The 72,089-nt window shown below is 40.6% G+C and overlaps 1 pseudogene; it reads left to right on the top strand.

Moving 5' to 3' along the window:
* The first annotated feature begins 40,749 nt into the window (after nucleotides 1–40,749).
* LOC142447257 (glyceraldehyde-3-phosphate dehydrogenase-like) lies at nucleotides 40,750–41,747 on the top strand (annotated as a pseudogene).
* The last annotated feature ends 30,342 nt before the right edge of the window (nucleotides 41,748–72,089 follow it).

Here is a 72,089-nt window from a genome sequence, read left to right as displayed (position 1 = left end):
CTTAAAATGGTTTTTGTGCCTATCACCCTAACGACCCACACAATATGCTCTCTGGATTCTTGCAGGAGAATACATCACTTAATAACTAGATTATGCTCTCGGAATTGCCAATACTGGGTGTACCAGATAGGAATCAAAAAGTGAGGAACTGCAACAAATATCACAGGGTCTACATTTCTATTCTTGAGAGAAAGATGAAGCTTTTGCTTCTGTCAAGATTTACAGTCTCAGAAACTCTACACAGGCTAGCTGTGAGTCAGGAATCCTCGATATCAATAGGTGTACATTTCCATTCAGTAACCGTCCCTTCCTGTTGGCATTTCAGCAGCCCTGGCCAGATGTCAAACTTCCTGTTTCAGAGGCGATGAATCAGAAGATTCTAAATGTCAGTTTGATTTCAGATGCAGACTTGGAAGGGAGACCTTAGACATCAATATTTCTACAATATAAAAGCAAGCCCAGATAGATTTGTCTGGCATGTACAGCCACTAATACCTATGGCGTCTTGGTATAATCAGTTACGATCTCACAGTAGCTAAAAGATGCATGCTTATCTGCCAATTTTCAAAGTCTATGTTTATTGATAGTCTTTTGGCAGTCCACACTGCTAAGGTTTGGGAGTTTTTGAAAATTCCTCTCCTGGAATTCCCATGTATCAGCCATGATGACTAGGTCGCACTGGAGGAATGAGCAATGTTCAAATTTTAGTTGCTTAACACAATAGACATTTATTTCTTGCTCATGTTGCACACCCCTGGCGTATTTACTGTTCATCATCAGGGCATCTCTGTTCATTGTATTTACTGAGGGTTCTAGGTTGATGAATGTCTCCATTGCCAGCATGTCAGGGAGGGTAAGAAAGCAGAGTAAATGGACATAGACTCTTAATCCTAGTAATTGCCACACACATTTTATTGGCCAAAGAAGGTCAAATGACTAACGTCGAAACGACCAGGGAATTGCACCTGTACCATGTGCTTGGAGAAGGAGAAATGGAATATCTGTGGGGAGCCTGACATTACTAACAATAGCCATGACAGAGCACTCATGAAGTGTCAGACATTCTTCTACGTTTTCATTATTTTCCCAGCAATCCCAGGAGGTAGGGCAACAGACTCTTTGCCCATTAAATTCCACTTCTCCTTTCTTTTCTTTCCCATGTTCACCCCTACTGGAAAAAAAACCCACGAAAAGAAAAATGCAAAACACAACAGAGCTATAATTGAACATAATAGAATGAAAACGAAGACAACAGCACCCCTTAGATTAGATGATGCCTTTGATCTGGCATGGATTCCATCTCCAATCTTGTGAGCTGGTTTACAGGTAGTCTGCCCGTGACCCAAACTCAACCAAGTCTATGAGGATAATGGCCTAATGTCAAGAATGACAAGATGGAGGAGAACTGGCCTTGTGAATGAAGGCGTACAGAGCAGTTATTCACTGGGCTATTTCACGAGAGAAATAAATGTTGATACTGTTTCAGCCACTGTATCTGTGTGTAACCAGTGTCTAACCACCTAAATTTTGAAGCTGTACAAGTTACCTATTCACATATCAGAGTCTAAAAAGATGCCCTACAAGTGTATACATTCTGTGGCCCAATAGTGTTTTACCATTGACTAAAATAATGTCATTATCAATAGAATTAGACTTAAGCCCTATGAGTTATGACGCAGCTCAATAAAATGATGTCTCTAAAGGGAACCAGGGACATAAAGAAACCATGGTTATATGGATGGAGTCTGAGCTCCCATTGGATTGTAGCCCTAATATAAGAATAATTGGTTTTTGTGACAGACACTGCCCAGGACTTGCCCTCAGCAGGAGAACATGAACAATCTGGGTGCCAGAAGAAAGTGTGGCGAAGAAATCAGGTTCTGCCTCGCTATCAGGAAATGCAGCATCTGGGGTATAAAAGGCTTGTCTCAGAACATGCAGCCACATAAGTGAGAGGTCAGCTGAGTCCACATGGAAGAAGCACATCAGTCTGTGGGATCCAAGGATTGTAAATCTTAAGAACCAAACACAGAGAAGGGAACAGTTAAAAACAACAACAAGAACCCAAACAAACTCACTGCCATCGAGTCAATGCGGACTCACAGTGACCCCTCTGTGGGTTTCTGAGACTGTCACTGTTTATGTTTCTAGAAAGCCTAGTGTTTTACCTGTGGAGCTGCTGGTGGTTTCAAACTGCCAACCCTGTAGATTACAACCAATTCACAACCACGTCATCACCAGGGCTCCTAGGCATATTACCAGAGCCTAAATACCAAACACTCATTTTCAGAATGCTGTGGATGATAATGGATCGAGTCCCTTGTGACTTTCCACTGAACACAGTGTAGGCATGTGAACAGTCCTAATATGAAACAGTGAGCATTGTAAAGGAGATTTTAGCATCTGTACTCAAACTGCAATTTAACACTGTCGTCTGGATTAGATCTCCCTTTGAGCCTATTTTGAATTTATTCTAATGTTTTAATATTTTCTTTCTTTTGCATCGGGATTTCTTTCAGTTTTATGTGCTCATCATTGCTGTATTCCTCTTGTTCTGTGTGTCTTTCTGTATAGGAAAGCCAGGATGGGTGGACATATGAAGAAAGCAATTGGATCAATAATTCCCTGGAGACATGGAAGTGGAGTGTGAGTGGAAATGGGGAATCAGCACCAAAGGGTTTGAGAAAAAAGAAAAATCTCCAAAGTTGATTGTGGCTATGACTGCATAACCCATCTTAATATAAGCGAATGATTGAATTGTGTGACATATTAATGAGAGCTCAATACAACTATTAAAAATGTTTTCATTATATTGCCCACAACGTTGCTGACTGTGTTTGCAGATATAACAAGACAGAAAAATCTATATTCTTACATCAGTTTTTGACAACCCTGATAGACATAAAAATCTCTCTGATGTCTTTCCTGGGACAAGTTCAATGCAGTGGTCAACCACAGTCTTCAGAAATGTTCTTGAATTGCCAGATTGGTAGGGCAGCTTTGGCAGAGGCATAGCAAGGTGGGGGTAAAGAAGAATTTGTGCAAACCCAAGTGGGTATCAAAATCACCCTTCCACTTCTACCATTCTCCTTTCCCTCCTCTACGCCTGCCTCCCAATGGACATTGCCTCTGGACACTTGCTACGCTCGCTGTACCTCTTACACGCCACTGTGGTAAATGAAACCCAGTCACTCAGCAAATGTCATGATGTTCTTTACATTTTTTACATGTAGATAATTCACAGAATGGAAAAAAATAATAATAGATAATTGAAAATGTAAAATATTCTGCACACTTATTGCTTCCATGACCCATGTTCATTTGAGAAACCATTACAGGTAGTGCAATAATTAAGAATGCAGGCTCTAGAACCAAATTGCAAAAGTACAAAAGGAGGTATCTTATAACTCAATGTAAAAAAATTAAAATCATCAACAGTGCACCAGTAGACATCTTGATAATCAGAGACTATTTTGAAGTTGTCTAGGATTTTCATTTATTTGATCTGCAATGAATATTCGTGGAAGCAGCAGTCAAGAAATCAAATGATGTATTAGGAAAATAGGCTGCAAAACAACCCCAAAATACCTCTGTGAACGTGTGGAAGAGCACAGACGTCACTTTGAGGATTAAGGTGACCCTGATACACGTTTTTCATGATGATTGTGACTTCTGCTGTGACCTCTCTCAGGGTAGGAGCATCTCCCTAGATCACTAAATCCAGGCTAATTGTTTTGGGTTAGATGAAGCCCTGCTGACATAGTGGGCTACCTTTGGGGCTGAGATCCACAATGTCAGCAGTTCGAACCCACCAGTTGTTTGCTGGTTAGAAAATCTGTTTGCTCCTATACAGATTGATCACTTGGAAAACCTAAGGATTACTAAGAGTTGAACTGAATGGATGGCAGTGGATTTTACTTTGTTTTATCTGGCCATGGATAGAGAACAGATGACTAATTTTCTTTGAGTTTGATGGGAAGTAGGATTTTTTTGGTTTTGTTTTTAAATTAGATACCAGCTCATGTAGAGCTGGTCATAATCTTACACTCTACTTGTGCAAAAACAAAAAATCTCTCAGGTCATCTCACCAATGCATATAACCAGCTGATCTTGTTTATTTACTATTTTTTTAATCTATACTGTGGTAGTTCGAGAACTTTATGTCAATTTGAAGATGTATAAAAGTGTAGATGTAATTTACCCTGTCAATCAGGTCACAGCCTGATGGTGCTTCTTTGGGGGTGTGGTTTTCTCTAAAAGAGGACCATGGGAACCTCTTTCTCTCTCTCTGCTTTCATCTTCCTGCTGTTGGATCCCCTAGGAGCTGTTGGCGCCCTGCCATGCTTCCACCCACCTTGAATCCACATGACTCTACATTCCCATGACTGTGATCTCACTGAATTCTGCCTCATGGCCTGTAGCTGCGTGAGTCTGAAGAGGGACTTATGGACTGGTACTGGACTTATGGACTTTAGTTGGACTGGGCTGGGACACTTTCTTGGTATACAACAACTTACTATCAAGCTCTTTCTTATACATCTACAAGTGTCACTGGATTTGTTTCTCTAGAGAACTTGACCTAACACACATACCTTCAAACTTCAAATATCCATTGTGAGCCATGTACATAATGGATAATTGTCAAAGAGCATATCAATGATAGACAGAGTTGGAAAGATAAATTCCTAGCCATCAGTGCTCAACTGCTTTGGTTTATGGAGGAGTGCCTCTTGAACGATTGTATGACTATGGGCCTTGGGTAGCCTTTATGTTTCCGTATTTAGGTTGATGGAAGCAGTTCTTGGGCACAAGAACGTCTCACAACAGTAGTCCAACTCCTAACAAAGTGGCCACCTGTTCTATTGAAGTCATTATACCAACTTCATTGTCATTTCTTCTCCACCCACTGAAGTTTGAGCTGTTCCACAGAACTTCCTTTTCTAAAGATCTAGTTGGAGAAAATATAAAGACAGGCCGAGGCATTTATAGAAAGGTCTTATTTTGCCTCCATCTTCACACAACACCCTGACAAACCATGGATTCTACTTTTTTTCCATTTTTGTATAAAACTATATACACCGCACTGTACATGTAAAACAAATTTGGAAAGGAGCCTCAAGCTGGCCTCTGAAATTGTGTAAGCAATTATCACATTTTTGTGCGCAAATGCAGTAATTATATGTGTAATTTGGCAGCTGGGTTTGAAAATTTGGCCTTAAATGGAACATAGACAGGAAAAATAAATGTTGGAAAATGCCAATATTTTATAAAGATTTTGAATCAAATAATGGTGAAATTATTGCAAGCCATCTTAATTTTTAATTATAATGATCATTATACAATATACAATAATTTTTCGAGGAAGAAAAGAACTATAGATCAATTGCCCATCAACTTTGTTGGAAAAAAGGGCCTCATTTCTTGGAGAAGATAATTGTATTTTTCAGAGGTTATGGTACACATTTGAAAAGCTTTTTTTTTGCTTATAAAGAAAGATAGTGATTGCCTACTAGTTCAAGTTTCGTGACATTTTAGTATGGGAAGAAAAGAACTCTTTGTACTGGTTACTTTAGAGGAAACGTAGCATTAATTAACTCTATGCTTACATTTGAGCCTGTGATCTTAAGTTATATAAAACTTCTTCTTAAGCATTTAAGCTTTGGAATATAGGATTGCAGCTCAAATGAAGAATAATTTCAATTTCTTTGATTTAGATTTGAATTGGACTTGCATAGAAAAGTTGCACTTTTTATATTGTCATCAAGATTGAGTCTAATGCATGTGTCTTTGTCATGCAGTCGTGAGGGCTCGTGACGTGGATACGCTAGAGAGATGACCCTGGAGTAGTGTTACATTACCTCATTAATAGGGTAATAGGAGATTAGGTCTAAAGGCTCTAGAACCAACCAGCTATTCTAATGTTGCCTCTCCTATTGTGACCTTGAATCAGTTACTTTAACTTCCACACCTCAGTTTTCTTATCTGGTAAATGGAAAATAATTATATGCCTACCTCATGGAGTTACTATAATTACTGATGGAAATAATTATGTAAAGCACTGGTACTGTGCCTGGTAGTTGGTTAGTCTTCACGCATGGTAATCACTTAAGAAAAGTCATTTATTTTTTTCCTGTTGTTGAACTCCTAGTTATGATTAGGTGAGGAGGAAAAATTATTCAAATTAGAAATGTAAAATGATGGGAAACGAAAGTCAGCAGATAACCCAAGTATTCCAAAAATCCATGAGAAACCCAGGTTCTCTAAACCTGTAATAGATTGGTGAAGGAAGCAGATTTTGTGGGCTGAGCTCAGGTGTAGTTTTTGACTAAGTAGTTAAACAAGGGCATCAATGAAGAATAAGAAAGTTTCTCCCTCTAGAAACCTGCAACCTGCAACTTATAAAGGGACTAAGATAAGCACTTAAGTACGTATAATTCATGATGCAATGTAGTCAGTGCTACCTGCCATGAGCAATAAACAAAAAAGATGCTCTTGCATCTTTAAAAAATGGAGAATCTATCACTAGGTTTAATGAATGAATTTAGTTTCAAGCAGATCTCCCACGTGTTCTTAGAAGACTTCAAAGGGCTTGAGGCCGTTACAACCGAAGAGGAGGATCCTGGTGGAGAGCTGAACAAAGCAGAGAGGAGAAATGTGCGCTCACAAGTCCCTGAAGGACCCAACTTGGCCAAGAGTCATAGAAACCAAGCTTTAGGGAAGAGCAGCAGTAATCGGCGAGGCTTGAATACAGTGGTGAGAAGCTTGGAATACACTTAGCCATCCAACCAAAGGAGCTGCTTTGGAGTCAGTTTTGACTCCAGGTGACCCCAGGTGTATCAGAGGGGAACAGTGCTCCAGCAGACAGTTTCTAGGAGACTGTCCTGATTGGATCTGGGAGAAAACATTAATCTTCTATCAGAACCAAATCAACCGTCTGTCATCCAATCGATTTCAACTCACGGTGACTCTTTAACAAGATCTTGAATAACTTCAAGTTTTCCCCTTCATGTGTGTGAAAACACCTGTTCCTAACCTTCTATTTATAGAGACTTAAAAATCATTTTTAGCTAGCTCTTACAGGTTTTATAACAATCCATAATTCAATTATATCAAGCATAATTGTATAATTGTTGCCACCTTCTGTTTCAAAACATTTCTTCTTTTTGAACACTTTGATATCAGCTCCCCTTTGTCTCCTACCTCCCCTATGCTATCCCCCAGGATCCCTTATTATTATATATTGTTATTGCCATATCTTACACCATCCAATGTATTCGTCCATCTACAATTCTGTTATTTATCCCCTTCGAGTGGAATTATACAGACATCATTGCTATCAGCTCCCCTTCCCACCCACACCCCCAACTCCCTTCTCATACCCACAGGGAATCATTACTCCCGTTACTAGGTCTGAATGGTTATCTATCTTGGATTTCATGTGTCGAACAAGCTTAATTATACAAATGAACACGTGCAGTTCTAACAAGATTAATGACAAAAAACTAAGACCATAAATAGTAAGAGGAAGAAATTTTTTAAAGAGAGGAAATTTTAAAGAATTAGAGGATAGTTATGTGTTTCATCAGTGCTATACTGCACCCTGGATATAGCATCCCTTTCCTGTGGCCTTTCTGTGAAGGACTGTTCAATTTTCTTACAGATGGGTTTGGGGGTCTCCATTTTGTCTACACTCCTTCATGTCAATTTGATATGCTTGTTTTTGAACTTCTGATGTCTATTCCTGTTGATACCTCATGATCACACAGGCTGGTTTGCTTCTTTCATGTGGGCTTTGTTGCCTCCCTGCTAGATGGCCACTTGTTTAACTTCAATCCTTTAAGCCCAGAGGCTATATCTTTTAATAGCCGAGCACCATCAGTTTTCTTCATCACATTTGCTTATGCACTCATTTAGTCTTCAGCAATACTGTCAAGAAGGTGAGTGCCACATTATTGGAATAAACTGTTCTGGTACTGAGGTAAGATTTAAGTAGAGACCCAAAGTTCATCTGCTTCCTTATTTTATTTACATATATATATATATATAATTATACCTATCGTTATATGTTTACATATATACATATCTATATTTTACCTATACATATAATTTTTACTTTCTTGTTCCTTCCTCCTACCCCACTATCATATTTACCCATCATTCACCTCTCAGTAATTCCTCTTAAATACATTTCAATACATCAAATGCGACCAGGAACGCTGCACCTTCCTCATTGTCAATTTTAGATCCCTTGCTATTCCCCTGTCCTTGTTGTTATTGGATCATTGCTCCCCATCCCCCACCTTCTCCTTTCCCATGCCCCCCAAGAACCACTGGTCCCATTGCTGTTTCCTTGGAATTGTTTATCCTGCTTACCTTATATAGATAGACACCAAAAGAAAAATAAAAAATAAAGAGAGAGAGAGAGAGAGAGAGAGAGAGAGAGAGAGAGAGAGAGAGAGAGAGAGAGAGAGAGAGACAGACCATGGAAATATTTCCAAGTCTAACTGTTGTCCTGACAGAGAGTAGATGAATATCTCTCTGTTAAATAACAAGGATCCCATTGCTTATCTGTTGCATCTCCCTCTTGGTTTGCCCCCATATGGGCAGGCAGGTCAGACCAGCTGCACTCCCTGAACTGTACTTTCAGTGCTGTCTTCTGCAGTGCTGTCATCTAGGGAAGGGATGTCACACTTCCAGCAGAGGCTCACCCTGCAGTACTCTCTGTGAATGAGCAGGTGGAATGATGTCTACCGTCTACACTCTATCTCCCTTTCCTGTGGAGGCATAAACAATTCCATCCTTTTGGATGGATTAGTGCCCTGTTTCCCATTGCTGTCTCTGGTGGGTGTGGGGAGTGCGGTGGGGAGGAACATGTCTTTCAGCACAAGTGCTATCTGCATCTTCCTTCCTTCCTTCCTTCCTTCCTTCCTTCCTTCCTTCCTTCCTTCCTTCCTTCCTTCCTTCCTTCCTTCCTTCCGCCCTTCCTTCCTTCTTTCTTGTTTGATGACATATGCATCATTGGGTTTGGTCTGTCTCTTGCCAGAATATCTGGTCCTCAGCTTGGGAACTGTGTGATATGTACAGTTTCCCTTATGCCCAAGCTGTTGTTTGAACTCACTTCAGTGGACTCAGGTTGTACTTGTTCTTTTGTGCTTGGATAACTTCACTCAGCATAATATCCTCTAACTCTTTCTATAAGAGGAGGTGTTTCATTGTTCCACTACTTTTTTTACGAATGCATAGTACTCCACTGTGTGTATATACTAGAGTTCTTAATCCATTTGTCTCTTGATGGAAATTTAGACTGTTTCCAATTCTTTGTAATTGTGAACTGTGCATAGATAAACAGTGTCGTGCAGATGTCTGGTTATGGCCTGTTTCTTATTTCTTCTGGGTAGATGCCCACTAGTGGAAATGCTGGATTTAAGGTAACTCTATTTCCATCTGTTTTAGATACCGCCAAATTGCTTTCCACAGTGGCTACATGTCTGGACAATAGCACCAGCAGTGAATGAGAGTTCCTATCTCACCACACCCCCTCCAACATTTGTTGCTTTCTGCTTTTTTAAATTGGGCTATCTTTGTGGGTGTTAGGTGGTATCTCATGGTTGTTTTGATTTGCATTTCCCGGAAGGCTAGTGATCGGGAACATTTTCTCATGTGTTTATTGGCCATTTGGGTTTCCTCCTTTGTGAATCTTTTGTAAAAGTCTTTTGCCGAACTTCTCAGTGGGCAATTTGTTTTTTTCCCCCTGTTATTAGGTTGCAGGGTTCCGTAGATATTAGTAGAAAGACCTCTGTCTGTTATGTCATTATTAAATATGCCCCCAGTCTGTGGGCTCTCTCATTGTTCTCTTGATGAAGTCTTTTGATGCACATAGTGTTTTATCTTTAGTATGTCCCACACATCTTTTTCTCTTCCTCTGGGTGTGTATCTTCATTATTAATGATAGCCCGTGTATTCCTTGTGCTAATGTTCTTAGCTTTGTCCCAATGTTTTCATTAATGATCCCAATAGTTTTGGGTTTTACCTTGAGGTATGTGATCCACCTTGACTTTGTCCTTGTGTATGGGGTGAGGTAAGGGTCTTGCTTCAAATTTTTGAAGGTTGATATACAGTTTTTCCAGCACCACTTGTTAAAAAGGGCATCTGCTTCCCATTTGATATATTTTGGGCCCTTACCAAAAATTGCTTGTCTGTATTCTGCTGTTTTTATTTCTGGATTTTCTGTTCTTACCCACCGGTTTGAGTATCATTACCAGTACCATGCTGTTTTGACAACTGTGGCTGTATAATAAGTTTTAAAGTCAGGTAATGCAAGCTCACCCACTTTGTTCTTCTTAAGGAGTTCTTTGCTTGTTCTGGCCTTCTTCCCCTTCCATATGAAGTTGGTAGTCAAATTTTCTATTTTGTAGAAAAATGATCCTGGAGTTTGTGTTGGAATTGCATTGAACATTTTTAGTTCCTAAGGTAGGATTAACATCTTCATAATATTGAGTCTACCAATCTATGAGCATGGGATATTTTTTCATTTGTGAAGGTCCCTTTTGGTTTCTTGTAATAATGCTCTGAACTTTTCCTCATGCACATATATATATATATATATATATATATATATATATATATATATATATATATATATATATATATATATATATATGGGGATAGGTATATCTCTTGATATTTCAATTTATGTTTGGCTATTGTGAAGGGTACCACCTTCTTGAGCTCTTTTTCTGTAATCCCATCTATTGTATATAGTAATCTAATTGACTTCTGCTTTTTGATTTTGTATCCTGCCACTCTACCACATTCCTCTATTGCAGTGGTTCTCAACCTTCCTAATGTCATGATCCTTTAATACAGTTCCTCATGTTGTGGTGACCCCAACCATAAAATTATTTACATTGCTACTTCATAACTGTAATTTTGCTACCATTATGAATCAGGCAACCCCTGTGAAAGGGTCGTTTGACCCCCAAAGGGGTCATAACCCACAGGTTGAGAATCACTGCTTTATTGCTTCTAGCCCCTCTATTGTGGAGCTTTTGGGGTTCTCAATACATAAAATCATATCATTTGCAAACAATGATGATTTCACTTCTTCTTTCCCTAGAAAAATACCTGGGCTATCCTTTCGTTTTCTTATATTAATAGCTAGGACCTTCAGGACGATGTTTAATAAAACTGGGGGCAAGTGGCATCCTTTTCTGGTTCTCTTTTGCAGTGGAAATGTTTTCATATGTTCTCCATTGATTGTAATGTTGGTTGTTGGATTTTCATATACAGCTTTAATTATATGGAGGGAATTTCCTTCCAGTGCTATCTTCTTGAGTGTCTTAGTTAGGAATGCGTGTTGAATGTTGTCAAACATTCTCTTACTTTGCTTCTCTTGATATTATCATGTGGTTCTTGTCTCTTTTTCTTCTCGATGGTGGATAATGTTGATGGATTTTTGGATGTTGAACCATCCCTGCATCCCTGGTATGAATCCTACTTGGTCATGATGAATTACTTTTTTAATATACTTTTGTATCTCTTGATCAAGGTTTTGTTAAGAATTTTTACATCAATGTTCATTAGAGATATTGGCCTGTAGTTCTCTGTTCTTGTCAGATCATTGCGATTTTGGTATCAGTGTTATACGAGCTTCATAGTATGCGTTTGGGAATTTATCAGCGTTTGGGAATTTATTCTCCTTTTCTATGTCCTGGAAGGACTTGTGTAGTATTGGTGTCAGCTCTTGCCCGAATGCTTCATAAACTCCTCCTTGTGATGCCATCTGGCCAGAGGGTTTTTTTTTTTTTTTAGGTAGGTAGTTCCTTGATAACCTTATCTATTTTTTCTTTTGTTATATGAAATAATCTGGGGAAGGGTTGTTTTTCCATGTATTTGTCTATGTCTTCTAAATTGCTGCATTCCTTACAGTCCTTGGTAGTACTGTGAATTAATTTTAATTTCTTCGGTGCCTGTTGTCATTTCCCCTGATCATTCCTATCTGTTAGGTTTGCCAGTGGTTTGTCTATTCTGCTAATCCTTTCAAAGAACTACCTTTTTACTGAGTTTATTTTCTCCATAATATTTTGTTTTCCCACTCATTTATCTCCATCCTGATTTTTATAATTTCATTTCTTTTGCTATTAGGAAGATTATTCTGTTCACTCTGTTCCAGTTGCTGAAGGTTTTGTGATAATCTCTCTTCCTTCTTCATGTGCACATTCATTACTATCAAACACCCTCTGATTAGTGCCTTTGCTTTATTCCATAAATTTAGGTATGTTGTATTCTCATTGGTTTCTAGAAACGTCCTAATTTTGCCTCAAATTTGGGTCAATATCCACTCCTTTTGAAGAAATAAGTTATTCAGTCTTCAAGTATTTGCCTCCTCCACATTTTTTTGTGGAATTTTTTTTTTTGTTTGTTGATTTACAGCTTTATGATGTAGTGGTCAGAGAAGGAAGTCTGAGTGACTTCTATATGTTTGAATTTGCTCAAACTTGACTTGTGTCCCAGCATGGTCTATTTTTGAATACGTGCCATGTGAACTTGGAAAAAATGTGAATTTTTTTTTGCTTTGTGTGGAAAGCTCTGAATATGTCTATCAGGTAAAGTTGTCTAAATATAGAGTTTAATTTGGTAGCTTTCTTGTTGAGTTCTTTCCCGCTGATCTATCCTTGGAGAGTGATTTATTGAAGTCTCCTACTATGATTGTTGATCTGTCATTTCTTTTTTCATCTTTTGAAGAACTTGATTGACATATTTTATGGGTCTCTCATTGGGTGAGCATATGTTTATTATGCTCACTGGCTCTAGGTCAACTGATCCCTTAAGCATTATATAATTCCCATAGTTATATCTTATTATGTCCTGCACCTTAAAATCAATTTTGTCAGAGATTAAAATTTCAACTCCTGCTTTTTTTTTAGATTGCCATTAGCTTGATATACCTTCTGTGTCAACTTTTGATCCTCAAACTTTTTGTCTGTGAGCTTGAGATGTGTCTCCTGTAGAGAAGAGATTGCTGGGTTTTGTTTACTTACCCAGTATTCTAGCTTTTATCTTTTGATGGGGGGAATTCAGACCATTTATGTTGTTATTCCACATCCATCTGTGGATTCTTTGTTGTCATCTCATATCTTTTGTGATAGATACTTTTCTCCCATCTTCCTTAGCAGTGTGTTATGTAGGTATGTGGGGATTAATTCTTGTTTTATTTTCACTGTTGGGTCAAAGACATCTTGGGCATTGCTTTCAGTGCTCTGACTTCTGGGCAGTATTACATTATGTGGTGGTCTCATGTTTGTGCTCTATGGATATTGGTCTTCTGACCAAAGTGTGTTGGAAAGTCATTTTTGCAGTGTGTTTGCGTTTTTTTAAAATGTATTATCTAATTCGTTTCTGATCTTGAAAACACTTACCTTTTTGTCTATTTTGATGCAAAGTTTGGTGGGATAGAGGATTCTTGGGCTAAAGCTATTCTCCTTCAATGTTTGGAAGATGCTAATCTTGCCCAGCTCCATAGGTTGTGCTCTGGGGATCTCTGGTCTACTGTGTGCAAAAACCCCAGGGCTCTTTGATGGAAGTAAATTAGTGTCTTATTATCTATCAGTACCCATGCTAGCTGGCCACTTGTGGAACTGTGGAGAAGGGGTAAGGGCGGGTGGCTGATGTGGTCATTTTGTTCCTTGGCAGGGAAGAGAGGGGAAAAGCTCATGAGTGCATGAGAGGAGTGGGAAACAGAGAGGTGACTTGCGGAGTGAGCTCTTGTGTCTAGTTTTTAGAGGCTCTTCACATACCTGGGATTATAACCACCTTTCGACAGCAGTCTGGGGAAATGAATGTAGCTGGAGGTTCTCAGATCTCCAGTGCAGAAACAGGTCATAGATTCCTTCGCACTGGACCTGGTGAGTGATGTGGACAGCCCTCGGTCAGATGCGGTGAACATAGCCCTCAAATTTCTCTGTGCATGAAAATCATAAGGGGAACTCTGAACTACAAACCCTAGTACACTGGGATTCTATTTCTAGCACCTGGCCTCCCAGTAATGGCCTCCTTACCTCATACTTTTCTGATCTAACAACAGGAGCACTGGGCAGGTGATTTACAGTGAGATTCCCATTTCCAGAGATTTTAATTCTGTATTTCTGGGGTGGATCATCAGAATGTGTATTTCCAGAAATTTCAGCAAGTGCTGCTGATACTGTAGGGCACAAGCATTTTGTGAAAAGCATTATCGTAAGGCACACAGATCTCCCAATATTTTTACTTTTACATACCTATTAACAAGCAATTTTTGAGTGTGTACTCTTATTATATGTATGTGTACTTATTTACAAATTATGGAAATTAGTTATCTTGTTACTATATGTCATGTATATCATAAAATGGATAACAGTTAAAACCCTCAAGACTGAGCAAAACAACCATCATTTAATTTTAATTATGAATGGCTCCAAACTCTTTCTGATCTTGCTAAAATTATTATTACGCTTCATCATTTTTGAAAATTTTATTCAAAATTTGTGACACAGTTCTTCAAATAACAGATTTTTAAAGCAATTTTAAAAACTGTGAATTAGGTTGAATTTACATTTCAGATCTTCAATTTTGTGATCAACAGATTAAATTACTTCTCAATCCCCTACTTAGCCTACCCTCCCCTTGGTCCCCGTTTGGTTTGTCTGTTCTTTCTTGTGGATTACTATCTTCCCCCTCACCTGTGTTCATACCTGTCAACCCTCTAGTTTATTGTTTCATCTTGTCTGCTGTGTTCCTCGCCTCCTTGTTTCATCTTGTCTGCTGTGATGACCTCCAAAGTTCCCTTTGATATAAGTGTCTTCATTTTTTGCTTTTCTAACAGTGGTCTCTTACAATATTTGTCCCTTTGTGATCGGCTAATTTCACTGAGCACAGTGTTCTCCAGGCATTGTGATTTTCTTTTCTTTTTTGTCAGCTCTGCTTAGTATTTCATTGTGGTTGTGTACCAAAATTTCTTTATCCATTCTTTTGCTAATGGCCATTTATGTTTTTTTGCATCTTCTTCTTGCTATTTGTCAACAGTGTTGAGATGACTGCAGATATTGCCCTCATAGAGCCATTTTCAGTACAATACACACTCTTCAGATGTTTTGTAATTATTTTTCTAATAAAACTATCTCAAGGAAGTACATTGATCCAAATGGAATAATTTTTCACTAGTTGTTATAGCTAAAAACCAGTCACCACTGTGCAGAAAGGCATTTATTGAAATTTGTGCCACTGTTTTTTATTTTCTCTGATGACAATCAATTCTTGTAAACCAATAGGCAGGTATTGCCATTTTCTGATGATCAAAATGGGTTTAAATTCTGTGAAAAGTCTTTCTTTGAAAGAGTTCTAAACTAGTTAAAAAATAGTTGGTTTCCAAAGTTTTAGAGTAAACTTATACGCTATTTTAAAAAGATGATAAATACACTGACTTGCTATATGTTTATTAGGTTTTAAAACTTGTTATTGTGTATTGAGTGAAGGTTTATAGAGAAAATCAGTTTGCCATTCAACAGTTAATATTCATTTTTTTGCACGTCATTGATTCACTGGAATTGTTTTGATCAATCACTCATCTAACAATGACAATCTTTCTGCATCTCTTTAAAAAAAGTTCTCTGCCCATAACACAAATTTCCTTAGTAAGACAGCTTTTTACTATTGAAACATTACTTTCACCTTGAAGAGACAGGTAATTTTCATTTTTATTATTGTTAAATTTTTATTGTTATTGTTAATTTTTAATATTATTTAAAATACTTGATATGTATCTTGTGTATTGTCTACCACTTGTCATCACAGGAAAGTTTAGCAAAAGTTGGAACTTTTTTAAGCAAAAGTTTTTAACTCTTAAGTACTTTGCCATTAAATAAGTAACAATTTTTGTTGTATTAAATTAAAAAATGCAAGACCCACTCCCCATATCAATTTGTTCTCAAGATTCAATTATATTTTCAAGATAATTTTAAAGAACACAAGTGAACCTCATTGAGGATATCCTATAGGATTTTCAACACTTCTAGCTCCAACTCTGTAGGTATTAGATAAATGCTGGCCAATGTACAGCAGGACAATCAGAGGTTTGATGAGTTACGTCTCTGTAACCCACGATTCTTTGGGCCCAAAGAATTCCTTACTAGTTATAGAACTTTCCCATAACATAAGCGATTTACTGTTTATATATTTGATGGTTTGAAAACCTCCCCACAATTCCCCAAGTATTTTGTAATTGAAATACAACCTAGCATAAAGTATATATTGAGACTTAGTAGGAAACAAGTATTGGTCTTGTCTTTCAAATAGTATACCAAATTTTAAAACTGTTTGACTTCTTTAATTTTCCAAATTTTCATTTCAAAATTTCAACAATGTTCTCTATCCATCGTCTAGTAGTATTCTCTGCCAAAGGAGTTTGCTTTGAGTCATGCTGTTTTTATGAATTATTTTAGAATTCACCAAAACAGGAATAAGAATATCTGTAATGATAGTATGTAGTTTTCTTTTTACTATTAAAAATAAACCTTACATGTTTATTACTGTCTTGTAAAGTAATGAATCGAGTATTGCTTAATTTTAAACATCTTTGAAAAAATTGCTAAGGCTAGTCTATGCTTCCAAAGCTTACTTTATAATGTCTTGCTAATTGTAATTGTTTCATGTTATTGTTAGCTATTACTTCAAAACATACATCTATATGTGAATATCATAACCATTAACTAATATGTCAGGGAACAATATATACTTAGGGTACACTTCACTATAATGAAAATATATACAAATCTGTATTTTATATGTGTTGGATATTCGGAAAATTTCAGCTAACTTCTTGTCACTGCTTTTATCTGATATGTGGTGGATGAAGAGCTGGTAATTGAGGTAGCAATGTCAGCTTTGCCATTTGTCATCTGCTTAAGCTTGCAAAATTCATATCATCTTCTGTTCAGTGTCTTTGCAGGAATCCTTAAGTCAGGGGTCCATTTTGCCAGGAGTTTTAAATAGAAACTCAGCCTTTAAGGAATTTGTACAGTAATAAAACGTATAGCACAATGGTTGCCATTTTAACCACATTAAGCACACAATCCAGTGGCATTAATTCACCATGTTATGCAACCATTACTGCTATTCATTTCCATAAAATTTCATTACTTACAACTGAAATTCAGTACCCCTTAAGTAATCATTCTAATGACTTCACCCCTTATCCCCTTACTTCCTAAAAAACATACCTGCATGCATTTATCTAATAATGTAAGTGGGATAGTATAGTATTTGTCCTTTTCTGAATGAAATCTTACTCAGCATCATATTTTCAAGGCTCAGCCACGTCATAGCATGTACCAGAAATTCAGTTCGGTTCATGGCTGAATACTATTTCACTGTCTGTGTATACCACATGTGTGTTTGTTCACTTAAATCCATCAGTTGATGGACACTTGGGTTGTTTAAACCTCTTGGTTATGTGAATAATGCTACACTGAACACTGGAGTATAAGTTTCACTGCTTTCCAGTCTTGGGTTGAATTACTGCACCACATGGTAATTCTGTTTTTATTTTTTCACTAAAGCTATGTTAATTTCTTTTGCTCACAACTTATCTATTTTTCTAGTAAGAAGCTTTCACTAAGCTGGCTAATCGATTGTACAATATTTCAAATTGAGTTTTCATGTACATACACACAACCTATTGGGTAGGTGTTGGACTGCTGATGGTAAGGTAGATGGTTCAAACCCACCAGCCTGTCAGCAAGAGAAAGATGAAACTGTCTGCTCCTTTAAAGATTTACAAAACCTCTGAAATCCTACATCAGGTGGCTATACATTGTAATCCACTGGATTCCAGTGTGTGTATTGCACATACATAATCTGAGGAGCCCTGTTGGTACTCTTTGGTAAGCATTGGGTGACGAACCTTAAGGTCAGCAGTTAAAATTCATTAGCCAGATGAGACTCTCTGCTCTGGCAAGAATGTATAACCTGGGAAACGTTATATATGGTCACTAGGAGATGGACTCAACTTCATGACAGGGGTTTTGGTTTTATATACATCTATTATGACCAACTAATTGATATGTTTTAGATTCATTGAGTATAACTAAATCAAAATGAAAAAATTCGGCTATTTATTAAGTATTGATGATCTGTATTTAAAAGAAGACAGAAACCAGTCCAAAAAGCATCCAGTTGTCTGCATGCTGTGTACATGTGCACGGGCACACACGCAAGTGTATGTGGCGGGGGGGGGGGATAAAATGCACTTATTTTTAGTAGCCCTCCAATGAAAGGCAGGCTGGGACTCCCCATGCAATATTTTAGATTGCTTATGATGTTGCCATGCCAGTTTTCATTGTTATTGATGCTAAACACTCTAAGAATATCTCTGGCTCATGGAAAAGGTCCTGAAATAGTTCAATGATTTATGAAACAGAGGCTTCCCCGAGTCTGTGAAACAACGCTGATGGCTTCAAGGAGTGCAGTGATAAGCATTTATTACAGCACCTGGAACACAGTTACCTGGCTGCTTTCTGTTCCATTAACAAGTTGTGAAAAAAGTCTTGATGGAGCTTTCAGCTGTAAAACATCTTAGAGTGTAATCTGTTTGGGGAAGATTAATTCCATCTGAAATAGTGAAGCAAATGATAAACAGCTTAAAGGGGACCAGAGAAATAGATCATGTTACAGTTGAGGACAACAATATTGTTCTTTCCTAAGGCAACTCAGCAGGGGAATAAAATCTGATAAGAAAAACAGGTTGATCCAGGTTCATTGGATGAAAGCAGCCAACTATTCCTGCCAAGGTGTAGTAAAAGGGAAGAAACGAGTAGACCCATTCCCAATGAAAAAAAAAATGTAGACAATTTTATTTTAAAGGTCTGTGTTCATGCATTGAGCAGTTAACTGGAAAGTTAGCAGTTCATGATTACAAGGATCCACATGTGACCTCCTCCCTGGGAGATGGAGAAGGGGGGGAAAGGGAGACTCCAGATAGGGCAAGATATGACAAAATAACCATCTGTGGATTATCAAAGGGCTCATGAGGGAGGGGGGAGCAGGGAGGAAGGGGCAAAAAAAAGAGGACCTGATGCAGAGGGCTTAAGTGGAGAACAAATGCTTTGAGAGTGATTAGGGCAAAGAATGTAGGGATGTGCTTTATACAATTGATGTATGTATATGTGTGGATTGTGCTAAGAGTTGTATGAGCCCCTAATAAAATGTAAAAGAAAAAAGAAAATGATTAGGGCAAAGAACGTACATATGTGATTTATACAATTGATGTATGTATATGCATGGATTGTGCTAAGAGTTGTATGAACCCCTAATAAAATGTTTTTTAAAAAAGTTAGCAGTTCAAAACCACCCGTCGTTCTGCAGGAGAAAGATAAGGCTTTTTACTCTCCTACAGAGTAATAGTTTCAAAACCCTGAAGAGGTTGCTCTAGCCTGTCCTGTAGGTTAGCATCAACTCGATGGCAGTGGGTTTGTTTTTGTTTTGGATGGTCCATACAATTATTTGAAAAACAAATGAGAACAAAATTTCCTAGACGTTTGATTTACTTACTGATCTATTCTTTTTCGACACGAGCTTTCCGAGTGGGGTCAAACCGAAAGGAATTCTGGATCTGAGAAGGATACAGATGAAATCTCGTTGGCAGAGGCTCTGCTTTGGGCAAACTACAAAGGAGGGAATAATTTGAAATGTTCTCTGATTCTGGAGGTACGATGGCTGCAGCATAAGATTTTGCTTGCTGTGTCTTAAGTCCTTAATAATTGAGATCAGATCTCATTATTACCAGCACCATCAGTCTAAAGGAACTAATGCAGTAGAGCAGGAGCAACTGGTTCAAGTTTTAGGGCAGATCAAGGCTCACTCTGAATGATTAGCAAAGGCTGAATACCCAGTTTATGGCCTGTGGAAAGGCACACGGATGACAAATAACACTCCTTAGAGTTTCAGACAGATAGGCACAGAGAGGATATGCGATTTACCCAGCGGATACTAGCATATGACATTTACCACCCAAGGAAATGTTGCAGATGGAAAATATTACCCATTCCACAGGAGTCTGAGATCCATTTTCAGATAATACCCGTCTAGAAGTTTGAGTGCTTGTCACTACAATATTTCTATTCTAAACCACCTATCCAAGTGCCCTGGCAGTGCCGTCCGTAAGTGTTGGGCTGCTAACTGCAAGGTCAGCATTTCAAATCCACCAGGTGAGGTTATCTGCTCTTGGAAAGATTTACAGCCCTAGAAACCCTAATAGTGTGAGTACGAGTCAGAATTGACTCGATGTTAGTGGGGTGTTTTAGGATTCTAAATATCCCCAATTCTTAGGATTTTGGTATTATTTACTAGTTATCTTTTGATGATGACTCTCATGAGCTATTAGTTAGGCCTTATCATTAATATGGCTAATGTTCCCATTTCAGGGAAATCTGAGATAATGAGGTAGCCATGCATTTATTTATTCATCATATATTCAGTACCTATTTGCTGGACAATGATAAATATGTAGTGAAGTTGTTCTCTTATAAAAATCATTATTATCTGATACTCTTATTGGATAATAATTATCATGCCTCCCCAGGCTACATATGTCCTGGTTAAAAGGTATAGCATTACCAGCAAGAACGCATCTTTCTTTGACTCTCTTCTACGGCAGAATTGTAGGACCTCAACTTCTGGAAGTGCCCCCTAATCTTGCTGGAGTCCCACATGGTTTCTGTTGGGTATCATGTGTGCCCCATTGTCTTACTCTGGTGCTCTGGCTTCCTTCTGCTTAGGTTTCCACTCCTCTGACCTTTCATTGCCTGGGGGGCCCTTGCATCAGCTGCCCACCTCTTTGGCTGGGACCCACCTCCTTGGCTGAGAATCATTGCTGATGATGGGCAGGTTTCCGTAAGTGGCAATGGGCATCTCGATTTCCGGGGCTCTCAAAGTGCTGGAGTCATATGACATTCTGGAAGAAGTATTTAGAATCTCTCTCTCTTTCTCTCAATTTTGGGGTGATATGATTAACTATGAGCAGCAAAGCACTTCTGGTTTTCATTCCTAGCCTTTCTCCCCCCCCCCCCTTCTTCCTCTAGTACCTCCTATCCTCCCTATCTCCCATCACCACAAGCTCAAACGAAGCTCGCTGGAGGCCAGTGAGAGCAGAGAGCAGTGTAAGTCACAGCTCTCAACTCAAAATTATTCCCTCCACTCGTACCCACAGTTCTTATTAGTCTGATTTGAATAGCGGGGTTCCCTTTCCGTATGGGTTGGACTCTTTGTTTTCATTGAAAAGAAATTCTTAGTCGGCCCACACTATCAGTTATCCAGGCGTGCTCAAACACTGCAGGCTGATGACGTCTATTTATAACTAACATTTGAACTATATTATTAAGTGTTTTCAAAGACAATACTATCTCTTAATTCTCGTAAGAGCTCAGTTATTTTTGTCCCATGTACAGACGAGGGCATCGAAGTTTAGAGAGGTTAACTGACAAGAGTCATGCAGCTCCGCCTTTCATCCATGCCCTGCAGTGTTCAGGTACCGTCACTCTCAGGTCTTTGCGCATCTTTCAGCAGTAAGTGCCTTCAGGGGAAGTATCTCTGACTTCCCTATTGCTAAGGGCTCAGACATACCTCCGCGCTCCATCCTTCTTGACCTACTCTGACTCCAACTTTTCCTCCCAGGGTGCTCTACTGCTATGCTGGGTTCAATAATTTGTTGCAATGGCTACACAGAACTCAGCGATAATATTCATCATTATGGGGGTTTATTAGGGAAGTTACCACGAAGGATTTTTGGTAGCTATTATAGCCCTGAGCAAGCCCTCCTCTAATCAGCAAACAGTAAGGATCTAGTCACTGAACCACAGATAACACATCAGCTCAGTCAGCAGCCATGTTTCTCTGGTCCTCAGCCTCTCAGCCATGTGGTTTTTGGCCTCTGCCTTTCTGGACCAGGAAATCCTCCTGTTACTCTGCCTCAGCCCCACAGTTTCAGTGCTGGTTCTCTTGCTCTTTTTTATAGTCTCCATGCCTCTGTCTGGTGCCTTTAGTCTCCATATTAAGAAATTCTATTTCACTACACCTTAGAAGCTTATTCTTTCTTCATCTGTCCATATAAATCCTATACTTCAGTCACAGAGAAATAACTGCATGTAATTTTTTGATTCCTCCATGTTCTCTTTCACTTTTTACTTTACACGTGTCTTAGCTTGTATTCCCCCATAAAACCCCTCTGAAATAGAGAATCACACAGGCAGGACTCTTAGGAGATTCCCTTAATCCATGAGGGGAGTCTACAAATGGAATTTGGGGTTCCCCTGTCAAACCAGATCTTCATATTAAGCTCAGAGACTACTCCCCTTTGAATTGGAATTTCATTATTTACAATTTTTGCATCCCACAGGCTGGTGTGCTTCTTCCATGTGGACTTAGCTGATACCTGACTGCTTTTTTAAAGACAAGCCTTTAAGACCCCAGACCCTATTCCTTCTGATTGCTGGATGCCAACTTGTGTCTTCACCATACTTTTCTAGAGCACCCTTATCTTCAGTAATCTCTTCATGAGGGTGAGCATTGAGCAGGGCCAAGTCATAAGAACTAATTATTCTTATATTGGGACTAGAATTAAGTGCAAGCCCACATTTATTCATAAGCCTATAGTTATTTATATATATACTTATATTTGTTCACAATTAAGCATTTAACCTATGTACATATAAAGGGGTGATAGATGGGTACTAGGCAATCACTCTACCTCGTTGCTTGATAGTGGGGATTCGAAGATTACATGCCTGAAGCCTGCCTTTATCTTGGTGTTTGTCTTTTAGTTGTGGACTCGTTCAATATATGTCCTTTTATGATTGACTAACTTCACTCAGTATAATGGTTTCCAGATCCATCCATATCATGAGGTGTTTCATGGTTTTATCACTGTTGTTTAGGGATGCATAGTATTCCAAATCTTGTGTATGTTCCCAAATTTCTTTATCCATTCTATTGATGGGTATTTGGGCTGTTTCTAGCTTCTTGCTATTGTGCAATGTGTTGCAATGAACATAGGAGAGCATATTTCTGTTGGTGTTGTGTCTTTTACTTCTTTGGGGTATACAAGGAGTACCCCTCAAAAAACCAGGATTTTTTTCAAAGCTATGTATTTAATGTTTTTTACAAAACAACCTTATCATCTTTAAAATACTCTCCATTGCACTGAATACATTTGTCAAATCTGCGATTCCATCTTTGGAAACATTTTTTCAAACTCATCTATTTGGATAGCTTACAGTACTGCCCTCATTTTTTTCTTCCCCTATTCTAGGTCTTCAAATCGTTGTCCTTTCATGTCTTTCTTCATTCGAGAAAACAAAAAGAAGTCACACGGAGAAAGGTCAGCTGAGACAGGTGCCTGGGGCAAGAGATGCATGCTGCTTTTTGCCCCAAACTGGCACACTGAGATGGCTGTGTGAGCAGGTGCGTTATTGTGGTGGCAAAACCAGTCCCTTGTCTGTCACAAATCAGGGTTTTTTTTTGTCTCTCACTGTTATACAATCTTTTCAGAATCTCTAAATAGAAAGCTTGATTAACATTCTGACCCGGTGGAATGAACTCCAAATGCACTGCCAATCAATATTTTCATCCATTAGGGAAGTTGACGGTCGTCCAGAACAAGATTTGTCATCAATTGACATTTCACCTTTTCGGAAATGACAAAACTACTTATCCACTTGAGTTTTTCCATAGCAGTGTCCTTGTAAGCGTGTTCAACATCAAAACAGTTTCTGTGACTTTTTTCCTGAGCAAGAAACACAATTTCATAGCAGCACATTGTTCTCTTACGTTGTTCATCACCAAATGAAGCTCGAGAGAAACTGCTTCTAGGAACAAGTTTTACTGTGACCACAGAGAACTTTCCCAGGTGACGCCCCTGGGTGCACTAACTCAGAGTGAGCTGCTGGATGCTCGCCTTGCAGGAAAAATCTGCACTGCTCAAGCTCCACCCAGTGGAGGATTTTGCTGTTTGGGGTGGGGGCGGGGACCCCATATGTCCAGCAAAGGTATTGCTGTCATATGGTATTTCTTTCTTTCTTTTTAAATAAATCATTTTACTTGGGGCTCTAACAACAATCCATATACATCAATTGTATCAAGTACATATGTACATATGTTGCCATCATAATTTAAAAAACATTTTCTTTCTACTTGCATCCTTGGTATCAGCTCCTCTTTTTTCTCCCTCCCCTACCCCTCCACCCTTTTGATCTCTTGATAAATTATAAATTATTATTTTCATATCTTATACCATCTGGTATTTCTCTTCCCAGTTGTTTTATGTAATGCCATATCACTTCTCACAATAGTTGTACATATTGACAAGCCCACCAGCAATGTATAAGAGTTCCAGTCTCGTCACATCCTCTCGAGCATTTGTTGTTCTCTGAAAGACTGCAAATCTTTATGGGAACAGATAATCTCATTTTACTACTGAGAGGTTGCTAAGTTTAAACTGCCTTCTTTGAGGTTACCTGCTCAACACCTAGCACACATTACCTCGGCTTCTTTCAAATAATGAGAAATGCTAAATATTATTTATGATATAATAAAATTATTATATAAAATTATACTGTATACATTTGTATGAGTGTGCATGTATGCATGTATATATATTAAACAATTCACTGCCATATGTCAATTTTAATTCATATTGATCTTATAGGGCAGAGTAAATCTGCCCTTGTGAGTTTCTAAGATGGTAACTCTTCTTGGGAGTAAAAAGCCTAATTTTTCTCAGGACTATGACAACACAGGACTAATAAATACACACTGCTAGTGGGATTGTAAATATGTACAACCATTGTGGAAAGCAATATGGAGCTACCTAAAACAACTGGGAATAGAAATACCATCTTTGTCCTGCAGAGTAGCCGGTGGATTTGAACTGCTGATCTTGCAGCTAGCAGCCCCATGCATACCCACTACATGACCAGGGTCTCTGTGTGTATATTAACATGCTTGTTTATGCATATGTACACATACAATCATGCAGTTAATATGCTTGCCTGCTCACTGTATGACTGGACATTTGAGTGTCCCCAGAGTTGCTCGGTGGAAACACCTATAGATCTGGTGAGTAGGTCTAGTGGGGGTGGTTCTGGTGAGTTTCTCCCCACAAATCTCCCAAGCCCCTGTTGCCATCAGATCAACTCACTCAAACCTTACAGGACATGGTAGGATTGCCCCATAGGGCTTCTTAGTCATATCTCTTTATGGGAGCTGAATTCTTCTGTAGAGCTGCTGGAGGCTTGAACCACTGACCATTCAGTTAGAAGCCCACCAGAATAAGACCCCATTACCAGGATTCTTTTACAAACTCTGCAGAGCACTGTTCTGCTTGGATGCCCTGGAGTCATCATGAGGGGAAATGGACTTGACAAGAACTGGTTTATATTCATTTATATTATAAAGGTTTACGATCCAGACCATGTATAAGTCACAGATTCTTCTGGAAGCCAAAGTACAATAAAAACACCATTAATAATGTTAGATGACATATTCAGGCATTGAAATGTCTGGGTTTGCAATTCTGGTTACTGGTGTATACATGTATTCTGTTATTGTTTTTGTTTTCTCTGTTGCTTCGTTTCACAAAGGATTCAAGATAGTAAGCATCACGAACATGGACATTGTAGCTTTACTGTTGCTTATGTCAGAGGCACCTGCCCTGTAGAATCTGCAGAAGGGCTTCTTGGAGAGTTCCTGAGGGAGCCCTAGTGGTGTTGTGGTTTCAGGTTGAGCTGCAATTCTCAAGGTTCCCAGTTTGAAACCACCAGTTACTCCAAGGGAGAAAGACAGGGCTTTCTGCTCCTATCAGCAATCACAGTCTCGGAACCTCACAGGGGCAGTTGTTCCCTGTCCTATAGGGTCCATACGAGTCAGTATTGACTGGAGGGCAGTGAGCTTGGAGGGCTTTGGGTAGTCCTGCATTAGGGAAGTTTGATACAAATGTGCTGTGAAAAACTGAGACTCAGCCATCCAAGAGACAACACTGCATTCTTTTTACTCTTTCCCTGGTTTGATCCAATCTTCTGAGATGCAAATGTTTCCAGAGAGAAAGTTGTTTTGGGGTTTTACGGGATAGGCATCTTAACGTGAGGTTCCCAAGAAGCAGGCCCTGAGATGAGGTTTCACGTGCATGTGAGTCCAGGAATAGCTGTCCGGAGAACCAGTAATGTCCCGAGGGAAAGGGGAGATGCCAAACAAAGGTATGCTCTCAGGCAGCATCCTGTGGAGGATAGCTTCTGCCAGGTGTCACAGGGAGTTCTGGAGTATGTCACAACCTCTGAGTTGTCCCCACCTTTAGAAAAAAATTATCTGGGGCTTGTATAACTCTGATCACAATCTATACCTTCATCCATTGTGTCAAGCACATTTGGACATTTGTTGACATCAGCATTCTCAAAATATTTTTTTCTACTTGAGCCCTTGGTACCAGCTCCTCATTTTTCCTCTCACCCCCCCACCTTCCCTTCCTCATGAACTCTTGATAATTTATAAATTATTATTAGTTGTTCATGTCTTACACTGACAAATGTCTTCCTTCACCCACTTTTCTGTTGTTCTTCCCCCTGGGAGGGAGTTATAGATAGATCACTGTGATTGGTTCCTCCTTTCTCTCCCCTCCTTGCCCTTCCCCTCCTGGGATGACTACTGCCAATATTGGTCGTGAGGGGTTTATCTGTCCTGGGTTCCCTGTGTTTTCAGCTCTTATCTGTACCCATGTACCCATGTTCTGGTCTAGCAAGATTTGTAAGATAGAATTAGGGTCCTGATAGTGGGGAAGGGGAGGAAGCATTAAAGGACTAGAGGAAAGTTGTATGTTTCATTGGTGGTACCTTGCACCCTGACTGGCTCGTCTCCTCCCTGTGACCCTTCTGTAAGGGTATGTCCAGTTGCCCGCAGGTGGGCTTTGGGTCTCCACTCGACCTCGCTGTTTTCAGGGGCCTTGCTTTCATAGTTCTGAGACTGCTCGTCATTAAAACACCCAATAGTGTGTTCCTTCCTGTAGCAGTCCTTCAAAAGGGATATTGAGGTCTCTGTGGGAATCTGAGTAGAACACTACAGCTCTATAGATACCCTGCAGCTACAGTTTTGACTTTGGTCCCTTGGTGGCACAATGGTTAAGTGCTCAGCTGCTGTTAACCACAAGTTGATGGTTAGAATCTACCTGCAGCTCCATGGGAGGGAAACCTATAAACCAAACCCACTGTCATCAAGTAGGTAGAGGACAGAATAGAATTGCTCCTTTACAAAAGCAGACAGCCTCACATTTCTCCCTTAAAGATTCCAGTGGGTTTGAACTACTGACCTTGGGGTTAGCAGCCCAATGCTTAATCTATTGTGCTATGGGGTTCCTTTCTTGGGAGGAAAGGCCCAAGAATCTGCTCTTGTGACGGTTCCAGCCTAGGGAACTCTATCCAGCAGTTCTACTTGATCATAGAATTGACTTGGCACAAAAACAACGCTGTCAGGGGACTACAGAAAGATCATGGGGAAATGGAGCAGAAAGAGAACGAAAACTTTTTCATGAACTTGTTTGCGAAGCATCGAAGCATCGTGCACGTAACATTCATTTATTTGGTTCCATGGTACAAATGAATCAATCAATGCTGGATGAGTTTCGAAGGAATGGCAATTTGAACTCACCCAGGGGCACCTCAGAAGACAGGCCTGGCGGTCTGCTTTGAAAAGGTCACAGCCTGGGAAACCGTATGAGCAGATCTACTCCGCACACACAATCTTGGCACAAGCTGAAGTTCCCACAATCACAACATCTGCGTTTAAAATGGTTAAGACGGGCTTTTCTTGGGAGGCATTACGACTTGTACAAACACTCTCCATGCCTCCTCTATTCGTACTGTGGAGCTAAACCAGAGGGACGTCAATAGAGGTGAGAGCTGATTGAACTTGTTCCGAGTGGGAAAGTCATCAGGCACTGTCATAGCACAGAGACATGGGGGGGGGGCATAGAGCAAACCAGAGCTGTGGTGAGGGGTTCTTAGCACGTGGTCAGTGGTCAGGCGCTTTGGGCAAAGATACTGAGCAACTCCCGCATAAAGTATGTATCCTTCCTTCTTCACGACCTTCATTGCTGACGTGATTGCAAAAAAATACATTCTGGAAGTAAAGAAGAGACTCCAACATCCATTCCAATGCCATGAGACAACAAGGCCGATGAATCACTTATCTTGTAGCAACTTTAGATTCCAGGAGAGCCGAGTCTCGTGTAATACGTTACTGTCCTTTTAAAAGGGTACAATCCGATATCTGGGTCTTGCCTGGTGGCGTGGTGGTTATGCACTGGGACGTTCAAAACCACCGGCAGCAACTCGAGAGAAAGACTGGGCTCTCTACGTGAGTGAGCAGTTGTGATCTCAAAAAGCCACAGAAGGGTTTTGATGAGTCAGCACTGACTGGATGGCAGTGAAGTGGGCTTTTGGTTGTGCTTGTTTTTGTGGCTGTGGACGAGGTGAGGACCGAGGTTACACTCTTTATAAAGGCTTTTGAGGCATAATTTTTAGTTGTAATTGTTTTTTAGGATGGGACAGGAACAGTTACGGCTACCCCCTGAAAAAACTTCCAAAGTTCTCCTTACCAATTTCAGTGAATAACTCTATTACATAGATACATAGATTTCATGTATCAGATTGAGAATTTGATGTCTTTGAGCAAAAGTTGCAAAAGGGCCTTCCTTCCTTAAAAGAACCAGTCTTTACCTGTGAGGGCTACAAAATAGTATTCTTACTGTTAGGAGAGGGCACGGCTTGGGACTATAATATTTACCAAAGATCCCTGGCAGTAAAGGGCTTGATTGCTAACTAAAAGAACCGCCGGCTGCCCTTGGTGAGAGGAGGTGGCAATATGCATCTGGAAAGATTGCAGCCTTGGGAATTCTATAGGGGTCGTTCTGCTTTGTTTTATAGGGTGGCTATGAGTCAGAACTGTCTTGAAGGCACAAACCCAAACATATTATCTGCTTCTCAAATAGCTCATACCTTCTTACTCGGACTAGTGGACGCTCCATAATGAAGTACCAATCCCACTTACTCTGTGGAAACCTCACTCTTACTCATTCGATTTCCCTCCAGATGAGGGAAGGCACAGCTCTGGGCGCAGTACGGATACACTATAAGTTATTGATGGATTTATTTCCTTTGCGAATTTGCTGACAAAATTTCAGTATTTGGGGGAACTAATGAGTATGAGTACAGAATCTCACTTTAATGGATCAATATACTCCAGAAGGGTACTCAACTTTGAAATTTGGAGAAAGGGAAGTGATACACACATGGAGTCATTTTGTGTGGTTACTGCCACTACTTTGGCCCAGATCATGATGACCCCATGCATAATGAGATGGATGCATTGGGATCCAAAGGGTTTCCGTTGGTTCAGTTTTGGAAATAAACCATCAGGCCTCTCTTCCTAATCAGTGTTAGTCTGCTGAAACCAGTTCAGCATCATAACTGCATTCACGCCTATATTGACCACGTGCTTGAGGCACTTGAACCTGTGCTTGAACTTGGGCCACCCTAGTAGAAGGCAATACTTCTACCTTGGAACCACCACTGCCTTTGTGGGTTGGAATCTGACGGAAGTAAAACCAACTGATTAGATGAAAAGATTAAGTGTAAAGTAAAATGAGCATTACTCCCTCACCTTAAGGACTGTCAAATAAAATACATGCAGTCCAGCAGATTGAGGTAGGCACATTTTCTCCACTCTTCATTCCCCAGACTCATCCCATGAATATACGTCCCATGCAGATACATACAGGAATAAGACCAACCTCATCGCCATGCATTCTTGCCCACTTTGCGGCTATCCTCTCTCTAGCATTAACTCCTTTCTTGGATGTTGACATGCAGAAACATTAAACAACATTTACATACACTAAGACATTGAAGAGTGGGCGTGGACTATGTTCTCATAGCCAAGGATCTCCTAATAGCTAGCACTCAACTGTTTCTAAGGCGTTCAGGTGAAAGCTGATGAATGAAACTCCATAGGCCTGCCCCATCCATCTTTTGAATTCAGATGAACAATTTAGCTACAGGCAGTAGAATCTATAAGCAAACCTTTCAAAGGAGCTTAGTAGGAGCAAACACAATTCTCTAATTAATCACACTATGTATTAGAAACCTATTTAGATGTAACTACCCATATATAAAAATGTTTGGTTTCTGTTAATGGGTTAGTAAAAGGGTAAGTGCACAGATTGATTCCTCACCAAGAATGAGTTCAATAGAGCAGATTTTTGTTTAAATTCATAAATAACTGTGAAGAGGACTGGGGATTGAAGGATTAGATAATGAATAAGAGAAACAGATGCAGATGAAATATCACTTCCTTCATGTGGCGGATCCCAGGTAATATTTAGCTCACCTGAATATGGCCATGCGCCATGCTTTGAGTTTTGTATTAGAAGTCCTAGTAGAAAGGGATTTAGATATTCCCATGAAGTTAAATATGTTTAGACAGGAAAATATTGATTGCTTACCACGAGCGATGCAGCGGGGTATCTGACGCTTGTTTTCCTCGTGGAACATAATAAAGTAATTAATTTATCTCTGGCCGAGTAGTATTTGTGAACTGTGTGTGTGCGTGGAACAGACCTCAATGTGTTTGTGTGTCCCACCCCGCTCTCTATTTGCGCGCTAATCACCATGCGCTGCTTGCGGCAGCGTTTCCAGCATCATCACCTTGGAAATGGGGATCGTTTTCTTCCTTTAAATTGCGAAACACAAGGCTCAGTGGTGAAACAGCACTCCGGCTAGAGACGCTAATGACTAATAGGAGGGTCTGACCCTCTGAATGGCGTTTACTGTTCACCAATGATTATGTCATTAGGAATGAATTAGATAGTCAATGAGGTGAATCTTCAAATCAAAGCTGCCACTTTGAAATTTTCAATAATCTGTTCACTCGTAGGACCAGGGCAGTATTTAGCAGCCATTACCGTTCTATTTGCTGGGGCTATGAGGCTGTGAGAAACAGTTTTCTTATAGCATCATTTTCTTCTTCTTTTTTTCGTTTGGAGCAATTGTATCCTTCAAAGCATGACCGCTCAGATTATTTACTCGGAATGTGACCTGCAAGTGGGAACCGGAGCAATCTAAGATTTCCTATCTGGGCATTGCAGACGTGGTGGGGCTGAGAAGAGTTGCAGAACTGTCCTGAGTTGTGCACCTCCCAGCATTCCTGGTGAGACACGATCCGTGCCCCGACTTCTATTTTCTCTCCGTACTGCTTTCACCGTGTACATCACTTAGAGAAACACAGTGACTTGCTTTTTGTCGGCTGGGAGAATTTGTGTATACTTTTTATATCTCCTGTTGTTCCTCTGTTACTGTGAAACGATTACTCCGGTTCTCTGTGGATGTCCACTATTTGTATACATTGGGAAAATGGCGAAAATGACAAGTCATCGAGGAGAGCCCAACGCTTTGTGACACCCCCCCCCCCCCCCCGTGTGTCAACGTAGGACTGTGCTCCGTCGACTTTGACTGTTTGGAAGTAGGTTGCCAGGCCGTTCCTCCATGGTACTTCTAGGTGGACCGGAACCACAAACTGCCAACCTTTGGTTAGTAGCTAAGCGCTGGCTGACAATTTATGCTGCCCCAGGACCCTGCTACGACAAAACCCAACTCCAAACTCACAGCCATCAAGCGTAGTCTGACTTCGAGTGTCCCCATGGGACCTGGTGGAACTTTTCCTGTGGGTTTCTGAGGTTGTAAACGCCAATGGGAGCAGTAAGCCTCATTGTTCTCTTGTGGAGCAGCTAGTGGATTCAAACCGCTGAGCATGCAGTTAGCATCCCAACATGTACTGCGTTATGCCACCAGGGTGCCTTTGATACAGCGGAACTGCCATTTATTTTGTTTGCTACATTTTATTTTATTTTTGACATATTTACACCTGAATTTATTTATTTAAAAATCGTTTTAAAATCAGTTCGTCTAGCTCTTATCACCATCGATATATCCATCCATTGTGTCAAGCACATTTGTACATTATTTGCTACATTTTAGATGCTCTGCTTGAGCTATTATCTATTATCATCACATACCATTCTTACACCCACCTATGAGGAAGGGGTTATCACCTTGTCTTTATAGATGATAAAAATAAAAGTTGACATAGCTATTAAATTGAATATACTAAACTAGAATATTAGCTAAACAAGGTCAGGGACGTTTGGGTGTATGATTAAGCGATGTGTCTCTAGCACACAAAAGACACCTGGCACCTGCTAGGGACGTGGTGAGCATTTGCTAAATGAAGACAGGAAGCTCTTTCCAATGCAGGCCTTCTTACTACTCTGTAGCTTTATTTTTTTCACACTTTGTCTCTACTGGAACCTTAACATAAAAGACAATTTTATGTTCAGATGAAGTTTCAGAATCTTTAAAGCACCCAGCAGGACCTAGCTTTTTTGATTATTCAAAAACGCACCCTGGACTTCTTCCCTTTGGTACATGACATGATAGAAGGGTACAAGCTCATATAAGGATGTGAACGTTTGTGTACACATATATAGGTACATATGTATGCACGCATACACATATATGTCAGAAAATATTGTTATAAAATCACAGAAACCTTTATTAAGTAAAAATGCCAAAAGGTGAAGCTATTGTTCCTCAACATGTGTTCTGCACACCTTCGATAGCCTATGTGTTGCCTTACTTTTTCCTTATAAGCCCCCATGATTGTTCAGTGTCCTGGGAAAAAAAACCCATTAAGTTTATTCTATTGGATACCGCTCCCCCCACCCCCAACAAAACCCATTCTCTATAACCTTCCTAGCTGGCCCCACTGCCTTGTCTTTAGCTGACCCAGCAGATCCCCTCAGAAGCTACTCTTTTGATTGTTACTAAGCAGTGCCCCAGTGGTGCTGCGGGGTAAGCATTGCTCTGCTACCTGCAGTGTTGGCAGTTCAAACCCACCAGCTAGAAGATGAAGAGTACACCACTGAGAGAATTTGTCTGCAGCCATCCACTGATTTCAGAGACACATTAAACACGTTTTGCTTGAGATAAAACCAACTGCGCAGGTTTATTCCAAGCAAAACGTGCTTATGGTGTTTCTGAGATCACTGGATGGCTGCAGACAAATTTTATGAGTAATGTTTTCCTCTTGGTCTTGCAGCTGGTGGTTTTAAACCTGTGCATGTCTGAACTAGGAGCCCTGGTGGCCTAGTGGGTTACTTGATGGGCTGCTAACCACAAAGCCTGCAGGTTAAAAATATCGGCTGATTTGGGGGGGGGAAGATGAGGCTTTCTGCTCTAGTAATAAGTTACAGCCTCGGAAACACAAGGGGGAAGCCCCATTAGGCCTCACAGGTTTGCTGTAAGTTATCATTGACTCTGTAGTAGTGAGCTATTTGAGTGAGATGTATGAACTAGACCTCAGTTACAATGGTTTTTGACTTACGCTATTCTATTAGACAGCATGCTTGGGAGAGCAGAGGGTCAGAGAGAAAGAGGAAGACTGTCAAGGAGATGACAATAGGCCCAAACATAACAATAATTGTGAAGATGGTACAGGACAAGGAAGTGTTTCCTTCTATTGTCTAGAGGGTTGATATGAGTCAGAACTGTCATTATGACATCCAACAACAACAACAACACAGTGTCTTCCAGCTGGCTACTCTTTTTTATTGACATGGGGATCATTCAACTTTGCAGGGTAATGTCTGAAGGTCATGTATAGGGCATGGTGGCATGGCTAAAGATGATACATGTCTTGGTAAATGTATCTTATCCAGGAAGAAAGGAGCCCGGGTAACCAGAGGTTGAAGTGCTCAGCTGCTAACCAAAAGGTCATTCTCAGGGAAAATGATGGTGACAATCCACTTCCATAAAGAGTCTTAGACCCTCTATGGGACAGTCCTATTGGTTTACGATGCGTTCAGATAAACTCAATGACACACAACAAGAACAACATCCTAGAAGGAGAGGTCAGGCTATCTTCAACATGTTCTATAGCTCTCAGGAAATGTGTGTTTGTTTTCTGATGGTATTCTGCAAGCAATCTTGAACTCAGGACAACACGGTGAAGCAGAAGGGACTTACAAGTATATACTGATGAGCTACAAATACGTTGGCTTTTGTGTGTGTGTGTGTGTGTGTCCATGTGTAAGCATTGTGCATAACCATATGCATCTACTCCGCTCCTTGTCTGATCAAATAGTGCATTCGACTCCTGTGACCACAGTCTTGACTCAATAGGTGTTGGAATGCCATGCGATCTGCACAAACTCATAGTGGCCCAATGTACAACAGAGCACACTCTGCCTGGTCCTGCTCCTTCCCCACAAATGTTGTTTTTCAGCCCATTGTTGCAGCTCCTGCGCCATCTATTTTGTTGAGGGGCTTCCTCTCTTTCACTGACTCTCTGCTTTACCAAGCACGATGTTCTTCTCCAGGGGTGGCTCCTACTAATAACATGTTCAAGGCCCCCGAGACCACGTCTTCTCATCCTCTCTGCTCAGGAACATTTTGGCTCTGCTTCTTCCAAAACACATCAGTTTGTTCTGGTAGCTCCTAGTACTTTCAATATTCTTCACCAACACCATAATTCAAAAGCATCGATTTTTCCTTCTGTCTTCTGTATTCATTGTCCAGCTTTCCCATCCATAAGAGGCAGTTGAACACACCATGGCTTGGCTCAAAGTAGCATCTTGGCCTTCTGTGTAGCAGACTTGCCCAGTGCCACTCTTCATTCGACTTCTTCACTTCTGCTAACATGAGAATTGATTGTGGGTCTAAGTCAAAGGAAATGTTGACTACTTTAATCTTTTCTCTGTTTATCATCGTGCTCTATAATCGGACAGTTGTGAGGAGTTTGGCTTTATTTACATAGAAGTGTAATCAATACTGAAAGCTGTAGTCTGTGACCTTCCTAAGTAAGTGCTTCAAGTCCTTTTGGCTATTAGCAATTAACATTGTGCCGTCTGCATATTGAAGATTGTTAAGAAGGCTTCCACCAGTGCTGCTGTCTGGTTCTTCGTCATGTAGTCCTGCTTCTCAGATGATTTCCTCAGCGCCGAGATTGAATAACAAATGCTTAATCATTCAACCTCTTACCTCTTATTCTCCCTCTACCTTCTTGGTGAATCTCATAGCTTCTGACTCTGGAGAATGTTTGGGAATATCATGAGCTGCTGAAGAATATTTTAAGGGTATTTTCCAGGAAGAGTCATGGCATTCAAGCTTCAAGGGAATGGGTTGTTGATGGCTTTTTTTCTTTTCTAAGTTGGAAGCAAATTTATACCAGAGACATCTTAAAAAAATAAAAGAAGAAACATTTCCGCAAGTCTGGTGATCCTGCTGATTTTATCAGCCAGTGAAAACGAAGTGATAGGTTCACGTTAGAAAGAGAGAATTATAGAATGACAGCTGAATGTGTGTTAGATCTAGCTGGTTCACTGCATACGGAAATGACTGACTATAAATTATTCCAAACACATCCTTCCATGGGCATGATAAAATCTTCATTTCAAGTATCTCCTTATGTGTTGCTTTGTTATATAAAAACTCGGACAATATTGGGTGACTCGTTCTTCAATTCCCTAATCTTGCCCCGTCCTCTCTTTCTGACCTGAGGGTCACCACGTGTTTGAATGGCAGATAACTCAGCAGCCTTCCTAGACATGGCTCAGTGAGAATGGCGACTGTAAGCTCTCTTCTGCGTAAATTTGCTCCTTGTTGGGAGAAAAGGAGCCATGATGGCACAGTGGTTAAGCGTTCAGCTGTGAACTGAGAGGTTTACAGTTCAAAACCATCAGATGCTCCTCCGGAGGAAGGAGGGACAGGCTGCTTCTGCAAAGATTTACAGGCGTGGCAATCCGACGGGGGTGTTTCTGCTCTGTCATCCAGGGTTGCGATGAGTCAAAATCAACTCAGACACAATGGGTTTGGTATTTTGGGATTTAGTTTTTCAATGATCTCGTGTTTTTATTAAATTGCTGGCTTCCCCAGGCTTACTTCTGTATAATTGTGCTACATATTACAGGTGGAAGTTTCAGACGAGGAAACTGAAGATTGGAAGGTTAAGACATTTGTTAAGGTTCAATGCAGCAATTGGTGGGGCAACATTTGCACGTTTCCCAAATGCCCAGACTAGTTCTCCTTGGCTTTATTTCTAAAACTAGGCAGTAGTTACTGTACAACAAGATATGACATATTTCCAAATGGTTTTTGTTTTTATAATATGGAATATAAGTTTCATGAATGTAATGCTACTATTGTAGTAGTCTTTTCTAAAGTAAAATATATTGTATAAGTATTTCCTGCCATCATAGGAATGCCATTCTCTGCCTAAATTGAAAATTTTGATTCAACGCATAATATCTATAAGTGAAAAAAATGAATTATCTTTAACTGGATGTGTAAGATTAGATCTATATTGTTTTCAAAATATATTTTCAAATAATTTACTTCCTGAATAGACCTTTGGAGAAAATGACCTGTCAAAACTAAAGTCTAACTTTTAACATTATCTCCCTTTGAAACATAAATTTCACCACAATAAGATACATCCAATTAATGTTCTTTAGAGAAATAGACATTCAATTAAGTTTATATTTCAAAGTTAGCTTCCCTGGAAGACAAAGAATTCATCTTGAAAAATATTCTTGATTCTAGTCTACGGAGTTCATTCACTTCTAATTAAATTCAAATTGTGCAGGGAAAAACAACAACACTCCCCACCCCACACACACACGCACCAAACTAGTGTAAAATGAAATTGCGTGAGAACTTACTGAATTCAAATTCTACTTGACTGACATAGTTGATCCTACTTCTGGTGTTCAATGGGATTCAAAGTAGGCCCAAGTGGACATCGTCAAACTCACAAAGACAATGCGATGATTTGTTTCCTCTTGGAATTCACTGACTTTCAAAGTAATTGGAGCACTGGATAGCTTTCTTAAGGATGCCTGCCATCTGACAATCCTTTGCTGGGCGTTCACAAACATGCTTACTTGTTCTTTGTTTTCTTTTAGTAGATGGATTTCCCCCCTTAGCTTGGTTTATCTGCATTGGCAGTAATTAGTTCAGTGGTGAATTAAATAAGTTACACCTGAGTTGGTTGAGAGCTTTACTCTGCCCGCATGAGTAGGAAAATTCTAAGCTTCCACTGAACTGAAACTCAACTCACTGGCAGGAGAGAGGGTGACAATGGTCGCTGCTAATGAGCTTCTGTTGGAAGGAATTGAATACTTATTTACAAAGCCACTCATTGGCTGCTCTGGCTGTCAGAATGGGACATCAGCTCACTCACGGCCTGACTGCCCAGGCTTCTCTATGCCATGGTGAGGATAGCCCTTTCAGGATGGTCCCCTCTTCAAAGCATCAATAACCACATTTCAGCAATAGGACCTGTGTTGCTTATCTAAACCGAAATTTGACACGTGGCTAACTATCTCTGCTACAGGCAGTCCTCAGGCTAGGAAGGAGGTCCCTTCTTAATTGTGTGTTTAGGAATATATAGTTAATTTAGAACAGGTACATATGGTTCTTATTTAGCCTTATTTTAGGGCAAGAAAAGACTCAAGAGCCTTTTCAATGATTTAAAAGGGAAAGTGATTGTGATGAAGGATTTGTTGCCAGTAGGGATTCGTCAGTCATTTCAAAGTGAGGGCAAATTTAGGTCATATTAAACAGCAAGGGCAAGTTGTGCATAAATGGAAAGTTTGTAACCTGGGGGCTACCTGTAATGGGAAAAGAAATGGATATGCTTTCCTTTGTTTGTTTCTAAGAGCCAACAACAATCTCTTGGCGTCAATATTCACAGTGGGGTTTCAAACACTTGGCAGAAAACATTAATAGCATCAGGTCACACCTCATCACCCCATCCTGCATCCATTTTGTGGATAGCTCGAACTATCTGGATGGTTAAACTCTGTACCCTCTGATTTTTAAACACCGCACAGTGAACTAACTCCAGCATAGTTAGAAAAATTGTTGCAAAAAGAGTTGCATTTTTCTTTAATAGTTCAGCCTTCTTCGTGAGATTCGGATCACTCGCTGCCACTAAGTCAATCTCAACTGCCAGAAACTCTTCAGGACAGAGTAGAACTGCCCTCGGGGCTTTTGAGACTAAATCTTCGCAGGAGAAGAATGCCTTGTCTTTCTCGCATTGAGTGGCTGGTGGTTTAGAACTGCGGACCTGCAGTTAGCAGCCTAATGTGTAACCTATTATGCCACCAGTGGTCCACTTGACCAAATGACATAGCTGAAGGCTGACAAGTTCAGTCTTAGTCTATCTCTGATTTAAGGATGCACTATGACCCTCCCTGAATCATAAACCCGAAACTGAAGCATGATTCAATAATGATCTCTGGTAAGTCCCTGACTCTTCATCTAATATTCTTCATCTAAAACTATGAGACCACCAGTCACCTGCCAGTTTGGCATTCTGTAGTGGCTTGTGTGTTGCTGTGATTGTAAGTGGAAGTCAGGACACTGGTGTTTCAAACAGCAGCAGTGTCATCCATTGCAGAGAGTCTTCAGGGGAGCTTCTATGTAGGACAGAGTAGGAAAGAAGGACTGGATGGTCTACGACTGGGAGAGAGAGAAAACAAGGCCACTCTAATCCTTGTGAATGGAAAGAGGACATTATCTGATGGAATGCCAGAAGATGAGTCACTAAGGGTGGATGGCACTCAAAACACAACTGGGAAGAGCTACCTTCTCTAAGCACCGCCAACCTCAGAGAGACGGATGAAGTAAAGCTTTGGGGACTTTCATCTACTGATGTGGCATGGCTGAAAATGAGAAGAAAAAGCCACAGAAAACCATTAGTAATAAAAATGCACAAAGTTTGGATCCAGGAAAGTTGGAAGTTGTCAAAATGAAGTGGAAACATAAAGATCAATATCCAAGGCATTCGTGAACTCAAATGAACTGAGAATAGGCATGTTGAATTAGATGATCGTATGTTTTACTATGCTGGGAGTGACAAATTGAATAGAAAAGATGTCCCTCATTCATTGTAAAAGAATATTTCATGATCTATTGTGATGTACAATGTTGTGAGTTATATTATATAGGATAATATAGTCAGAAAACATGGACTATATGAAGAACATAGAAGCAGGAGTGGGAGAAGGCTTATTACTAATGTATGCAATGTATATAGATGACACAACCTTGCCTACTGAAAGTAAGGAGTACTTGAAGCTCTTGCTAATGAAGATCAAGGATTATAGCCTTCAATGTGGATTATAACTTAATGTAAATAAAAAATATAAAAAAACAATGTAAATGAAAAAAGAAAAGAACTGACCAATAGGTAACATCATGATAAATGGAGAGACGATGGGAGATGTCAAGGATTTCATCTTGACCGACCCCCAATCAACGCTCATGGAAGCCCCCGTCAAGAGATCAAATGACACATTGCATTGGGTAAACTGCTGCACAGACCTCTTGAAAATTGTTGAAAAGCAAGGATGTTGCTTTGAGGGCTTAGGTGTGCCAGACCCAAACCATGGTCTTTTCAATGTAAAAACTGGACTTGAATAAGGAAGAGAGAAGAAGAATGGATGCACTTGAATTATAGTGCTGGTGACAAATAGAGAACGTACCACAGACTGCCAAAAGAACAAACGAATCTGTCTCGGAGGAAGTACAGTCAGAATGCTCCTTAGAGGCAAGCATGGCAAGACTTCATTCATCTCACGAACTTTGGACATGTTGTCAGGAGATGCCTGCCCCTGGAAGAGGACATCGTGCTTGGTAGAGAGGCAGCAAAAAAAGAGGAAGCCCTTCAGCAAAATGACTGGAGCTGCATTGATAGGTTAGACCCTAACCAGAGTGCACACGGGGCAATGTTTCCTTCTGTCATACATAGAGTTGCTATGAGTCGAATGAACTCAATGACACCTGAAAACAACAAGGAAGACCAGTTTAGTCTCATTGATGCACCAACCGCTAATGCCAGATATTAAAATGTTGAAGATTTTTACCAACATTGGCAGTTTGAAATTGATCAAATTTGCAATCAAGATGCATGGATAATTATTGATTATTGGAGTATTCACCTGAATTTAGAGACCAACTTATGAATAGATGTGAACATTAATGATCTAAGACCCTTGGATTTTGGGATAACATCAGTGATGTGGTGCATAAAGATACTGTGTAGTTACATAATCTGGTGTCAACTTGTGAAGGGGTGGAGTCTAGCCTGTCAATCAGGTCGCGGCTTGATGACCTCATTTGGAGGCACCGTAGAGATAATTAGCTCACTGGAGGCCAGATACACAAATTGTTGAAAAGCAAATTGAAAAACAGACTCTCTGCTTGTTTCCCTAGGAGACATTCCTGTTGAGAAGTCACACGGAGTCATGCTGATGCCAGCGAAAGCCCTGGATCTCGAGGAGCCATGTGGCGACCCACGCCAGTGCTGAGAGGCTTCCACCACCACTGCATCCCCAAGACTTCCCACCCACTGACTTGTGATCTTCCTGCACTCGGTGTCATTGCATGTGTTGCATGAGTCTGAAGAGGACTTTATAGATTGGTATTGGACATATGAGCTACTATTGGATTTATGGACTTGACCTGGACTGGGATGTTTTCTTAATATATAGCTACTCTGGCTCTCTGCTCCTCCTTGTGCGACAGACAGCCCGTGTAGTCCTAGCTATATCCCTGAGACACGATGGTGAAGGTCGGAGTGAATGGATTCAGCCGCATTGGCCACCTGGTCACCAGGGGTATTTTCAATTCTGGCAGAGTGGATATTGTTGCCATCAATGACCCCTTCATTGATCTGAATGACATGGTCTCCATGTTCCAGTAGGATTCCACTCGCGGCAAGTTCAATGGCACTCTCAAGGCTGAGAATGGGAAGCTTATCATCAATGGGAAGACCATCGCCATCTTCCAGAGCAAGATCCCGCCAACATCAAGTGGGCTGAGGCCGGTGCCAAGTATGTCGTGGAGTCCACTGGTGTCTTCACCACCATGGAGAAGGCTGGGGCTCACTTAAAGGGCGGTGCCCAAGGGTGGTCATCTCTGCCCCTTCTGCCGATGCCCCGATGCTTGTGATGGGCATGAACCACGAGAAGTACAACAACTCCCTCAAGATTGTCAGCAATGCCCCCTGTACCATCAACTGCTTAGCCCCCCGGACCGAGGTCATCCATGACAATTTTGGCATCGTGGAAGGACTCATGACCACAGTCCATGCCATCACTGCCACCCAGAAGACCGTGGACGGCCCCTCTGGGAATCTCTGGCGTGATGGCCGTGGGGCTGCCCAGAACATCATCCCTGCATCTACTGGCACTGCTACGGCTGTGGGCAAGGTTATCCCAGAGTTGAATGGGAAACTGACTGGCGTGGCCTTACGTGTCCCCACCCCCAATGTGTCCATCGTGGATCTCTCCTGCCATCTGGAGAAAGCTGCCAAGGACCATGACATCAAGAAGGTGGTGAAGCAGGTGGCCGAAGGTCCCCTAAAGGGCATCCTGGGATACTGAGGACCAGGTTGTCTCCTGTGACTTCAACAGTGATACCCAATCTTCCACCTTTGATGCTGGGCCTGGCATTGCCCTCAACAACCACTTTGTCAAGCTCATTTCCTGGTATGCTAATGAATTTGGCTATAGCAACAGGGGGGTGGACCTCATGGTCCACATGGCCTCCAAGGAGTAAGAGCCCCCCCTGGACCAGCAGCCCCATCAACAGCACTAGAGGAAGAGAGGCTCTCAGTTTCTGGGGAGTCTTTGCCCCCAATTCAGTCCCCCAACACACTGAGAATATAACATCCAGACCCCCTGAAGGAAGGGGAGGGGCTTAGAGAGCCCGACTTTGTCATGGACCATCAATAAAGTACACTGTACAGCTACTCTTTGATACGTAAGTCTCCTGAATTTGTTTCTCTAGTCCACTCAGACTAACACAGATACCAGAAGTCTTTTAAAAGACAGCACAGAAAGAAAAGGCCAAAGCAGATGCTATAAAAGACTTTGAGGTTTCCTCTTGAATGTACAGTAGCTAAAGCAAAAGGAAGAAATGATCAAGTGAAATAACCGAACCCATTTCCAAGGGTGTCCTGAGTAGACTGTGTACAGAGATACCTTGTTGAATGGCTCCAAACTTGAACTTTACATTACTCAAATAGCAAACTTGGGAGGGGGGGAATCTGCTTCGCATTCATAATCAAACCAAAGTCTGACTGGAGAAAACTTACATGGGCTGAGAACGAGTCAAGCTCACGTCTCAGTTCAGGCTCAAAGGGGCTCAGACAATGTAGAGTGCTTGTGTTGGTGTGATAAAATTTTCGTCATTGTGCTTGTTTTGCACCTTATTTATGTAAACTGTCATAACCATGGCTCCTAAGTAAATGAGTGACACCAGCAGTAAAGCTAAGGGAAATACTGTGAGAACCAAGAGAGAGTGAACGAAAGAAATCATGGCAAAATTTAAATCAGTTGTTGCTTTGTCCGCTGAATACAAGCTAAGTCAACATTATCAACAGTTTGGGAAGAAGAAGGAAAAATAGTAATTAAAGCAGCAAATGTAGCAAAAGGTGTGAAATTGTTAACCACAAAGCAAAGACCTCAGATGATCAAAGAGGATGAAAAATTATTGTTAGTTTGGATACATCAGAAACCAACTTGATGGCGATAGTGTACCAGTGACAGGGATATGCAAGAAGCCTGGAAATCTCATGGTGAGTTTATATAAGTATAATTTGGGGGTCTCAAGGTTGTGGTTTTTCATTATTTCTTATGGGACAAAGATGTTCAGTTCTCAAAATTTTTGGTGTTCAAAACTGAATTTGGAATGAATTGACCTTGACAATAAGGTGTCACTGTATTTGAATGAAATATGCCAAGACTTGGAGTTAGAAAACCAAAAGGGAAGGACAAACTCAATATCAGGTGAAAGAACTGAAGAAAAAACTCAGGCCTCGAGTAGCACTATTTAAAGATTCTACTGACAACACACTGAATGACACAGAAAGCATCAAAGATGGAAAGAATGCACATCGTCACTGTACCCAACATGACTCATTGGATGCCAACCATTTCAGGAAGTAACAGAATCACGAGCCAATGGTGTGGAACGAAGTACTGCTGCTCTGAAGGCATTGGCCAAAAGTCAAGGCTGCAGGAATTGAAAAAAAATACCAGTTGAGATATTTTAACAAACAGAACAAATGCTGCAAATGCTCACTCATATTTACCAAGAAAATTTGGAACTGTCAAAAAGTCAAGCTGAATTCAGAAGAGGACTTGAAAGGAGAAAATATCTTTATGAATATAAGCTAGATCTTGACTGAAAGCAGGTAATACCAGAAAGAGACTTCCTTGTGTTTCACTGATTATGCAAAAACATATACCTCTGTGGGTCATCACAAATTATGGATAGCATTGAGAAAAATGGGAATTCCAGAATACTTCATTGTGCTCATGACGAATCTTTACATGGATGAAGAGTCTATTGTTTGAACAGGACAAGGGGATATTGTGTGTTTTTACATTATGAAGGTTATGTATCAAGGTTGTGTCATTTTGCCACACGTGTTCAATCTGCATACTGAGCAAACAATTCAAGAAGCCCGTCCTCTGAAGAATGACGAGCCCTTCGGATGGAAAGAAGACTCAACAACAACCTGTGATGTGCAGGTGACTCACCTTGCTTGCTGAAAGGGAAGAGGACTTGAAGCACTTACTGATGCAAATCAAACTCTACGCCTCCAGGTAGGATTACATTTCCACCTAAAGAAAGCAATGTTTTTCACAAGTGGACCAATAGCAACATCATGAAACAGGGGAGTTGATTGACATTGTCAAGGATTTCATTTTATTTGCACCCATAATCATTGCCCATGGAAACAGCAGTCCAGAAATATAATGAATTATTGCACTGTGCAAAGCTTCTGCAAAAGGCTTCTTTAAAATGCTAAAAGCAAAGCTGTCACTTGAAGACTCCAGTGGTCCTGACTCAAGGTCTGATACGTTCAGTCACCTCACATGCGTTTGAAAGCTGGATGGAAGATTGAAGAATTACTGCCTTTGAATAAGGGTGCTAGCAAAGGATATTAAATATACCAGGTATCGCCAGAAGAAGGAACCATATTAAGAAGCTCAGCCACAATGCTCCAGAGGGGTAAGTATGGTGAGACGTTGTCTCATGTGCTGTGGACATCTTATCAAGAGGGACCGTCTCTGGAGAAGGACATCAAGCTTAGTAAAGTAGAGGGTCACCAAAAATGCATAAGACCCTCAGTGAGTTGGCTTGACATGGTGACTGCAAAATTGGATCAATAATAAGCAAAGATTGTGATGATGCTACAGGACCGGGAAATACTTTGTTCTGTTGTATATAGGATCACTAATAGAATAAGCATGATAGCACATAACAACAACAACAACAACATAAAAATGAAGCTCATTTTTTCTGATTACCCCATAGGGTAACTAGTTCTGTTTGAGAGAAACTATAATTGTTATCTTAATGCTAAATTTAAATTAATGTAGACTTTCTGTGCCTATGGGAGCAGCAGTCAGGGAATGGAATGATGTACTTCCTTGGGCAAACCTACTGAAAAAGAGTTCTTTAAAGTTTCAGAAGTAAAGATGTCACTTTGATGACTAAGGTACATCTGACCCATGGATGCAGGTGAACTTTGGATAGTGGAAATGGAAACTAGGAGAATTGATGCCTTCAAATTGTGGGTTGGTAAAGAATATTGACTATATCATATGTTACAAAAAGAATGAACAAATCAGCCTTATAAGAACTGTAATCAGAATGTTCCTTAGAAACAAGGATCAGGAGGCTTCATCAGGCAGACTGTTGATGAAAATGGGAGACACCCTCAAGGAGGTAAATTGACACCATAGCCATAACAATGGACTCAAGCATCCAACTATTATGAAGGTGGTATAGGACCAGTTACCATTTTCTTCTATTATATAAGATATCATCTCTGATATGTGATATCATCATGGGTTGGAGCTGCCTTGGTAGCAAGTAACAACATACTCTCCATGTGTTAGTCCAGGTTGACTAGAGAAATAAATTCAGAGACACTCCTGAGTGTGTAAATCAGAGTAATTGTATATTAAGAAAACATCCCAGCCCGGTCCAGATCAAGTCCATGGGTCTGATATTAGCCTGTATGTCCGATACCAGTCCATAAATTCCTCTTTAGACTCACAGCCATGCAATGATTCCAACTACAGGAAGATCACAGAGCAGTGGGTGGAAAGTCTTATGGATCCAGTGGTGATAGAAGCATCCCAGGGCTGGCATGGATTTCCACATGGCTCCGTCACCTCCAGGGCTCTGGTTCCCATCAGCTTGGCTCCATGTGGGTCAATAAGAATGGCTAACAGAGAGAGGGTGTGTCCCGCCTCCAGGGAGGGAGATGGGAGTTCCCAGAATCCTTAGGAGAAGTCCAAGCCCACACAGAGGCACCATTAGCTTTGATCTGATTGATAGGTCAGACTCCAGCCCTTCACTCTAGTTGACAGAAGATTATGTAACTGCCACACTCCTCTTTTCCAGCATAGGTCTATCTTCAGGATATTGTCTACCCTCTAACATGTTGTAGATCTTTGTATATTCATAGAATCTTGTTAAGCAGCTGTTAAGCCAATATATTTCCATTGCACTGAACCCTATCTGTGACTGTGGCTTGTTTTCCAAACCCTTGTTGATTTGTTTTTCCAATGTACTGATTCAGATGTGGTACCTAAAACTGAACACAGGATTCAAGTTGGGGTTTGATATGTATCTGACACCTACATCTTTACTCTATATGGCCCAAGACTGCCTTAGTTATTCTGGCTTTCGGACTTCCTATTGAGGTTTTAATCAATAAAAACCAGAGTTCTCTTTTCACATCAACATCACATACATTCACATCTGGCTTTCTGTGGTCAATAAATGTTGTCAAAACATTTAACATGCACAAGACACTAGGCTAAGTGCTTGACCCTCACAACAAACTGATAGAACGAATCATTTCATATCGTCTGTTTCACAAATAAAGAAAACGAGGCCTGGGAAGCTTAGAAACCATAGCTAAGGACACCTAGTTTTTAAGCAGCGAAGCTAGCATTTCAGACAGTGAAGTCTGAATGTAGAGAATGTACTTCTAAGTGCAACTCCACATTGTTTAAGACCACTTACAAGAGGAAGAGATTTTAAATTAAGCGTATGTCTTCGTGGAATGCCGCTGCTTTCTCCAGCCATTGTTTATCACGTGGAGCTCTCTTTGAACTTGTATCTTTCATACTGTACTAGGTACAAAAGATTAATCTCCTGATAATGAAGGAAAAACTAAAAAATGTAAAAGAAGTGCCGAGAAGGCACACTGGTCTAAATATTAAGTACTAAATCCTGTAAGGGTAGAAGGAGGGCTACTGCTAAGTTTTAAGTAGTTTGAGGGAGTTTGGAGTGAACTCATCCAAAGACTTTGAGATAGCAGAATTAAAAATTAATGAGAGAAGAGCGGGGAAAGCCTATTTAAAATATTACTTTAAACTTTTATAATTTATTGGTTAGGTCTGTTTTTCTACTAACATTCTATCTGCTAAGATGTCATCTAGTTGTTTACTGGCAAAAATCATCCTCATGCTCTTCAGAGTTACACCTTTTCCATATGGCTAACCATGACAATTTCTTATCTACAGGATTCTGATTCGAGAATGTCATCCAAGTGGGGTCATATAGTTTGAAACGTGTTGAGAGATGTTTCTTTTATTCAGTAGTATGCCTTGGAGATCTATCCAAGTTAGTAGATATCAATACTTGGCTCCTTTTAGGTTGACTAGTATTCCATTGCATGGATGACAGTGTATGGTGACAACACAAAGATGATCCTCACTCCCCGTCATTTACTGACAGTTTACATGGTCATTCACCTGCTGAAGCACATTTGGTTGAATCTTAGCTAGCTTTGCTACATCGGAAACCCCACAGGTGGGTAGCTTTAATAAACAGACATGTAGGTTCACACAGTTGAGAAGACTGAAGCCCTAAATCAGGGAACCAGCTCTATGGGATACTTTTTCTCTCTGCCAGCCCTGTTGCACGGTCCTTGTTCATTGGTGATCTTCATATGTCTTGACAGCTATCTCTACCATCTCTGTGGCTTTTCTGTCTTAATTTTCTTTTTTTATATCTGAAAGGTGATTGGTTTAAAAATATTACACTGAAATGGCCTCCTATAACAAAGAAAACTAGTTCCCAAGTATGACTGTAACTATAGACAGAGGGGCTAGGATTTACAACACACACATATATTTTATATGATATAGTTTATATATTAACAATATATCATATTAATAATATACAGTGTTAATATAATATATTTTATATAGTAATAATACAACATTAACAATATAATATATTTTACATATTAATTATATATTAATTTCCCTTCATTATCAGGAGATTTATATATATTTTTCCCCTTGCCTAGATCAAAATTTTTAAGATTTTTATTAGGGTTTGAAAAAAAATTGCTTCTCTAATTCTGTCTTTCTTTTTTAATATAAATCATTTTATTGGAGGCTTGTACAACTCTTATCACAATCCATACATACATCCATTGTGTCAAGCACATTTGTGCATTTGTTGCCATCATCATTCTCAAAACATTTGCTTTCTAATTGAGCCTTTGGTATCATCTCCTCATGTTTTCTTCTCCCTCCCTGCCTCCCCTCCCTCCTTCATTTTGTCATGTCTTACACTGTCTGACGTCTCCCTTCACCCACTTTTCTGTTGTATGACCCCCAGGGAGGGAGTTATATGTGGATCCTTGTAATTGGTTCCCCCACTTTCTACCCCACCTTCCCTCCACCCTCCTAGTATCACCACTTTCTCCACTGGTCCCGAGGGGTTCATCTGTCCTGGATTCCTTGTTTCCAGTTCCTATCTGTACCAGTGTACATCCTCTGGTCTAGCTGGATTTGTAAGATAGAATTGGGATCATGATAGTAGGGGTGGGGGGTGGGGGGAGGAAACATTAAAGAACTAGAGGAAAGTTGTATGTTTCATTGTTGCTACACTGCACCCTGACTGGCTTATCTCTTCCCTGTGACCATTATGTAAGGGATGTCCAGTTGCCTACAGATGGGCTTTGCGTCCCCACTCCGCACTCCTCCTCATTCACAATGTTATGATTTTTTTACAACATATTTTTGTCAGTTATAAAAGCTGCTTTTATAAGCCCTTATGCACAGTTAAACATAGTAGTTTTTCCCCCTTTGTCATATATACTCAGGAGTGAAGTTGCTTGGTGGTATGCTTGTAAGGGTCTGTAAGAATTCATGCTAACTAACTGCTGTGAATTGCCCTTTCTTAAATTAACCAGGGGGATTAGAGAGAAGGGAATTAACCACATAGTAGTTTCTGTTGACACATAAAAAGCCTTGAAGTCATTCTCTTAGATGCAGAGTGACGCCAATCAATCATCTGGAACCTGAACATAACAACTGAGTGCCCGAGACACTCAGACATCAAGACTTCAGAGGGCAATCTTATCCCTACACAAACGATGACCTTAACCCCCTGCCTTACTCCCTTTCTCAGGTTGCTGGCATCTGAATAAGGTGCTTGGGAAGAGGACCACACCCTATCTCTGCACTTTGGGTCAGTAGTGACAGGCAGAATCCACATGTTTTTGATCCATGCTAAATGAATATTGAGCTGTAAGAGAAATTGTCTCATAGTTTCTCAAAGTTTCTGTACCATTTGTCATTCTTTGCCCACAGTGTATGAGAATTTCATCTGATCCACGGACTGGCCACCCTGGTTTATTTTACTTTAGCTATTTTATTTCGATGTGCTATTGGTATGATTAGGTGCTGTCAAGTGGGTTCTGACTCACAGTGACCCTGTGTACAACAGAATGAGACCTCACCGGGTCCTGGACCAGCCTCATAATCTTTGTTCTGTTGGGGGCCATTCTTGCAGCCACTGGGTCAACCCATCTCCTCGAGGATCTGCCTCTTTTTCCCCTACTCCACTTTACCAAGCCGGGTGTCCTTTTCTAGTGATTGGTCTCTCCTGATAACCTGTCCAACGGTGATGATAAAGTCTTAGCCTCCTTGCTTCTAAGCATCTTCTGGTTGTACTTCTTCCAAAAGAGATTTGTTTGTTCTTTTGGCAGTCCATGCTATTTTCAATATTCTTTGCCAGCACCATGATTCCAATGCATAGACTCTTCTTTGGTGTTCCTTCTTCCATGTCCAACTTCCACATACGTTCCTGGTGACTGAAATATACCATGGCTTGTGTCGGGTGCACCTTAATCCTCAAAGGAACACCTTGCTTTTTAATTCTTTCAAGAGGTCTTTTTTTTTTTTTTTTACATTTTATTAGGGGCTCGTACAACTCTTATCACAATCCACACATATACATACATCAATTGTATTAAGCACATCCATACATTCTTTGCCATAATCACTCTCAAAGCATTTGCTCTCCACTTAAGCCCTTTGCATCAGGTCCTCTTTTTTTTCAAGAGGTCTTGTGCAGCAAATTTACCCGATTCAGTCTGTGATTTGTTCTCCACACTGCTGCTTCCATAAGCATTGATTGTGGATGCAAGATGAAATTCTTGACAAATTGAATCTCTTTCTCTGTTTATCCCGAAGCTACCTACTGGTCCAATTGTAAAGATTTTAGTTTATTCAAACCGAGTTGTAATCTAGACTGAAGGCTACAATCCGTGATCTTCATCAGCAAGTGCTTCAAGTCCTCCTAACTTTCAGCAAGCAAGGTTGTGTCATCTGCATTTTGCAATTTGTTAATAACTTTTCCTTCAATAATGATAACACATTCTTCTTCATATAACCCAACTTCTCTGATGACTTGCTCAGAATAAAGGTTGAATAAATATAGTGAGGATATAACCCTGATGCATACTTTTCCTGATTTTAAACTATATTCCCTTGTTCTATTTGCACAACTCTCTCTTGATCCATGCATAGGTTCCACATGAGTACAATAAAGTTCTGGAGTTCTAATTCTTTCAAGGCTATCCATACTTTGTATTGGTGCACACAATCGAATACCTTTGTATAGTCAACAAAACACAAGTCAACATCTTTCTGAAATTCTTTGCTTTCATCTGAGTTCCATCTGATATCAGCAATGATACCCCTTATTCCACGTCCTCTTCTGAATCCTGACTGAACTTCTGGCAGCTCCCTGTCAAGGTACTGCTACAACCATTGTGGAAGGATCTTCAGAAAACATTTTATTTGCATGGATAAAGACACCATGCTTGGTAAAAGAGAGAAGCAGAGAAGGGAAGGCCCTCAGGGAGATGAATTGACACTGTGGCTGCAACAACAAGCTTAAGTATAGGAACAATTGTGAGACTGGCACAGGACCAGGCAGTGCTTCATTCTGTTGGGTATGAGGTTGCTATGAGTCAGAACTGACTCAGCAACAACAGCATCATGATGGTCAACTCTACTTTGAGAAGGCAGCTCTTCCTCAGTCATATTTTGAGTGCCTTCCAACCTGAGGGGTTTATATTCTGGCACCCCATCTGACAGTGTTTTACTGCATTCACAAGGTTTTCAATAACTAATTTCTCAGAAGTGGACAGCTTAGTGCTCTTTCATAGTCTGTTCTCAATTTGGAAGTTCTGTTGAAATCTATTCACTGTGGATGACCCCTGCTGGTATTTGAAATATCATTGGCAAAGTTTCCAGCAGTATAGCAGCACTGTACCGCAGACTAACAGACAAGTAGTGGATTTAGGTGTGCAGAAGTATTTTATTATGGTCTTAATTTGCATTTTTCAGTGGCTGGTGATATTGAATATATTTTCATGTTCTCATTATAGTCTCTTTGGTGTGGTGTTTGCTCATGATTTGCCCATATTAAACATGGAATTGCTTTCTTATTGTTGCATTCTTGACTTCTTGGTGCTTCTTTTCCATATTTTCTTTAAATGTTTTATTGTTTTAGGTTTTATTTTGGATTATGATTATCTTGAGTTAATTACCTGTAAGTAAGATATGAGGTTTAGGTTGATTTTTATCTTGATAAAAATTGCATATGATGGCCGCTTGTTTATCTTCAAGGCTTTAAGACCCCAGTCACTATCTCTTTTGATAGCCAGGCACCATCAGCTTTCCTCACCACATTTACTTGTTCACCCGCTTTGGCTTCAGTAGTTGTGTCGGGAGAGTGAGCATCATAGAGTGCAAATTTAATAAAAGAAAGTATTCATGCATTGAGAGAGTGCTTGAGTAGAGGCCCAAGGTCATTCTGCCACCTCAATACTAAACCTATAAATATAGACACATAGATCTATTTCCCCATCCCCACATATACATTTCCATGTACATGTCTTTGTCTAGACCTCCACAAATGCCCCTTGACTCCCAGCTCCTTCCTCCATCTCCCTTGACTTTCCTCCTGCCCCGCTACCATGCTCCGTCCCCACCTGGGCTACAGCTATACCTTTTCTCTACGCAACCTTATCCTTGATCATTCCCCACCAGGCCTGCCACTCCCCCCTCACTACCATTTTGGGTTCATGTTGTTCCCTTGTCCCTATGTTTGTTAATACCACTTCCTTACCGCCCTACCCCTCAAAGCCCACATGGAAGAACACACCAACCTGTGTGATCGCATGGTCCCAAAGGGATTAATTATCAGGCATCAAAGAACAAAAAATCATATCATTGGCTGCACACCTCCATGATACGATCGCCGAAGACAAATGGGTGCATAAGCAAATGTGGCGAAGAAAGCTGATGGTGCCCAGCTATCGAAAGAGACAGTGTCTGGTGTCTTAAAGGCCTGAAGATGAACAAGCGGCCATCTAGCTCAGAAGCAATAAGCCCACATGGAAGAAGCACACCAGACTGTGCGATCACGAGGTGCCAAAGGGACCAGGTATAAGGCATCATCAAAAGAATATATATATATACACAATAGTGAATGAAGAGGGAAGTACAGAGTAGAGACCCGAGGCCCAAGTGTCAACCACTGGAGATCACCTCACAGAGGGGTTTAGGAGAGGAGACGGGTCAGTCAGGGTGCGATGTAGTACCAATGAAGAACACAGCTTTCCCCCAGATCCTGGATGCTTCCTCCCCTCAACTACCATGATCCGAATTCCACCTTGCAGGACTGGATAGGGCAGAGATTGTACACTGGTGCATATGGGAGCTGGAGGCACAGGGAATCCAGGGTGGACGATACCTTCAGGACCAAGGGTGTGAGGGGCAATGCTGGGAGAGTGGAGGGTGAGTAGGTTGGAAAGGGGGAACTGATTACAAGGATCCACATGTGACCTCCTCCCTGGGAGATGGACGGCAGAGAAGAGGGCGAAGGGAGACTCCGGATAGGGAAAGATATGACAAAATAACAATCTGTGGATTATCAAGGACTCATGAGGGAGGGGGGAACAGGGAGGGAGGGGGAAAAAAAAGAGGACGTGATGCAGAGGGCTTAAGTGGAGAGCAAATGCTTTGGGAGTGATTAGGGCAAAGAATGTAGGGATGTGCTTTATACAATTGATGTATGTATATGTGTGGATTGTGATAAGAGTTGGATGAGTCCCTAATAAAATGTTTTACAAAATTGCATATGAATGACCAATTGTTCCAACACAATTTTTATCAAAGGACTATCCTTACCCTCACCCTCCTCCTCTTCTTCCTCTTCCTTCTCTTTCTCCTCCTCCTCCTCCTCCTCCTTCTCCTCCTCCTTCTTCTTATCTTTGCTAAAACTAACAAGGGCACATTTGCATGGGCTTTTGACTTTATAATCTGCTCCATTGATCCATAAAATCAAACTCACTGCAATGGAGTCAACTCTGACTTGCGTTGTATCTCAAGCTCTTTCTCTTACAGAGCAACTGGTGGGTTGGAACTGCCTGCTTTGAAGTTAACAGCTGTACAAATAACCCATTCACCACCATGGCTTCTTAATCCATTGAGACACATGTGTATCTCTTCACCATCTTCAGTTTTGGAGTTTGATATTACATCTTAAATTTGGGTAGTGCAATTCATTTAAATTTATTTTTCTTTCTCAAGAGAATTTTAACTACCTAGTTTTTAGCACTTCCATTAAATTTGGATTCAGCTTGAATATACCTGGCTGGGTAGTCGGCTGCTAATCACAAGGTTGATGCTTCACTAGCCACTTTTCAGGAGAAAGATGAGGATTTCTGTTCTGGTAATGATTTATAGCCTCAGAAACCCACAGTTCTATTCTGTCCTACAGAGTCATTTTGAGTTGATGGCAGTGAGTTGGTGTTTATATCTACACATATCTTATGTTAGGGTTTTAAATGTTATTGTATAAAATCTGCAGATCACTCTGGGGAGAATCCTTATTATTATTCAACACCTGTGTCTCTTTTATGGTATTTTTTCAATTTATTTGGGTCTTTTTTGAATATATTTTACCAGCTTTTCTATTTTCAGTATACTTTTTTTGTTCTATACTCAAACTTTTCATTTTTTTATTTGACGTATTTTAAAAGTCTAGCTACCACTGATACATGGCTAATATAAAGAAAATGCAGGTTTCTTTAAGTCTTGTATAGTACAACATTATTAAGTTGATTCATTAGTTTTAGAAGCTTTTAAAAATAGAGTCCTTGGCTACAAAAATAGATTTTGTACTTAAACAACCACACTGTATGCAACTAGACATCTTCATCTCTCTTTTTTCTTTCTTTTCAGTATGTATACTTTTTTATTTCTTTTCCTTATTGCGCTATCTATAACTTCCTAAATATTTTAAATAGGAATGGTGGAAGTTGACTGATTTATTTATTTTTGCTTTTGTTTGCTGTGCCATTTATTTATTTATTTTCCACACTTTTATTGGCAGATAGTAATTCATACTATTCAATAGTTCAATTACATCCAGACAGTTGTACAATCATCACTACAATCAGTTTTAGAACATTTTATTTATTCTCATATTCACTGTTACTAACTTCTGGAGGCTGACATTTTTGTTTGTTACTGATCATTGACTGTTCAGTAATTTATTAAATTTGATGTTAACTGTAGACTTTTTGTTTGTGTTCTTTATAGCTTACAGGACTCTCACTTTTATTACTATTTTGTTGAGAGTTTTAAAATTTTAATAACGAATGGCTATTATAGTGTGTCAAATATATTTATCCACTGATATGATCATGTTTTTTAACTGTAGACTGTAAATACAATAAGCTAGATCGTTAGATTTGTAAATAGTAAACCATTCTTGTGTTTTTGTGACAAATCCACAAAGTAGTTCTATCTTATTTTAAGAAAATTTATCAGTACGTTCAATTGAATGCACTCTGGTGGCACTGCCTGGTAAACGTTGGACTGTAACCACAGAGGTGGCAGTTCCGACCCACCAGCCAGTCTGTGGGAGAAAGTTGAGGCTATCTGTTTTGTAAAGACTTACAACCCAAGAAGCCCTGTTTAGGATTGCTATGGGTTGGAATTGACTCTGTGACAAGGTGTTTGGAGCTTAGAGATTCAACTTACTAAAATTTTGTTGAGGATTTTTGTGTTTCTGTTCAGCAGAGATACACATCTATAATTTTCATTTCTTGTGACTCTATACACTTAATTATGCTCATGCAGGATCTCTATGTAGATAAAGAAACAGTTTAGTTAGTTAAACAGAACAAAATGATTCTGTTTGGCTTAAAATCAGGGAAGGTGTGTGTCAAGGTTGAATAACCTTTCACCATATTTACCCAATCTGGAGACTGAGCAAATAATCTTGACTATAGAAGAATGCAGCATCAAGACTGGAGGAAGGTTCATGAACTGGTTGTGAAGTACAGATGACCCCAACTTGCTTGCCGAAATGAACATGAAAGACTTTACTTGGATTACAATTCATCACAGAGAACACAAAGTTCTCATAATTGGACAAGTAAACAATATCACAAGAAAGAAGAAAATATTGAAATTGCAAAGGATTTCATTTTACGTGGATCCACAATTAATGCTCCATAGTAAAAGCAGCAGTCAAGAAACCAAACCATACGCTGCATTGGGAAAATCTATGGCAAAAAACCTTAAAAGTGAAGTCGAAAGAAATTTTATAAATTTGAATAATAGTAAAAGTTAAAAATTGAAGTGTTAAAAAACAAAGATGACAATTTGAAGACCAAGGTGTGCCAGGCCCAAGCCATGGTACACATGGCTTCAAACATAACCATAATTATGAGAATGGCAGATGATCTGGTTGTGTTTTGTTCTATTGTGTAGAGAGTCACTATTAGTGGGAACTGACTTAATGACACCTTAAAGACACCTTAAAGACAGCAATGTCTTTTTTAACATAAGGATTAAGTGTCTGGATTTATTACAAGATAATTCTGGGTTTGTAAAGTTAGTTGGACTTCTCTTCTATTTTCTGCAAAATAATGGGTAGGGTTGTGGTCATTTATTCAAATAGCTATCTAAATATTTTATAGAATTTGCTTGTGAACATTTCTGATCCTGGAGATAATTTTCAGAACATTTTTAAGCCACAGATTCAATTTCTTTAATATTGATAAGACTATTCAAGTTATCTACTTAATCTTGGGTGAGTTGTAGTTTACAATTTTTAAGGAATTGTTCACTTCAGCTAAGTTTTTGAATTTATGTTCACAATAGTTCCTTATGATCATTTTAATAATTTTTGGATTTATAGTGAGAGCTCCTCTTTTATTTCCAACATTGGCATCATCTCTCTTTCTTCCCTTTTCAGTCTTACTAAAGGTTTATCAATTTATTGATCTTTCAAGATTTTATATTTTGGTTTTATTTTCTCTACTCTTTTTGTATCTCCTATTTCATTAAGTTTTGGTCATTATTGTTTACTATTTTTAAAAATGGGACTTGTCTGCTATCCTTTTTCTTAGTTTCTTGAGATATAAACTTAGATTATTGATTTAAGATATTTCTGAGCTCCTTGAATAATTATTTAATGCTATAACTATGTCTCTAAACATTTTTATTTAGTTCAAAGTATTTTTTAATTTCTCTTGAGATGTCTTCTTTTATCCAGGAATTATTTAGACATGTTTTGCTAAATTATGTGATAAAGTTGAGGCTGTCTGTTACTCTAAAGATTTGCACTCTCAGAAACCCTATAAAGGGTTGCTATAAGTCAGAATTAATGAAATGGCAGTGGGTTTCTCTTATTTTGGTTTGTTTAATTTATATGTGTTGGGAGATTTTCCTATTATTATTCTGTTTTTGATTTATAGTTAAATTCTATTATGGTCAAAGAATATACTTTGTATTATATAAAATTTTAAAAAGATGTTCAGATTTTATGTATGTACAGAATATACTTTATTTTAGTGAACGCTGAAAGTGACTTGAAAAGAAAGTGCATAATACTTTTTTATAGTTTGATTACGTAATTGAAACATTACACGCTTCCATATTTTAGTCATATTGGGTCTACACTTCCATATTTCAGTGTATAGTCGTCGCTTCAATCAGTTCTAGAAAATTTTCATTTCTTTCGTTCTCATTATTTGTTCTCTATTTCCCTCCAGTCTCCTTTCCCATATCCCTTATAAGTCATTAATACAGTTACTCTCTCTCTAGATTTACTTATCTTGAATTTTATGTACTGGAAAACAAAAAAAAACCCGGAAAATAAAAAATACCAACAACACTAACAATATCAACCAGAGAAAATCCTCAATTGAGAAATAAGCAAGAGATGCTAAAAAATGGAACAAATTTAATTTGGGTCCAAAGGGATTACATTTTAACCTAATTACATCTGTCATACTTGAGTTTCCAATACTCCATCTGCTATCACGGCTAGCCACATCCCTCTATGGTCGGAGGGGATTCACCAGAGGATTCATCCATGTGTGGACCCTGAAAATGGATTTTGGGTTCCCACTGTCATCCATAGCCTTCTGCAATTCAAGTGTTCACCATGCAAGCTCTGAAACTATTCTTGCCTTCCGATTTGGATTTTATTATTTATCATCCTTGGCTCACACAGGTTGGTGTGCCTCTTCCATGTGGACTTAGTTGGTGCCTCACTAAGGTGGCTGCTTGTTTGAAGACAAGTCTGTAAGACCCCAGATGCTACTCATTTTGATAGTTGGGAACCATTTACGTTCTTCATCATTCTACGTTCTTGCTGGGGCTGCGGGGCGTTCATACATGTTAGTTACATTTAATTGAAGTGTGAGATGCTGTCTTGTAGTGAGGCTGACCATATGGTCCTCTCTGCACTGGCTGCTCTGAATGTCATCCTCAAGGCTTGGTGGGCCAGGATGTGCTCCACTCTCTCTCCCTTCCCCTGCATTTGCTCCTGTGTGCTCTGATTAGACATGTCCCTCTCCCTGAACTGTAGCTTCAGTGCTGTCCTCTGAAGTAAATTCTTCTTGGGGGAGGGGCTGCCATCCATGTAGTTGGGATTGGGGCCAGCTCCTCAGACCTCTCTACAGAATTTTACTTCTAACCCAATATATATAGTATTATATTTCAGGTGTGTTTCTTGTAGATAAATAGATAATTGTAAGCTTTATTTGCTGTCTTGTCAATTTTTACTCATGTATCTCAGAGTAGCATTGAGCTCCGTAGCACATATGGGTGGATGTCAGCTGCCAATATTTCAGTTAGAAGCCAAGTGCTTAACTATTTGAACCATTCAGATTCATATACTTCCTCCCCCCGTCTCTCCCCCACGCCCCCGCTTCTCTCCTTTAATCCAGACTGACTGACAATCTCTTGTCTTTTATTTCATATATTTAGGCCAACTACATTTAATGTAATTTGATCGCTTGGATTCAAGTTCACCATTTTATTTTTTGTTTTGTTCATTCGTTTAGTCATTCCTCTTTATTGTCCTTTTCTGTCTTTGTTTAAACATTTTTTTAGCATTTCATCTTACTTCATTTATTTGATTATATTTGTTTCATTTTTAAGTGGTTTCTCTTTCTAGAAAACATATTTAACTTTTCACAATCTATTTTTAATAAGCCTACATGCTAAGCATTGGATATACAGAGTTCTTATTAATATTAACATGGGCGTTTTCAATCTCCATTTACCTGACTTTTGTATCTTTTCTTCAATTAGCTCTGAATTTTGTCTGGAGTCAGGAATTTAATCTATATAATATTGCTAACATAATTTCAGGTTTTATGAAGATTTTATTTTTTTAAATAATTTTCTTGGGGACTTATACAACTTTTATCACAATCGACACATACAGCTATTGTGTCTGGCACATTTGTACATTTGTTGCCATCATCATTCTCAGAACACTTTCTTTCTACTTTAGCCCTTGATATCAGCTCCTCATTTTCCCCCTCACCACCCTCCCTCATGAACCCTTGATAATTTATAAATTATTATTTTTTCATGTCTTACATTGTCCGATGTCTCCCTTCACCCACTTTACTATTGTACATCCCCCAGGGAAGGAGTTATATGTAGATAATTGTGATTGGATTCCCCTTTCTCCCCATCCTTCCCCTTTCCCTCCTGGTATGGCTACTCTCATTATTGGTCCTGAGGGGTTTATCTACCCTGGATTCCCTGTTTTTCCAGCTCTTCTCTGTACCAGTGTACATGCTCTGGTCGAGCCAGATTTGTAAGGTAGAATTGGGATCATGATAATGGGGTGGGGGGGGAGGGGAGGAAGCATTAAAGAACTAGAGGAAAGTTGTATGTTTCATCTGTGCTATACTGCACCCTGATTGGCTCATCTCCTCCCCACTATCCTTTTGTAAGGGGATATCCAGCTGCCTACAGATGGGCTTTGGGTCTCCACTCCTCAGTCCCCCTTACTCACAGTGATATGATTGCTCTTTCATGTATGATACCTGATCCCTTCCACACCTTGTGATCACACAGGCTGCTGTTCTACTTCCATGTGGGCTTTGTTGCTTCTGAGCTAGATGGCTGCTTGTTTATTTTCAAGCCTTTAAGACCCCAGATGCTATCTCTTTTGATAGCTGGGCACCATCCGCTTTCTCCTTGGTGAAGATTTTGAAATTTAATTTTAACTTTAAAGTTTGTTGTTCTTTGTCCCTGGTCCATTTCAGACTTCTCAAAGGGGAGTTTAGAAACTTGCTCTTAAACTGGAATGTCTGTTACACTTTAATCCAATCTACAGATTACATCTTATTTGTATTATTTAACATTTTCTATCCACAAGTGTCAGTATGGATTATGGATCAGTTAGGGAGTGTGATTGGGCACTGGACACTTAGATATTACTTCTTTTGTGTTCTTTTGGGTTACTGTCTGCCCAATGATGTTTCTGTGATGCGTTTGGCCTGAAGGCTCAGTGTACTTCAAATTTTTTCTCAAAAGAAGGTGCCACTTTTGGAGAACGTGTGTAGGGAGAATTATTGTTCTTCCTGTTTCTCTGATCTCCTCACCCATCTCATTTTCCCAAGTAGGAGATTTCGCTTTATATTATAAGGAATATAGACTTTTAAAATGCCTAGTTCTTAAGCCTCTCCAGAGCCGTATTACAGTTAATCTAGCTAATCTTGTTTCTGTCCACCACACAGAATCTCATTTCCTCTCTTCAGGGTTTTAGTTCACTGGTCTTTGAATGAGTCACTCTTATACCTCCTTCTCTGCCTTCAGGGTTGACACTGTACAGATTCTCTCCCATTAATCTATTCCTTCAAGATCCAATTAAAATCGTAGTTCGTCCAGGGCACCTCCAGACATCACTGCTCTCACTCTGCACTCTCAAGGGCTGGTGTAGCACAGATGTCTGAGACTCACCCTTCGAGTTTCTGATTCAGAAGGTTTGGGATAGTGCTTGAGAATGTGCATTTCTTATATTTTTCCCCTAGAAAAAGGTAAGGCAGTCGGCTGTGTAAAGATTACAGCCTTGAAAAACCCTGTAGGGCAGTTCACTCTGTCCTGTGACATTGCTATGAGTTTGGATTGACTTGATGGCAGTGGATGATACATTTCCAAGTGATACTAATACCGCTGGTCCCTTTGAGAACTTCTGCTCTGTTTTCTGACATGCCACCTGTGTTGGTATCATCTCACTAACCAAACCGTGGGAGGCCTTTGACTTTTATCATGTCAGAGTAACTGGTACAGAACTAAGAACACATTGGTAGAACGGACTATGTAAAGACACCAGGAGTAAGTGCAATAGGGTCCTCCTCTTAGAGAAGGGTGACGCTATCTGTACTTGTTATTGGCTGACCTAACTCTTCTTGTAGCCCTTTGGGCTGGTTTCTGCCTCTTCTTGTGGTTTGCTGAACCTCTCTACTTGGATGTGGTTAGCCTGTAACTGCCATACCTGGGCGCAGCTGTGGCTCATTGCAAATTAACCATTGGCCACTGGATGCCACTCTCTATCAGAGGTTTGGTTTACCCAATTCTTGATGATACATTGCTGCCAGTGAACTCCCCACCCCCCTTCTTCTGGATTTGCCTAAAAGTTACAGTGTCAAGTTCAAGGAGATTATTTAACTGGCCACAATAGCTAACTCTCTAGAGCAGGCATCCGCAAACTACGGCCTGCAGGCCATGTGTGGCCCGCGGAGGACATTTATCCAGCCCGCCAGGTGTTTTTGCCCCATTTGATTTTTACTTCAAAATAAGATATGTGCAGTGTGCATAGGAATTTGTTCATAGTTTATTTTTTAACTAGAGTCTGGCCTTCCAATGGGTCTGATCTACAGTGAACTGGCCCCCTGTGTGAAAAGTTTGAGGGCCCCTGCTCTAAAGCGAAGCTTAGAGAAGGCAATCCACAGAGGGTTTCAGTTTCAGTTGTCTGTGTTCCTGATTTCATCAGAATCATCAAAAGCCTTCTTCATTCTCCAGGATTCCTTTTATTCTGATAAACTTGCTAAGGCCCAGGTTGGCATTTTCATGCCGATTCCTCTGCTTACCTGAGCCCAGGACATACTAGAGCATAATTACATTCCTTTTAGCAGGGTCACTTCCTGCTATGCATCTTCCCTGACTCTGGACCTAGTGCTATGTCCCATCCACTATATTTTCCTAGAATCCTGGGTGTATCACTATTAAGGATATATGTATAGGGTATTGTATTTATTAATTGACCTTGGGAGTTGATACTGGTGGTGGAAGTGTGAGCTCTGAAGTCAGACCTTGGTGATTTGTCTGGTGTGGCCCCAGTGCTTCATCCCTTTGCAATACGAGGTTATTGTTCCTTCCACTAAAGAGGTGGAGTTTATTCCTTGGCTTCTTAAATGAGTTTGTGCATGTGACTTTCTCTGATCAATGAAAAGTTAGGAGCGACAAGACTGAAAGCTTGAAAAATTCTTGTGTGGCTGCATTGCTCTGCTGGGCCTCTGTCATGGCCACGAGAACACTTGTGTGGGCTAACCCAGTACTTTCAGACAGGTAAGAGACATTTGGAGTGGAGCCATCCTACACAAAATCCAACCTAGGCCACTAGCTCTCAGCAGCACTACTGATTACTGAGAATAATTGAGTCTACTTTGAATCCACCAAGAGTGAGGGGATTTGCTAGACGGCATTGTTGTGTGTCAATACATTGGTCATGTTGAGGGGTGGATGAAGAAGAATGTGGCGTCAGAATTGAATGAAGGCTTATCAACAGCCTTCAATAAGTGGATGACACAACTGCTTGCCCAGAGCAAGGAGGACTTGAAGAACTTACTGATGAAAATCAAAGACTGCAGGCTTCATTATGGATTGCAACTCAAGGTAAAGACAAACACAAAATCATCAGATAACATCATGACAAGGGGAGAAAAGATTAAAACTGTTGACGAATTCATTTTGTGTGGGTTCACTATCAATGCTCATGGACGCAGCAGTCAAGAGATCAAATGATGTATCACATTGGGTGAACCAACTGTCAAAGACCTTTTCCAAGTGTTAAAGAGCAAAGATGTTATACCTTGAGGACTATGGTACACCTGACCGAGGCCACGATATTTTTACTTGCCTCTGATGTATGTGAAAGTACAACACTGAGTAAGGAAGGGCGCAGAAGACTTGATGTATTGGAATCATCGTGATGCTGAAGAATAAGGGAAGTACTGTGAACCGCCAGAAGGACAAACAAAGCTGCGTTGGAGAGAGTACAATTCGAATGCTCCTTCGAGGCACGGATGGTGAGACATCTCAAGTAGTTTTGGACATGTTATCAGGAGAGACATCATGTAAAAGGACATCATGTTCGGTAGAGGGTCATCGGAAAAGGACAGTCCCGTACAGAGACTGGTACAGTGGATGCTACAACAATGGGCCCAAAGATGACAATTGCGACGGAGGCACCGGACAGTGCAGTGTGGTTATGTTGTGCATGGGTTCCCAATGATTCAGAATCAATTCAGTGTTGCTTGACCTAGCATAATGTGACAGGTTTGTGATATGCTCAGATTTTCTGATATCTTCATATTGAAATGAAACCAGTCATATTGAGTTTGGGGAGCTCTTGGCAGGACAGCAATTATGTCAGTTCAATGCCTGGCATGGGGTCTTGAAATCCTCTCTACAAGGTCGGGCCCACAATCTGTGCCCTTATCAGTGTGTGGGGTACAAGACAGTATGTGGGGGGCCTAAAGAGGTGTGGTTGTTGAGGACATTATGGCATTCAAGGGCTTACTTAGAATACTACAGAGTGGACTTCTACAACTTTCCTAGAGATGCTAACTTTCTTACATTTCCAGCGATCTAGGAGATCTCATTGTGTCTAGAGTTTAAAATCGGGAAATGGAGCTCCTTGTCTAGATTGTCTTTGTAACCCTTTTAAATTTCTTTGGAACCATAGTCTGCTGATCCTAGAATACTAATTTGCTAAGAGCTATTCCCCCCTGCCCACACACACACATCCTGTGTGTTTCTGTTTCTTGTTATATTGTCTATTGTCTGACTTCTCCACTAGCACATGATTTATTGTGTGACAAACCCTGTCTGTAACACTGTCCTAGAATCCTCTCCTCCAATCTTCATAACCCCACTCAAAGGATTTCCATATTATAGATGATACATTTGAGCTTTGGGGGGCAATGGAGGCCATATTATACCTTATAAGCGATAGAGCTGATATTATAGCCTGCATCTGACTTAGAAAACCTTGCTTTCAACCTGTGTTGCATCCTATACCATTGATGAGTAGCTTGTTTACAAGTGCTCCAGAGTTACCCTCTATGCATGATCCAAGGCCTTGAAGGAGGAAGGTGTCTGCAGAGGACAGGGGATGAAATATGAGCCCCAAATCCAGACTTGGGTTTGATGACGCTCCTCTTTACAACTCATCTGCGTTTCACCTTTTTATATCTGAGAGTGATCCGTGGGTTGAGCACGAGGTGTTGATCCCAATATCCTTTGTCACTGAGTGCCAGCCAAGGTGCTGGCAGCCCTGCCTCTTTGTCCTCTGAGTTCACTGAGATAGGCAGATGTGATTCTGAAACTGCCATCATTTCAGGAGTGTCACTGGTCTTTGCTAATTACTGTTTATCGCTCAACCTTCTCCCCTGAGATGAAAACAGGGAGAGACCTGCCAAATGATTGGATCATGACGTTCCTTCCATTGATTGATCGTAGCCTCTTAGGATAATGTAAACCCTGACCTTGGACTTCGGACTAGTCAACCTGCACCTGCTGCTGAGCTTCATGGGTTGGCAGGTTAACTTGGGCATTGGAGTACAAGGGATGTGGTTTCAGGAACAGTAACTTCTTCAGAGTTTCCATGGCAGCGTGCCTAGCTTTGGGCTCTGATCCTCATGCCATGAAAAGACCCAGGGCACAAAGTTATCTTTCTTACTCATTAGTTATTGATTTATTCAACTTGCATTGAATGGTTCAGGAATGCTCTCCTTGAACTAGACATTACTGAATTCATGCTGCTCAGAAAGTGGGACTTAACTTGAACAAATCAAACAGAGTAGAAACAATCCTGTAGGACAACCATTTCTTGATGGTAAGACTCCAATTTAGTCCAGCTAACCATTTTTTTCCCTAGGCAAGTCCTGATTAGTCTAAGCAGAGCATAGTATTTTCCTTGTTTTAGTTATCAAGGTACAGTGGTCAGGGGACTCCGTTCTAGCTTCTGGGACCTAAGAAGTGTGTTTACGCTGAGAAGAAATGACCCCTTTCCTCTGGCCAGTCGTACTATCTACACGTGAAACCTAAATGATAACAACTAACTTTTAATCCTGGGAGCCCATTGAGGATACGTAAACAAGCAACAGATGTCAGTGAGGAATGTTAACAAAGAACGGAGCTTCAATAAGCTCACCACTGAATCTCTGAATGAACCACCTGGATCCACCTTGTGTTGTGTGTAGTATAACATCTTCATTGCTTTTTGAGTTTTCTTGAAAATGTGAAGCTACAAATGTCAGATAACTTATACAGACAATTTGACCTATTTTATAAGAATGGAAAACCTGATCTCATTTTTAGTATCACACTGGCTACTCTTGCTCTTCTGTCACTCTTCTCTCCTTATTTTACTCTTCTTTGACTTTCACCGTTTGGTCATGAGGTGGTCATATTAATTCCATTTTGAATCTACTTTCCCTGTGCTTCCGTCAACACTAGTAGACACTGCAGCCTGAGCCCCTTAGGGCCACACGTGTTGGCACAATGCAGAAGGGAGTTGTACCTCAGAGGGAATTCCCAATGGAAAGCCTCTGAATATTCTTTATTGTCTCAGAATGTTTGTGGACAATGCCAAAGCAAAAACGGTGTTAGGGTTCTACTCAGCAATTTAGTAGTGATGTGATCTCCAGTTATGTTAAACGCTGGTTTCTCATCTGCAAAATGAGAACCAAAATATTCTCCATATCAGACTTTGTATGGAATAGGAATTCCACAATACTTAATTTTGCTCATTGGAAGTTTAACAGGACACTGTCACTGACTTGATGAGATGCTGTGCAACTACAGAGAGTATGTTTTTATTTGTATGTAGGATGTTCCACAAACCAAAGGGAAATATGTATAAATAAATAAAAACAACAACAAAAATGTTGCTCATACAGGACCTGCAGGTAGATCAAGAGAGAACCATATGCAGAGATAAGGGAGACATTACATGGTTTAAAATGGACAATTTTGTGTGGTAAGGTTGTATCCTATCATTCAACTTATGCAATCCGCACGCTGAACAAAAAATCAGAGACTGTACGACCTGAACAAGAACATAGCAGTAAGATTGGAGGAAGATTCACTAACATTCTCTGTTGTGCAGATGACTCGACCTTGAATGCTGAAAATGAAGATGACTTGGAGCCCGTGCTCACAAAGTTCAGTCTACAGCTTTCAGAATGTATGAAAGTGGGGAAACCTCCCAAACAAGCAATAATAACAGCAAAAACAAAAAAAACTTGAAAATCTTCACTATTGGGCCCATAAACATTGTCATAATAAATTGAAGTTGTCAAAGATTTTATTCTACTTGGATCCACAATTAATGTCTGTAGAAGCATCAATTTAAGAAACCAAATTATGCAATGCATTGGGCAACTCTGCTACAAAAGATCTCTACAAAGTTTTCAAAGGCAGAGATGTAATGTTGAGAACTGAGGAGCACCTGACCCAAGCCATGGTATTTTAAATGATCTCATATACATAGCAAAGCTGGGCAACAGAAAGGAAGACTGAAGTTGAATTTACACATGTAAATTATGGTTTTGGCAAAGAATGGTAACTACACCATGTTCTGCCTGAAGAATGAGCAAACTTATCTAAACGTACAGCCCGAATGCTCATTACAAGTGAGGATAGTGAGAGTTTATCTCATTTATTTCTACACAGTAGAAACCAATTCCTGGAGAAGGACATCATGCTTAGTAGGGGGTTGATGAAAGAAAAACGAGATATTCAAAGAGATGTATGGCTGACAGAGGGCTTTCAACCATAGGCTCAACCATTGGTAAGAGGGTGAGGATGGTGCAGGGCAAGAAGACATTTCATTCTGTTAGACATGGAATTGCCATGAGTTGTAATTGGCTCTATGACAGTGTTTCCCAGATTGGGTGATCCCACCCCTGGGGGGCACTGGAATGATCCATGGGGTGGGCTGCAAAAGCAGCGACTTACACTTTATCCTGGATTATGGGCTATTGTATAGAAGTTTTAATAGCTAGGGGGATGCTGAGTAATTTTTTTTTTGGCTGAAAATGGGCTGTAAGTTTGTGAACTTATACTTTACGGTCTCTAATAACAACATCAAGTCAATGTAGTGGTTTGATCTGACTTAAACCTTGAAACCTGTGAATGTGACAATTTGGTGGGGGGAAGGTCTTTGCAGATGTAATTAAGTTAGAGATCTCAGTATGTGATTGTTCTGGATTATCTGGGTGAACACTAAACTCAGGGACAAGTGTCCTTTAAGAGATACAGAGGACAGTCACAGGAAGCAAAGCGATGGCTATATCAAGATGGAAGCAGAGGTGGATCTAAGTAGTTAATACATCAAGGACAGCCTGCAGCCCTCAGAAGAAGCGTGAGAGAGAAGGCAGGGCTCCCCCAGAGTTTATTATGGAACATACCTTGACAATACTTTGGAATTCTGAGCTTCCAAATATGAGAAAATAAATGTGAAATATGAGAACCTAAATGTCTGTGGATGTAACCCACCCAGTTGGTGGTAATTCATTACAGCAGCAACAGGAAAACGAATACAGATTGTTATACAGATCAAATCTAATCATCACCAGGCCTTAGCCTACCTCTCTCTTCTGTTCCTCTTCTGCTTGACCTCTGCTTACTAGCCGCTCGAACCGTCTCTCAAGTCTTCTAACGTGCTTCACTTTCTCGTCCCAGGACTTTTGCACTTGCTGTTCTCTCTGTTAAGAGTACTCCTTCCTTGCGCTCCTGTGACTCATCACGTGGTGGACTCCTAGTCACCCTTTTTGCTCCTAGCTCAGGTGTCCCTTCTTTTCCTAACTCCTCAGCCCTCATCAGCTTCCTTGGTTGTTTTCATGGAACTGCATTTCCTTCTGAGCAGATCTAATTATTCCCTCGTTACTGTAGTTGTTGGTTAGTGTTAGTCTTTCTCTGTAGCCTGAAGTTCTATAAAATCAGGAATTATATCTTATTTTTGATATCTGTTGTACTCCTGTGTGTCCAGATGTGTGCCTTGTCTTTAATAATATTCACTACAATTTGCAGGAGGAATGCGTAAATATGCTAATGTAGGACACTTAGCAGGGACTCAGTCAATTGCAACTGCCATTGTTATGATGCTCTCTTATCAGACTTTCCAGCCTTCCACGTTTCCTTGTGTTCTCTTGAAAAGAATCCAGAGCACTTCATCACGAAGTTGCCCTTTACATGCGCTACAAAGGAGCAGATGGTAGGGTACAGTTAGACGTCACAAGGGACTTTCCCTCTCTAAACCTCAGTTTCTTTATTTACACAATAAGTTAGATCCTCGCTCCTCTCCAGCACACTCTCCGTTGAAGGGGAAGTCGCAGGGTGAATATGGTCCATCTTCCTTGTTCATGGATTTTACTTGACTAGCTGGGGAAACCCTTCTGATTACCAGAGCAAAACCGATTTCAAATCAAGGTGGAAAATATGCATCCATTGTAATATAAAGGGTTGCATCTCTCAGTCCCTTGGTTTAAGATACACTTACATATATGTCTCAATCCCCCAAGAAGTGCCTGGCCTCCTTCTAATATCTGGAGTTGTGTGTGTGTGTGTGTGTGTTTTGAACACAATTTCTCTATGTGACAGTAATGTGTAGGGAGGGTAGAGCCCAGTGATCCAGGGGCAACAGTCCCAGTGTCTGTCCAGTTGCTACGGACTCACAATGACTATGTGTGATAGAGTAGGACCGTGTGGCGCAGGGTTTGTCTTAGAAGTAGGTCACCAGTTCTTTGTTCCAAGCATCTCTGAGTGGACTTGAACCTTCAACTTTTTTTCTGTTAGCAGCTGAGCTAACCAAACTTTTGCACCAGCCAGAGTTTCTACTTCAGGAGTACTTGGGCAGAAAAAGTGATGCTCAGTGCCCTGGATGAATTCAGTCGTAGCCCTTCTACTGCTAAGCTGTTTTCTCTTGCTTTTGTGACCAGCTCTTCCCAAATGATTTTGCAGCTCTAAAATCCTACAGCTGTGTCTTTCAGGAATCACTTTAGATTCTTCCCGTAGCAACCAAGGCAGTAAATTCATGAGAATTATCAAGGATTTTGGGGAACCATCTCATGGTCCCTGTTGAAAAGCTTATCTCTCTTTTTTGAGAAGAAAAATGTGGGCAATGGCATTATTGGGGTAAGGTCAGGCTGCCTCCACTTGGATCCTTGAGTTCCAAGACCACTCAGATTCATGAATATGAAAGCCTGATGTAGCCCCCTGGCTCAGTTTCCCAACTGGCTCTCTTCTGGTCTGTGCCCGGATTTAATCACTCAGGAGCCTGACCCTGGGCCTGAGCCTTTGTTATGGTAAAGCCTGAACCCCCCAGCATGAGAAAGCTTCCTTCTGGAAAGCCCCTGCACCTCCAGAGATCTGAACACAGTGTACAGGGAAGCTCTGAAAATCAAATGTGCTTTATTTATAAGTCTCTGTGCTCCCTCCCCACCCCCAACCCCCCAAAAAATTACACGCAGTGAATGCAAATACTTTTTCAAATCGACCGTTTTATGAAAATGCGTGTGTTGGTTCTATCTTTTCTAAGGACTAGAGAATCACATAAATGACAATTCCAGAAATCACAGATTTATGACTTTTTTTAACTTTCCAAATATGTTGGCACGGAGTGGGAAAAAAATAAAATTTTGTAATTTCGGGACGAGAATAATGTACTTTTTTATTAAAATGGAAATGACACACTGCTGCATCTCTAAGTTGATTTAGTGTTTTTATTAGTTATATAACTGTTTTTAATACCTCACTAACTATTGCATTCTCCCTCAAGGTTTCCATTGTTCACATACCCTAGAAACAAATTGATAATTCTGAAAAAATAAAGTATTTCTTGGTTGTTTGCTAACAGCAGAATAGCAATCAGTCACCACAGGGTTACCACAATGGGCATCATTATATCTGGATCCTTATCAATTTCACGATCCGGGTAAGCATTATTGCTGCATACCGGAACTCCTTTGGTGTTATTGCTTAATTTTAATTGTGATTGTAAAATGTGAACAATGTGGATCTTTAAACCACAATTAAACACCTGCTATACTTGTTGTCGGTTGGCATTTAAAGATATATCGAGTATTTAAAAACTGCTGATTCAGATATTACGCGGAGCATACAAATAGGCTTAATGGGAGACCCCACGTGCGCCGAAGGAAGAAGTTGCGGGAAGTTGTTGGAAGTCCAATAGGTGAGTCCCTTCGACGATTGATGGGGGATGCGCTGACCTGAGGACCGAGCCAGCGCTTGTGCAGAAGACTCTTTTTGCCTCTTCCTTCCGGCTCTCCTGCCAATTTGCGTCGGCAATGGGAACCGGATTCTTCGTCCTACTGACAACTTGTTAATGAAGGAGCTCCCTGCAGGAAGCACCTGGCCGATGTTGATGAGATATTAATAGGAGAAATCACTGAGTTGCGGAGGCGCAAGGGAGCGGAGTGAGGCTAGGCTTTCAGCCCCAGGTCCCAGCCCAAATCAAACGTGGAAAATACACGCCTTGGCCCAGGCTTGGGGGCTTCAATCCTGTGGATCAAGGGTGATTTGAAGTTTCCCGAAAACCATATTCAGTGTGAGCATCAGTCCCCGAGCTGGGTCTGTAGTTTGTAAACCAAAGCTTGTCCTTTTTGCTTATTTTATTTTATTTTTTGCCCGATGGCTAGGTAGGTTTCTTAATCATCATAATGAAGCATTTTACACAGTGTTTGCAAAACACTCTACTTGATTCTCCATTTCTAATTTCGTTTAAAACGGCGCCGTTTGTCTCGGCTCAGATAGACTCCCTTTTCACTGGAAAATGACATTTCTTGTTTTAATTTCCCAGCAGTGTTTTCAGAAACAGCGAAGGAGGGAGTCAGTATGGGTGGGACAATGGGACAATAAAATCATCCTTCCTTGGAGAAATGGGACGTCAGGTTGGGTGGGAGGAGCTGGGAAGAATAAACTAAGCTGGGTGATATTCACCAAAGCCTAATTTTTAACTGACAAAAAAAAAAATCAAGATACGTTCGCAAATCCCAACTTTCCATTTCAAGTAAACAAATCGGATCATGAGTGAGGGGGAGCCGCTCGGTGTGTGTGCTCCTGTGTAACGGGGCCTCTTTCTGCTAAGACGACGGAAACCATCCACCTTCAGACGCCAATGCACGGGGATCAGATAAGACACCAGGCGGGACATACCAGGTCGGGAGTTGAATCTTGACGTGGGTGCCCAGGTAAATCCCACTGATTCTGTAAAATGAAAGGCCACATCCGGATGACGAAACTCAGAGTCCCCTTAACTCCTGCCTTGTCCGTTAGCCTCAGGTCCGGCCTTAGTTCTGTGACACCTTAGCAAGAAACAGACCAGACGTCGGAAAGCTTGACAAACGAATCCTGACGGTTAGGGAAGTGTCCCGAGGACTCAGGACGGGTTTCACATACAAGACAGGACATATGGAATCTCCTTTTATGATTGCTAACCACTCCTCCCTGGTGGCGCAGTGGGTAGGGCTCCGCTGTTACCTGTGGAAGGTTGACAGTGTGACTCCATCAGCCACATGGATGGTTTCCTTCGGCAAAGGTTACAGTCCTGGGACTCCTTTGAGTGGAGATGGCCCCGCGGTGGGTTTTAGGGTGACCATTCCCCTCCCCTATAGCTCCCTCTGTTGTAAACACAGCGGAGAGCATCACCTCTCTGATTCTGCGTCTGAATTGAGAGAAGACAAGAAAACCTGCTAGAGAACGCCTCTTTTCCATTCTCCAAAACCACCCAGCCTGCAGCCCCATCTCTGCGAAGGGCGGGAGTGAAGTAGGATGGGGTAAGAGAGGAGGGTCCCTCTGCCCCCAGGGAGGAGTCATCAGGTGCATTTGTTTTATAAGAATAGCTATAAGAGCAGTCACTTTGGAAACGAATTTGACGTGAGAATCCTCTCTCTTGGATCTCGTTTTCAGGGACCCTTAGATATCAGCCTTGTGCCCGATAAAGGCACACAGTAAGGGTTTTACAACGTGTCTTGAGTCAGCACGGAGGGAGACAACATTTCACTTCTACAGAGTCTCTGCCTCGCCAGTCTAACTTGTGCTGCTAGGGGGAATATACTCCATAGCCTTGATGGAAACCGTGTGGCATCCCTGGGTAATTCAAATGGCCTTGAGGCTGCTCAGGAGAAAGGTCTGGGAATTTCCCTCTGAGAGGTGACCCATGGACGACACCGGGGGAGGGGTCTAGGTCTGCTCTGATCCACTGAGTTTGAGTCGGAGCCACTCAACAGCCGGTGTTAAAAAGTTTTATAATTTTCAGGGAAGGCAAATTTGTCGCCGTAGCATTGGCTGCACCAGCAGGCACGCTCAAGATCTCCATGGCACCACAGTCGCAGCGTTCATGATCACGTCCTATCTATAGGGAGCGGTCTGACTGGCTGGAGGCTCCTCTAAGCGGTGAATGAGGGACTCCTCACTGCAGGAGGTGAAAGAGCCTGCAGGGCCAGACATGGGGGCTGTTGATGGTGCAGGCCAGGAAGTGACAATATATCTCTTCAACTCACATTCCTCCTCGGGAGAACGATGGGGCTGTCTACTCATGTAAAGAATTGCCGTCTCAGAAACCCACAGGGGAAGCTCTACCCTGCCCTTGAGGGTCATTCCTTATGAATCAGAGTTACCTTGATGGCAGTGTGTGAGAGTCACTGTCCAGTGGGTAGAAGTCAGGCCTCTGTCCACACTTATCTGCAAGGGTGAAATGTAAACTAGCCCAGGGAGAAGCGGAAACGGTCTTGGTGAACTGCTTCAATGGGAACTCGAACTAACCATTGGGTTAGGCAGCCTGCTGAAGCACACCTGCCTTTGAGGGAAATGAAACATCCTGAACAGGGTAGATGATTCTTGGTGGAGGTGGGAGCAAGCAAGCTTTTCAGCTCCCGGAATGAAGTTGAAAATGGGTACCAAATCTCAGACTGAAGGCAGA

This window comes from Tenrec ecaudatus, chromosome 4 (assembly GCF_050624435.1).
Source record: "Tenrec ecaudatus isolate mTenEca1 chromosome 4, mTenEca1.hap1, whole genome shotgun sequence".
Lineage (NCBI taxonomy): Eukaryota > Metazoa > Chordata > Mammalia > Afrosoricida > Tenrecidae > Tenrec > Tenrec ecaudatus.
The sequence above is the reverse complement of the archived record's forward strand: the minus strand, read 5'-3'. Positions and strand labels throughout refer to the sequence as shown.